Source organism: Silene latifolia, chromosome 7 (assembly GCF_048544455.1).
Source record: "Silene latifolia isolate original U9 population chromosome 7, ASM4854445v1, whole genome shotgun sequence".
NCBI lineage: Eukaryota > Viridiplantae > Streptophyta > Magnoliopsida > Caryophyllales > Caryophyllaceae > Silene > Silene latifolia.
In genome coordinates, this window is record NC_133532.1 from 64,421,120 (window position 1) to 64,493,208 (window position 72,089).

Genomic DNA, 72,089 nt, shown 5'->3' on the forward strand with positions numbered 1-72,089 from the left:
CTTACATTTTAAAAAAAAGAAAAAAAAACTTTTAACATGTTTGACCAATCAATAGATCAATTTGAATGTTTGGTAAACAACATATTGAAACAACATATTTACATATTAGGGTTCAATTTGTTATACTACCCTGGCATATTGGTTAATACATATTCAAAAATTAGGAAGATTTACTGCGCTTTACAAAGAAAACTAACAATTTGTTAATCTTAATCTGCTAATTATCAAACACTTGGGCCATGTTTGGTAATCAACAGATTATAATTAGCAGAAGCAGATTGGTCAAGCAGATTGCAAATGACATATTTGATTGACATGTTTGATTAGTATATTACAATTAGCAGATTTAGTAGAAGTGTTTGGTAATTAGCGGATTTAGGTTAATAAATTGTTGTATACATGTGTAAATTATAGACAGATTCATTTTTTACAATCTACTAAAGTGAATATGCTGGTGGGAGCAGCATATGGGCCCTGTTTGGTAATTAGCAGATTGATATTAGCAGAAGCAGATTGGTCAAGCAGATTATAAATGACAGATTGAATTAACAGGTTTGACTAGTATATTTCAATTAGCAGATTTAGTAGAAGTGTTTGGTAATTAGTAGATTTTGGTTAATAGATTGTTGTATTTATGCATAAATTGTTGACGGATTCATATTTCACAATCTACTAATGTGAATATGCTAGGTAGAGCAGCATATTGGAAAACTGTAGATTGAACTTCAATCTACTCTGTTAATATGCCATTTACCAAACACTCAAAATAGTAGATTGGTAAATCAACCATGCTAAAAGCCTTGAATATGCTGAAAATTTTCCAATCCGCCGTTTACCAAACAACCCCAATAACTAGAAAAGCACATAAGAAATACAAGTGCGGAGTATAATTTTCCATGGTGGTACCGGTACGGGTGCAAAAAGCCCGTACCTGCCCCCGCACCACCTCGCCCCAATAACATCCTTCATCAATCCCGCCGAGACTCCCAACTCTTCTAGTTCAATTTCGTGCTCAAATCGGGTTCCGTGTTCGAATCCCGTTAGCATCATTTTACTTTTTTTTTTTTTTTTTTTTAACTCTCTACTTTCTTCATTTTCCAATTCGCAAGACCTACGAACTCCCTTCCTTAACCCTAAATTTTGGTAACTCTTTCATCTTTGTTCTTCTTCCCCAATTCCCTATTTTGTAAACCCTAGATTCTTAACTTTCAATGTTATTTGATTATCTCTATGTAGTAATACTATAATTGATTATTTAATTCTTTGTTAAACCCTAATCCCCAATTACTTAAACCCTAATTAAATAATTTTGTTACTGTATTAATTTAACTTTGATTGATTTTAGTTTGCTTTGTTTTGCCGATTCTAGTTGGCAATTTGAGTTATTTGTTGAGTACCATAAACCCTAATCCCCAATTTTTGAAACTCTAATTTAGAAATTTTGGTGTTGAATTAATTTTGCATAGTAGGTTGCTAGTAATATAGCAATATAAGAGGTTTTTGGAGGATTTGTTCGCTGTAAATCTCTTAAGAAAATCATAAAGGTAGAATAACATATTTATTGACCTTGTATAGTAAGTGCGTAAATGGCAGCATTTTTCGCTCAACTTAGGCCTTACTTTGATAGTTTGATTAACTTGTTACTTACAACAAGTGACGGAACCAAGATTTGATGTTTGAAGTTCTGGGTGGGGGAAAAAAAGATCAGAAATTTTAGTGGGGAATTAGTAATCCATGAGGGTAAGCTTGAAAAAATCGAAACTTTTTCACTGTTCAGGGACGACCATCCCTGCTAGACTCCCTTCCCCATTCTGCTAATTCTTACAACTAGTAGGTAAGACTCCTTGATCATTTTTACTAATTTTGTGGGCATACTTGTGCCCCATAGTACCCTAGTAGGTGTGCAGGCATATATCTAAGCACGGCTGTGTTTCTAGTGTTAATTGTTAAATGGTTTTAGAGGGGCATGTAACTGTGGTCTGATGGTTTCCCCGTATCTATGCCTGACAATGTTTTTAGCATTAATTAGTAGGAAGTGGTGGCCCTGCTGGGTAGTATGTTTAGGCTTCGGTTATTTCGTACAAACCTGCTGTGCTGTGATCTACTGGGTCTTTGATTCCAGTTTCACTCACAACTTGATGTTAATCCGTTTTGTATGACAGCTACCTGAGTTATACTGCAACTTGTGCACATGGCGAGATGGGATGAGATACTTTCACTTCCTGTGCAGAGCCCTCCAACCTTGGAGTTTAGCGCTTCTGATTTAGTTTGGTCTAAGGTAGAAGGTTGGAGGGGTAATATAGACAGAGTTGCTCTGATTCCGTTTACTAGAGTTAATGATTTTATCAAGGGTGAATCTTCCAATAAAGACTGTCCAACTGCATTTCACGTTGAGGCAAGGAGAGGGCATCGCAATGATGCAACATACAAGGTGAAGGTTGATAGTATCCTCGAGTACATACTGTGAGTTCTAATGTCCTTTAGTTTCACCGATGTGATTAACTTCTTAACCAAAATGGCGATTGTGCTGGGCAATTAAAAAAATTATTGATCTAAATTTGTGTCAAACTTTAGGTACTGTTGTTCTTTTGGCCCAGATGATCACAGAAAAAGTGGAATCGTGCGACCAAGTAGAACTTTTGTGTCAAAGAAGAAATCTGCTGGACGCCCTAATACAAAAAGGGGATGCACCTGTCGCTTCATTGTTAAACGCCTTTGTGCTGCACCTTCTGTTGCCCTTATCATATACAATCATGACAAGCATGTCGACAAGAAAGGGTTAATCTGTCATGGCCCACAAGACAAAAAGGCAGCTGGAACTCCTGCTATGTTCTCTCCTTTCATGTCCGAAGAACTTCGTTTGCGGGTACACTCTCTTTTATATGTTGGTGTATCTGTGGAGACGATTATGCAAAGACACAATGAATCAGTTGAGAAGCAAGGGGGTCCTTGTAATCGTGATGACCTTCTTACTCATAGGTATGTAAGAAGACAAGAAAGAAGTATACGTCGATCTCAGTACGAGCTAGATTCTGATGATGATGTCAGCCTGGGCATGTGGGTGGATAGCCATCCAACATGCGTTTTCTTTTACGAGGAATTTTCGGATTCTGAACCGTTTACCATAGGAATTCAGACTGACTGGCAGTTGCAGCAAATGATTCAATTTGGTAATCACAGTCTTCTAGCTTCTGACTCGAGGTTCGGGACAAACAAATTTAAGGTTTGTTTTTCTCTAAATCTTGTGACATACATTGTGTTCCAAATTAGAAATTGATTTTTCTTTCCTTTGTTAATCTGTGTAGTATCCGGTACACAGCCTTCTTGTTTTCAACTCAGAGAATAAGCCTATTCCAGTAGCTTGGGTTATATCTCCGAGATTTTCAAGTGGGGATACATATAAATGGATGAGAGCTCTTTGCAACAGGGTTTTAACGAAGAATCCTGCTTGGAGGTTGGCGGGATTTATTGTAGATGATCCTTTGACTGACATTATGGCGATTAGGTATGGTATTGACTTCTTTTACCAGGAAAACTTATGTGATGTAACATTTTACTTGCCTGAAAGAATAATACCATATTCCTCAGATAGCTAGTTTCGAATTTTTGACTCTTGTGATTGCAATGGCTGCTAAGTTACCACTTTAGCTATCTTACATTGTCAAAGTAGAGTATATTTGAGACTTGAGTGGTGTATTTCCATTAACATCAAACTATTCAACGAGTGTAAACTCATTGGACTTCTGCTGGGTCTTCTTCTTTGATTTCTTACACTCTTGTTTTTGAAGTACTGGCTAATTTTCGATGACAAAGGCTACTGTTTTAATAATCAGTCTATAAATTGCACTGTATCCTGCTAATATATGTATGTGCCCTTTGATCAGGGATGTATTCGAGTGCTCTGTGATGATGTCTTTTTGGCGTATTCGTCACTCGTGGCACAAGAACTTAATAACAAGATGTTCTCAAAATGAAATGCGACTTCAAATGTCAAGGAGGCTTGGACACATTGTGTCAGAGATCTGCTCTGGGAGAGGAAATTTGACTTCAATTGACAACTTTATGAAAGATTTTGTGGATAACTCAACATTTGTGGAGTATTTTAAAGCTGTGTGGTACCCCAGAATAGGTTAGGTACCATCATTAATACTGTATTAACAACTTGCACCCCACGCCTCGAATTACTCTTATGAGAATGAGAACATTTTCATTTTATTGTGGCATTTTTCTGAAATTGTTTATCAGTAAGTTGGTTCATGTAATTATGCTAAATTTTGAGATAATTTTCTACCTTCGCCATAGTATATTTCTTTTCGTCAAAATGAACATCATGATTATATAACCTAATGAACTACTACTGATTCGCTATTCCCCCAAATTTATCTGTTTGTACCTATCATTTATATGGTTTTACCCTTGCAGGATCCTGGATTTCGGCTTTACAAAGATTTCAACTTGCCAGCCAGGAAACAAGTGCATCAATTGAGTTTTATCATCAGCTTATGAATCTCAGAGTATTAAATGAGAAAGATCCTGGTGTTTATCAACGTGTAGATTGGTTAGTCGATAAGCTGGCCACAAAAGTGCACTCGCACTTTTGGCTTGACGAGTATCCAGGAAAACATGATTTTTCCCGGTACCGGAAAGATGAGTGGGTTAATGGATTAACATCTTGGCGCAATTCATTGGAAATTCCCGACTCTGATGTTAAATTTGAAGATGAATGTGCGGAAGTCTTAGACCAACAAGCTCCAGACAAAGTCCATGTTGTATTGAACCCTGGTTCTGAGTTGTCGATTTGTAACTGCTCTTGGTCTGAAAGAGGCTACTTGTGTGAGCATATTTGCAAAGTTACTAGGTTATGTCGTAAAAGAGAGTCCAAAAAGCCTTCTCTCAGCCTTAACCAATACAAGCAGGTGTTGATCAAATTACTTGGTTGTGTGAATCACGATTCTTTGATCCGTGATCACGCAGTTTCTTTGATGGCTTACCTGCAAACTCAGATGAATGCTCTAGGAGGGCTTAACAACAATGAGAGGATGATCGATGAGTTTGGTGATGTAAATCAGGTAGAGATTGAGCAACAGAGACAAAATGGGAACTCGAGTGTTTTCCATGATGAGATGGATATCGACCCATCAACTATGTGTTTGTCTCCATCGGGTTTATTTGAAATGCATGGTGTTCTACCAGCTGATATTCTGAGGAATTCCCATGGTATGGATGAGAATAGCCATACCAACGTTGGTTTATCAAGTCAAGTTTGTATTGATGATGCTGCAGAAGAATCTGATATTGTAAATGTACCTATTGAGTCCCATGATCCATGTTCAATGATAAATCAACATGGTGATGATTGCAGTGCCGAAATTGCTGGAACAGTTGATTTTAAAGAAATAGTCAAGAAAAGAAAGATAAGACATGAAGAGGAAGATTTGGAGAACGATGGGAAGCGAGGCCAGTGACTATGATGAAGGTTTGTCAGTGATGATTGACCAACATTGCAGAGTATGTCCCCATGTGATTGGGATTTGGTCAATATCACCACGTATATATGTGGTCAGTAGGCGGGCGGGGCTTTGATTGAGTTATGCTCTGAAGAAAGCGTTGGCGGATTGAAGAAAAAACAAATATGGGGATGCCGAAAAGAAGAGTTTTAAGGTGGACTGTTGCGAAACGATGAGGACTTAAATCTGGTGGATTGTTGAATGGACTAACTCAATTTAAGGTGTGATTTTATTCGATTGCAACTTGAATGGTTAAAAAGCCCTGACAGTCGACTTTAAAGGATGCAAGGGCCACTGAAGACGGAGAAAATTGATGAAAATTTATAAATCCCAAGATATTTGCAGCTACTTTTGCAAGATTTTGGTATTGTTCTTTCTGGTTCCGCCATTGAGTGTGGCATAAAATGTTTGTGCAGAAATGATGTTAATTAAATCTTTCGCATACATTTTCTAGTTTCACAATGTAGCCACTTTCTCCGGTAGGATGATGTTTGACAGAATACTACATTTGACAATATATCGCGTACGAAATCAGTTACTACTGTCACATCTCACAGATTCCGACAACAGTTTCACATACTCCCTCCATTCAACTCCACTTTGCAACTATGCTTTTTGCGCGGATATTAAGAAACGGATTAAAAAAACTATTAAAAGTACATAGGGAAAGGGAATGGTGGGGTTAAAGATATTAAAAAAATATAAAGGTGAGTTTTATGGTGGATTTGTGTGGGGTATGAATGGCATTTTGTGTAAATATAGATTTTCAATAAGGATAGAAAGGTCTTTTACATGTCCAAATAAGGAAATCCGTAAAGTGGAGTTGAATGGACGGAAATAGAATACTTGTAAAGTGGAGTTGAATGGAGGGAGTACTAGAATGCAAAGAGATAAAATACCCCGGTCAAAATTGGCAGTGATACTATTTTTTTTACCATTGTTGAAATTTACAGAGGATTTTGTTGATTTTATTGCAAACCCTGAGAATAATCATACCCACACCTATAGTACAAGTCCATCAAAACATCTGTAAATATCCAAGTTACGGTCAGTAAACACTCTTTAAGAATCCGCGTCCTACGAAAAAGATTTGAAGAAACCAATTGTGTCGTTGAGCGCCTCGATAAAATGATCAACATCTTCTTTAGTGTTGTAGAAGTAAAGGCTGGCCCGAGCACTGGCATTCATCCCAAGATGCCGATGTAGAGGCTGGGCACAATGGTGACCTGACCTGATGGCCACCCCGTGCTATGGAAACATGAGTGAAGCAACAATTAGAAAACAATCAGGAAGAGGAAACCACTAACCACATAGTTAACGTTCCCATGTTCCCCAAAAGGCTCACGACTATGGCGAGATAAGGAGTCTTACCTTTGTGTTGAATATGCAAATTATTTGCGATGACACATCACAAAGATTGTGTCAGGAATTGACACAATATAAAACGTGCACACAATTGACAAACCGTTTTGGTTTATATCATCATATTTCAACTCTAGATATATGTCTCTATTGTGAATTAGAAAAAGGTAAACCACAAAGCAAACATAGGAAGAGAACTGGCATTGAAAATTCAGAATACGCTGAAAAGAAAACACTCGATACCTGTTGATCAAGAAAAGTGGCAATGTCAGTTGGATGAATGACATGTTGTCGACATTGAAAGCGCAAATTGCAGTTCGTTGTACAGTCTGGGATGGCACAGGGCCATAAATCCGAACATCCGGGACAGAAGATAGCTTTCCATATAGATAGTCAGCTAACTCCACCTACAGAGATATTCGAAGTTTAGGTGAAGTTCAACCTCAATGCACCACAGAATGGAACGAAAAAATAAATTTGATGATCAACGATTCCGAGGTCACAAACATGGCCTTTAATCCCAAAGAATTATTATATACACTCATTGATTACCTGTCCATCAAATAGAATTTACACTTCGAACTGTTAGGATAATCTGAAAGTTGTGTCATTTTGAGGCCACAAAAATGGCCGAAATCTAATTGAAATGTTTAATTTTTGTCATTTTCCTCGATAACTCACATTTCCAAGAACTAAATGAATAGGAAAAACTCAAAAGTTTTCCCGCCTAAAATATTTTCCCTATTTTGATATAATCACTTATTTTATTTCCTATTTCAATATAATTCCCTATTTAAGATTTGCTTCTAGGTTTTTTGATGATAAAAATTTCGTTTTCGGTAAGATAAATTGTAGCTAAAAGATATGCTATTAAAAAAGTTTATAACAATATCATTAAATCTGTGTAAAAACTTTTTTTCATTAAAATACCCATTTCATGTTATGAGTAACTTAAATTTTTTTTTTTCCTCTCAAATCAAAATACAATGATGAAAAACGTTAAAAAAATAATAAATTGTCAATTTACACTCTATAAATATAGTATACCAAAAGGTAAAATTCTATAAACACCATGCAATGTTGCACGGGGCCTATACTAGTTATTAATTAAGCAACAATGAACATCAAATTAAATACATGGAGGTAATTTGCTCTCACTAAAACTGAAGGGGTTCAATAACTCGTAATGTCAAAAAAATGGGGTTTATTAACTACTTCGGCCAAAAAGCTGCTTATGTAAGTCTTTAAAATGGAGTACTCTAGTTTAGTAACGATAATTTCAACACAGATATGATAGACGTTTAATGCAACAAACACACGAACCTCATAATCATGAATCTTTTGCATGCCAATTCTCGATAGATAATCTATACCGCACCTAATCCGATGGCTTCTCCGATAGCTGGTGTCCCTGCCTCAAACCTAGTGCATACAAATACATCATATTAGCACACAGTAGAATGAGATGATTGGAGTCCAAACATCCGTAATCGGAGGCAGCAAAATATACTCTATTACTATCTCATACATATTGGAAATTCTCAATACACGTACACTAACAAACCCATAATATATAATGCAGCAATAGCAAAACAACACTCCTATTCATTTCATTTCTACACGTCTCATAAAAATGCTCCTCACACATATTGAACAAATGTATGGAAATGAAGTGAATGGAGGGAGTACAAAACAAAATTTCGGAATTTTTTAGACTATTAAGCAAATTGCCACTTCTTGCTTGGGGCACTAGTGGAGTAGGGTGAATCCAGGAAATTAAGCGAAATAAAAGTTGCAGGAGGTAACACCTACCTGGATGGTGGATCCGCGTAGGTGGAATGGTCCAAGTATACATCAGCAATCATCTCTCCGCCACCTGAACAGAAGTTTAGATGGTTTTTAAGCTAGAGCCAGCAAGATGCTACTTAGTATGGAGTATTTGCTTATGAACAAACAGAATCACAACCTTGATGATAGCAATATCAGGGTGGAATAATCCTAACAAGTCAAAGAGAAGAAAACTCCCACCTAAAAAGGGAGGCATGGCTTCCAAAAGCTCGGCTTTGCCATATAAGAATCCAACACCTGTAGGACCACACATCTGAAGCTTTGTTCAGTCATTATTTTTGAAGATTCATTCTATGTTGGTAAAAGAAAATATCAAAAGAACCATATCTTGTGAGATGACGCAACAAGAAAGTCAGCGCCAAGACTCTGAACATCAACAACCATATGGGGGACACTTTGACAAGCATCTACCAAGACTTTGGCGCCGACACCATGAGCTGACCTAACTATGTCAAGAATTGGGAGAGTTGAAGCTGCAAGAGATGAACATAAAACCAATCAATAACAACCCCCGAAAGAATGTAGTGTAATATAGATTTCGAACTCCAATTATCCCACTCCTTCAACATGAACTTATGTCATAAGTGATTTGGTGAAAACTTGAAGTGTCCCGAGCATGCATGCACAATGAGGCAAGCATGAGTGTGAGACATTGTGCTCTAACGCCTTGTTCGGATCAAAAATAGGACGGGAAACGGACGGGAGGGTTGGGAAGGGGAGGGGGAATGGAGGAAGGGAGTTTTACCTCCAATTCGCTTCTTTGTTGGAGTAATATTGATTAGGCTTGGAGGGAAAATGGATCCCTCCAAATCCCTCCCCCTCGATTTCCGTCTTACCCCAATTTGTTATCCAAATAAGGTATTTTGTCTTTCTCCCACCCTTTCCCCCAAAAACCCTCATCCAAACAAGCCCTCAGAGTGTGTTTGGATAGCAAAAGTGAAGGTAAACGGAGGGGAGGGTAAGCGAGGGATGGGGAATGGAGGAAGGGAGTGTTCCCGCCAAAATCTCCTTTGTTGAAGGGATTTTGATTGGAGGGGAAATGAATCCATCCTAATCTCCCCCCCCCCCCTTATTTCCCTCCCACACTATTTGTAACCCAAACAAAGGATTGCGTATCCCCCCCTCCCTCTCCTCTCCCTTCCCACCAAAACCCCTCGTCCAAACAAGCCTACTTCCAAACAAGGGATTTCAAATCCCCTACTCTCCCTCCCTTTTCTTTCCCTTCAAATCCCCCAATCCAAACAAGGGTGTGTTTGGATACCAAAATGGGAGGGAAAGGAAGGGGAGGGGGAATGGGATGTGAATGTTTGGATACAATTTCCCTCCAAATATTTCCTATTGTGGAGGGATTTTAGTTTGCCTTGCAGGAGGGAAAATGGATCCCTCCAAATCCTTCCCCCTCCATTTCCCTTCACCCTTATTTGCTATCCAAACAAGGGATCTTAAATCCCCTACTCTCCCTCCCTTTCCTTTCCTTCCAAATCCCTCAATCCAAAGATTCCAAACACGCCCTAAGTCTCTAAGACACCTCAAGGTACTAATTGACAAGCTTCTAGAAGATTGTTTAACGTAAGTATCCATCATCCATACAGAATCAATCACCATTTCAATTTTCAATGGACTAAAAGTCTGACGGTCTTTGTGTCTTCTGCTTCTAAACAATAATGCATAGGCAGTACATAATATGGTTGTTTTATTTATAGTAAAAACTCCATAAAAAAATTTCAACCCGCTTCAAGTTATAATTTTTAATTTATTACATGCTCAAAACCATAAGTTCATCACAAGTAGAATACAAATTTGGAAGTATAAAGTTTATCTAAATATTTCATTGAAAGACACCAGCTTAGTAATTATTGTCTAGACAGTTTCGCGCTCTTTAGGTAAATTCTTGGAATAACTTACATAAAAGGCAGTAATCATAAAAGTTCATCACCATATAAGCAAACTTTTGAGGTTCAAAGCATAAAGTTCAATCTGAAGATTTTATTGAAAATCCACCAGCTTGGTGTTAATAGTCGGTGTACTTTTATTTTGTACAAAAAGACAGCTTCACCTTCTTTAGGTAAGTTTTTTGGAATAACTTAAATAAAAAGGCAGAGTATACAGCGTATATTCTAGTAAAGTTGAAATATGTCGGTTACCGATCAACATAAATAACACACCCCTTTACTCACCAAGCACATTTGAGACATGATGAACAACCACAAGTTTTGTCTTGTTCGACAATGACTCCAGTAAATTCATGGAATCAGGAACTTCATCTTCAGTCAAACTCACAAACTTTAAAGTGGCACCAGTCTTCTGAGAGACAAGTTGCCAAGGAACAATTGCGCTATGATGCTCAGCAACAGTAAGAATGATCTGTGAACAAATAATTTGATGAGTGCCAGATACATAGCATTAATCGACTTGATTTTGTCACGAGCTTGAGACACAAGATAAGCTTCTAAGATTTCATATATGAGATACACTGAAAGTACTAAAAAAGGTGTTGCTGCCGTAAATTCAACTTTGACTGTTATAAAGAACATATCAGAACTGATTGGATGAACAAGGTATGAAGAGCAATAAGGAACAAAAAGCCACTTCCAAGGGTACAGGATGGATCAATTAAGGTAGAACGCTGAACATACAAGGCCCTCAAATTGCAGATAAGAAACAAAAACACTACATGGAATAGGCACTCAAAACAGTTTGCACAAAAAAGAGTCATTTATGTAGCCAATAACACACAAGATTTTACGATGTTTTTCACGTTTTGCAATATGCTGTTTGCACAGACATGAGTCATTTATGTAGCCATAGCACACCAGATTCTACAGTATCTTCTTACTTTGTACAAACAATAAGCTGAAAATCATTTAGCTACACAACAACGATAGTAGCTAGAAGAAAGACATTTCAATGTGTCGGGCATCATAACTATTACATCGGTTGACCTCTTAGTCTCTTACAATATCCGTTAAAGCCTCTCTTAGTCTCTTTCGTTCCAACCTTTGATCAGTTTGACTGTACTCACTGGTAAATTAGTACATTTTGGATGTATCGAAGAAGCAGATGGACCATCGCGAGAAGAGAAAATGCTCTCTTTAGCAGAACTTGTTATCCCAAACTTATTTACACATCAATCAGTATCCTTCAGTTCATCTAAGCATACACTATTCCTTTGTCCACTTAACAATTCTACAATAGCATGAAAGACTATTACCAGAACACTTAAACAATGTACTCTTAGTACATATGTCTAAAATCAAAGGGCCATATTAACAGTTAACAGTTGCAAAGGAGTGAAAGATGACAACATACCTCATCGCCAGGTTTTAAATTAGATAGGCCCTAAGAGTGAGCCACTAAATTTATTGCTTCTGTAGCATTTCTAGTGAAAATAATTTCGCTGGCCTATTTCGCATTGATAAAAGCTGCAACCTTCTTTCTCGCTAGCTCAAACCGATCAGTAGCTTTAGCACTGAATTCAGAAATTCAAATATTACCATCAGCGCAATAATCATAATGAAAATGAATAAAACCCCTATTTAAAGTTGCAGCTGGCTACTTTGTTCATACTCCAGGCTTGTAAGGAAATACTTTCTCTGTCCATCAATAATTTGCTGGTTTATATTTTGGATTGTCCATCAATAAATTTCTACTTGAAATGATTCCATTTTTGTAAGTTATTTGCGGTCATTATAGTTTCCGGTCACACGTCTTTCACCAGCTTTCATTATATTCAAAATATTTTTATGCTCCTTCATTTTTGTGCAAAAACAAACTAGGAACTATACAGAAAGACGGAAAGAGTAACATTTTTAGTATAAAATGATGATGATAATAAAGTAATATGTGTGTTTTAATTTTAAATACCTCAAAAAGTGTATTCCTCGATGAACATTCGAATTATATTCTTCGTAGTAATTAGAGTAAATTATAAATTACTCCCTTTTAAGTTGCACTTTTCTAAACTTACTCCCTTATAAGTTTTTTTTTTAAAATTACTCCCTTAAGTTAACCTCAGACCAAAAGTTACTATCAAACTTGTTTTCAGGTGAAAAATTAAGTAAAGGGACGAAATTGCCCTTTGGAAAATTACCCACTTCATTCTCTTCCTCTTGCTCTCTTCATTATCTTTCCATCTCCTAGATCCACCTTACTACCACCACACCACCGCACAACCTCCACCACTGTCATCACCCCCAAACTACCTCCAGACTCTCCGGCGTATATCCCAACCAGCCCCACCGTAAGTCGACAGAAATTCAAAATGCTAGATGTACCAAAAACGACGCACAAATTCAATAAGCTAATATATCCGGCGACGTTGTCGGCAAAATTAAAGGCTAAAACTGATTTCGTCAATATTTTTCGTGGTTGAATCGCCGAGGACGTCGCTCTCCGGTGGTCGTTATCGGCAAAAAAACGCAAAGGGGCAAGAAAGAATAGATAAAGGCGGATGGTGAGGTTCTCATGAGGGAGGAGAAGGGCGGCTGGTGGGGTGTTGGAGAGCAAGGTTAGGGTGGCGGCTGGTGGGGTGTCGGAGAGCAAGGATGGGGTGGCGGCTGGTCTCAGGTGATTTAACATAGAGTTAGGGGCATTTTCGTCATGAATTTAGAAAAATGGAGGGAAAATTCAAAAAGAGACGGAAATACACCCCAGAGTTCGAAAATGGTAGCAACTTTTGGTCTGAGGTCAACTTAATGGAGTAATTTTAAAAAAAAAACTTATAAGGGAGTAAGTTTAGAAAAGTGCAACTTAAAAGGGAGTAATTTATAATTTACTCTAGTAATTAAGCAACGCCTTCAACACAGTTGACGGTTTCTGAGATGTAGCAGCATTATCTAGGTAGACAAGCTTTCGTCCATTTACTTCCTGCAGTATAGCGCAATAACTTCACATAACAATCCAAACATCGAAACTTCTTACAACCAAATGCCAAAAGCTACAGCCCTAACTTGCAAGATGGACTTCTTCTATACTATCTCATGCTATATACAACCAATAAATCAGGTCAAAACCATAATTTCACATTATTATTTCAGCTCTAATCAATGGCAGCGCCAGGATTCAATGTCTGGGGTCTAAAATGTGGTTCAGAGCTGAACAACTACGAACAAAAAAATTGAAATTCAACTTAAAAGTTCCAATCTTTTCATTGCTTAGCGGGACGACAGCCCGCCTATTCTAGTCCCCTTGCTCCGTCACTAGCTCTAATCAAACTCTAGTGCCACAAACATAAAATTCCGATAAACAGGATAACAACATAACAGAAATGACCCAACAAAAACAGCAACAACAACAACTTTACCCTAGTGCCTCAATGGCTCTCGCAAATAAAACGACAAGGGAGTCGGATGTACGCAGCCTTATCCATGTATTCTTTAAGGGCAATGACCCAATCACTAAACTTACAAGCATGGCTACTAAACACATACATATTACATAATCAGTGAACGATAAAAAAACGGCTAATATATAAACAATTCAGATATAATTCAACAATCTACCAAAACCCAAATAACAAAAAATCATAAAAAGGAAGAAAGACTGAAATTTGACCTGTGCAATGAACTCTAAAGATGGATATGAATTCCAGGAATAATCGAGGAAAACTGAGACAATAATAGGATTCTTATGAAGAGAAAAGAATCGAATGTTTCGTCTTATTGATTTTGGTAATTGAAAGATTACAGAGGAATGTTTAGAGAGAGAAGTAAGAGAGATTACAGCAAAAATGAATGAATGATTCTAACAACTACCACAACTTATTTAAGGGCAGTTCTAACAACTTTTCCCGCCAAAACTCTCTAACAATCTCTGTTAGAATTTACATTTCACCGGTGACCAATCTGTTGTGACTCCTATTTCTTATTACTTCTAATTTCCTCTCATTGCAATCCTTCCCCCTTATCAAAAGCTTGTCCTCAAGCTTCAAGGTTGAAATCTGGAAAACGTTTAGCTATCTCATCATAAGGTTCCCATGTTGCATCCTCAGGGCCACTGTTAGACCATTGGACTAAGAAATGAACTGTAGCACCATTGCCCTCCTTAGCCAGTTTCCTGCCCAAAATAGCCACTGGTTCCGCCATGAGCTGCTGCAAATTATCAAGCTCAGGGATGTTCACACTCTCTGGTGGAGGTCCTTCATGTTTTTTCAGTTGAGATATATGGAACACAGGATGTATTTTGGAAGTTTCGGGAGTTGCGGTTTGTAGGCTCTCGCCCCTACTTTTTGTACGACCGAAAAGGCCCAAAGTACCTAGGAGAGAGCTTAGCACAAGATCTGTACACAAATGACATTTGCCTATAAGGTTGAAGCTTCACATAAACCAGGTCCCCAACAACAAACTGTCTGTCAATCCTTCCTTTGTCCGACTGAACCTTCATTCTGTCTTGTGCCCTCTTTAAATGAAATTGCAGCATCTTAATGCATTCCTCCCTAGCTGCCAGGCTCCTATCCACAGCTGCCACCCTACTATCCCCCATGACATATGGTATATGAAGAGCTGGTGACTGACCATAGACAATCTGGTAGGGAGTACTTTGGGCAGAGGAGTGGAAGTTAGTGTTATACCACCATTCAGCCAAGGGTATCCACTGTGCCCATTCTTTAGGCTTCTCCCCTGTCATACATCTCAAATAAGTCTCAAGACACTTGTTAACCACCTCAGATTGGCCATCAGTTTGAGGGTGGTAACTAGTGGACATGTGTAGATCCACCCGTTGTAACTTGAAGAGCTCCTTCCAGAACCTATTGAGAAAGATTTTATCCCTATCACTTACAATGGTCTTAGGTAACCCATGCAGCCTAAACACTTGGTCAAAGAAGACCTGAGCTACCTTCTCAGCAGTAAAAGGGTGACTCAGCAACATAAAATGTGCATACTTGCTAAGTCTATCTACCACTACAAAAATAGTGTCTTTGCCTTGTGACTTGGGTAACCCTTCTATGAAGTCCATAGAGATGTCCACCCATATTGCTCCAGGCAGGTAAGGGTGTAATAACCAACAGCATTTGCGCAAACAATGGTTTACACCTTTGACAAGTGTTGCATTGTTTCACATAATTTCTGATCCCTTTATCCATTTTCTTCCAATAAAACAATTCTGAAATCCTCTTGATTGTAGCTTGCACTCCTGAGTGTCCCCCTACTGGTGACTCATGGAAAAGTGAGATGATTTTTTGTCTTAAAGGTTCATCCTTTCCCACAAGTAGTCTGCCTTTCCTTCTCAGTTCTCCTTGGGTCCATGTATAATGAGCTTTAGCTTGACCCTCTTCTATTTGCTGCTTCAAAAGTTGCAGTTCACTGTCTTGGTCCCAGCTAGTCTTCACCAAGGCTAACAAGTCAGTATGTATATTGGAGATAACTATAGCCATCAATTCAGACCTGGTTACTCTGGATAATGCATCAGCTGCGCCATTCTCAGTTCATGTTCTATAAACCACCTCATAATCTAGACCCATCAATTTTGGTAGACATTTGCTTTGGAAGGAGGTAGTAATCTTTTGACCCAACCAATATTTAAGGCTGAAATGATCAATTTTTATTTTGAAATGTCTCCCAACCAAGTAAGGCTTCCATTTTTCTACTACAAAAATGACAGCTAGCAATTCTTTTTCATAGGTTGATAGGGCCTGGTTCCTTTGTGAGAATGCCTTACTAATGAAAGCTATAGGATGACCTTCCTGACTGAGAACAGCCCCCATTCCCCTATTGGATGCATCAGTTTCCACCACAAAGTCAACATCAAAATTTGGTAAGGCTAGCACAGGAGCCTTAGTCATTGCTTCTTTCAACTTCAGGAAAGCTTCAGTGGCCTCATCACCCCATGTAAACCCATTTTTCTTCAATAGTTTAGTTAATGGCTTACTGATTACTCCATACCACCTCACAAACTTCCTATAGTAGCCTGTCAACCCCAGGAATCCCCTCAATTCCTTAACATTTTTAGGTTGAGGCCAATTAACCATTGCTCGAATTTTCTCAGGATCAGTTCCCACACCCTGGCCAGAAATAATATGGCCTAAATATTCAATTTCAGGAGCACCAAAAGTACACTTAGACATCTTTGCATAGAGCAAATTTGTCCTTAGCAATTGAAAAGTCTTCCTCAAATGTTCACAATGCTCCTCAAAGGTCTTCGTATATGAGAATGTCATCAAAGAAAACCAAAATAAACTTCCTCAAATGTGCCTTAAACACTGAGTTCATGAGATTTTGGAATGTAGATGGGGCATTGGTTAAGCCAAAAGGCATGACCATGAACTCATAATGCCCCTCATGTGTCCTAAAAGCTGTTTTTGAAATGTCCCTGGATGCATTCTAATCGCCAATACCGGACCTCAGGTCAATTTTAGAAAAGATTGAGGCCTCATGAAGCTCATCTAAGAGTTCCTCAATCATAGGTATAGGAAACTTATCCTTCACAGTATTTTTGTTTAGTTCTCTATAGTCTACACAAAATCTCCATGATCCATCTTTTTTCTTAAGCATGACTTGGCCTAACCACCCCTGATTCCAACATTTCCTGGACAATTTTTTCAATGGCATCCTTCTGGATAACAGGATACCTATAGGGTCTTACATTAACTGGTGGGGTTCCTTCCTGTAAGTGGATCCTATGGTCATGTGATCTAGAAGGAGGGAGCTCAGTAGGCTCCTTAAAGATGTCACTGTACTCTTCAATTAACTCGTGTACAACAGGAGTAGTAGGTATACCTTCCATTGATTGACATTCCATTAGAGGAAAGGCCTTAATTGCAAAGAATTGGGCAGCTTCTGTAGGCTGCTTCAGCAGGGTCGATTGCATTTGCTGTAATACTCCGTATTTATGGTCTTGGGGGTACTCTATCGAGTAGCCCTTACTCTGTCGAGTAAGGGGTATGTTGCAGAATAAAGTAGTTTCTGACCTGTTGGGCACTCGATCGAGTAGCCTGGGGCACTCGATCGAGTAGGGGGGTACTCGATCGAGTACCTTGGGTACTCGATCGAGTGTCCGGTTTTACGGGGGAGTTTTCTCGGGTTTTGTTAATTACGCGATTAAGGTATTTAAACCAATTCGTCTTTGTTCTAAATCACTTTTTACAAAACCTAAAATCTGTTTAAGAGAGAAAGCAACTTGTCTTCTTCCTAATCGCGTTCTTGACAATTCCCGGAGTTCAGACGGTCGGTTTGCATCATAGTTTGTGTCGTTGGATTCCTTGCGTCGAGGGTAAGCTTCTAGCATAATTTTTATAATGTTTTGTTAAGATTAGTGAAACCCTAATTTAGGAATTGGGGGTTTTTATGAATGGTGATTGAATAGTAGTATCTATGTGTTATATGTTAGGAGGAGAATTCATAGAAGAGGCGTTTTGAGACAGCTGTAGATACCGTCTGCGAGTTGTGCTTTCCAGGTAGGATTTCCTACTCAGTATTAGTCCCATAATGGGATATTGGTGATGTGCTGTAATTAGTGTTTAATGTGATAACTGTGATTGTGACTGTATGGTGATTGTGATTGGTTTCTATGGCTCTCGAGATGCGTTCTCGGCTGAGTGGGGTCACTTGCGGGAGTGATCTCACGCCCTAGTTTCGCCCTTCGTGGAACCCGCCACGAAAGGGGATGTGCACATTAATGGACAGGGTTATCGCTCGTACGATGAGCGGGGCTTAGGTGGGAACGGCTGCGGTCCCCCACTGGCAGGGCTGGTCCAGTGGACAGTCAGTGATTGAGACGGTTGGTTGGATGTGTGTGTGTGTGGCAGTTCAGCTGTCTGTTTGTCTTATTGTTGTTATCTATTTTGATTGTGTGATTAGTACTGACCCCGGTGTTGTTTTGAAAACCTGCGGTGATCCATTCGGGGATGGTGAGCAGATATTGAGCAGGTATAGAGATGATACGGGGATAGCTGGGATGGCCACGACATGACGATAGAGTCTTCCGCTGTAGTTTAGCTTTTATTTCTATTTCAGTTGAGAACAGTTAGTTTGGAATAATGTATTGTACTTTCAGTTTGGGTTTCAAGGATTGTACTTATTCATTAAATTACCTATAATAAATGTTGCTTCTGTTTTGTCTATTTGAGTATCATACCTCGGGCAACCGAGATGGTGATGTCTTCATACCTGAGTGGTCCTGGTAAGGCACTCGGAGTATGGGGGTGTTACAAATGGTATCAGAGCGACGATCCTGAAACCTGTAACCAATGAACTTAATGAACATAGGGAGTCAATTAAAATGAACCCGGGGTAAAAGTTGTAGGAGCTAGTGCAAAGGCTTGGGAGACGTCCTAAAGTCGCGGGGGTCGCCCTACAACTTTGAACCGGTCACATGGGAACGTGTTTGTTGAGTCGTCTGTGTGATTGTTTAATTTGTGCAACAAAGTGATGAAGTGTGTTGATTGATTGGTGTTGAAGTAGGAGTTGAGCATGTGAAAGAGAATGATTATATGTTGAACATGTTAATGAGTGATAACAAGTTGAATGATTTACGATGTGGCTTTTAATAGCGTAATGAAATGATTTCGTAGTTAGTAGAAGGGTGCGTAACATGTTTATGATGATATAATATGATTTCTAAAGTTAGCATTTAGTATGTGACGTAATATGCGGGTATCTCTTGCGTATTGGGGGTACTTGATCGAGTGAGACTGACTCGATCGGGTAGGTTTTTGGGCGATTTTGAGTCCAGAATCGAGTTTTGGGGCACTCGATCGAGTAACTAGGGGTACTCGATCGAGTAAAATCACTCGATCGAGTAGCCTAGATACTCGATCGAGTGGGTTAGAGATCAGAAGGTCTGTTTGGTTCTGGAGTTTGGGTACTCGATCGAGTACATGGGGGCACTCGATCGAGTAGCCCGTTACTCGATCGAGTGGGTCTGGATACTCGATCGAGTGGGTGCTGGGCAACGCGTATTCGTGTTTTGAGGTTTAGTACGCGTGTTTATGTTTATCCCTTTCTTCTATAGCTTCAAGATGCCGCCCAAGAGAAATGCCTTGTACGCGAGAGCTGAGCTTATGACTACGGATGACATCGTTAAGATGTTGGAACACCATAACGCTCTTACAGAGACCCTGAAGAGAGTGAATGAGGACAAGGATAAGAGTAAGGAGAAGGAGGTTGACCATGCTAAAGTCAGCCTCTATATCGCGAGGTTTAACCCGAAGGAGTACAAGGGGGTTGAGGAGCCTAACCACCTTGATAGTTGGCTGAGGGAGATGGAGAACATCTTTGGATTTAGTTCGCTGTCCGGATGAGATGAGAGTGGATCAGGCGCATTCTATCCGAGAGAGGCGGTGGCAAGTGGTGGGATTAAAGTAAAAGTGAGTGCCAAGGAGATATATACCAACCAGGGGTTACCTGCTATACCTTGGGAGGAGTTTCGTAGGGCTGTGAGGAAGGAGTTCGTGCCAGAACATGTAAGGAGCAAGTTGAGAGAGGAGTTCGACAAGTTTAAGATGACTGCTGAGATGTCTGTGGCTGAGTACTACAGGCAGTTCAATGAGAAATCTAGATATGCTGAGGATATGGGTTTGAGTGAGGAGAATCTGGCTTTGAGGTTTGAGAGAGGGCTAACCACGACAATTATGGATAAGTTACCCGTGGGAGTCCTTACGGATGTGAAGGAAGCGTACGAGAGGGCTGGGAGAGCTGAGAGACTAGTGGAGATGGCTAAGGAGAGGTCACGTGGAGAGAAGAGGAAGTCTGAGAATGAGGGTGGTGGCCAATCTAATTTCAAGAGAGGCAACCACAATCAATCTAAGGGGTTTTCTTCTGGGTCCGGGTTTAGTGCTGGAACTTCCTTTGGGAGAGGTCGTGGGAGTGTGAGCAACAGCTGGGGAGTGACCTGCTTTGGTTGTGGTGGCGTAGGCCACAAGAGACATGAGTGCACGAGCGCACCGGGATCTTTTCGAGAGACCGCACGAGCTTTGCGAGCAAACAGACCAGTGGATCATGGCCAAACCGGGAGGTCGTCGAGCTATCGAGTGGAGGCAACCGCAACGGCGGTAATTTTATCAGAAGACACCGATGAACAACAACAACAATCTAGGGTCGGGTGCTAAGCCGACTGCATCAGCTAGTACTGTCCAGGGAGGTGGGCAGAAGACCAGTGGCAAGTTGTTCATGATGGACAAGAAAGCAGCTGAGGAGGATGAGCACGTTATCACCGGTACCTTTCTTGTTAATGGTATTCCTACGTTTGTTTTGTTTGATTCGGGGGCTTCTCAGTCGTTTGTGTCTTCGAGTCATGTAAAACAGTTGGGTTTGAGAGTATATGAGTCTGTTAGGGAACAAGTTTTCATACCTTCGGGAGAGTCGGTATCGTGTGGGAGGTTGTTTAGAGATGTGTCCTTGATAGTTGGGCAAGTTGATTTCCCTGTAGACTTGCTAGAGTTCCCTTTTAATGGTTTTGAGATGATAGTTGGGATGGATTGGTTAGGAAAGTACAAAGCTAAGATAGACTGTCATCAAAAGAAAGTATCCCTAAGAGGTCCTAAGGGTGTTAGTGTGTCTTATCGTGGGTTTCTAGTCAAACCCAAAGTTAAGTTGATTGCAGCTGTCACCTTGAAGTCGTATCTGAGGAAGGGATGTCCGCTGATTTTGTGCCATGTGAGAGATGACCGGATAGAGAGCCCGGCAGTTGAGGAGATACCAGTGGTGGGAGAGTATGCAGATGTCTTTCCAGAGGAGATTCCGGGGTTGCCACCGAAGAGGGAGATAGATTTCACCGTTGAGTTGAAGCCAGGGACGGGGCCAATCTCTAAGGCACCGTACCGTATGGGTCCTAAGGAGATGGAGGAGCTTAGGAAGCAGTTGGATGATTTGATAGAGAAAGGATACATTAGACCAAGTGTATCGCCTTGGGGAGCACCAGTTCTTTTCGTGAAGAAGAAGGATGGAACTTTGAGGTTGTGCATAGATTACCGGGAGCTAAACCGTGTGACGATAAAGAACAAGTATCCTTTGCCAAGGATAGATGACCTGTTTGATCAGTTGAGTGGTGCAACGGTCTTTTCTAAGATCGATTTGAGGTCGGGGTACCATCAGGTGAAGATTAGAGATGTGGACATACCGAAGACAGCTTTCACGTCGAGGTATGGCCATTATGAGTACGTGGTGATGCCGTTTGGGTTGTCCAATGCGCCGGCAGTGTTTATGGATCTGATGAATAGGATCTTCAGACAGTTCTTGGATCAGTTCGTAGTAGTGTTTATCGATGACATCCTAGTCTACTCAAAGACTAAGGAGGAGCATGAGGAGCATCTGAGGATCGTGTTGCAGACGTTGAGAGATCATGAGTTGTATGCCAAGCTGTCCAAGTGTGAGTTCTGGTTGGAGAAAGTTGCGTTTCTGGGGCATGTGATATCTAAAGATGGGGTAGCTGTGGATCCGGCGAAGATTGAGGCAGTGACAAAGTGGGAAGCACCAAAGAATGTTGCTGAAGTGAGAAGTTTCTTGGGTTTAGCTGGATACTACAGGCGGTTCGTGAAAGATTTCTCCAAGATAGCTAGACCGATGACGGCGTTGATGAGGAAAGAGAAAAGGTTTCGTTGGGATGAGAGTTGTGAGACGGCGTTCCAAACCTTAAAGGAGCGTTTGACCACGCCTCTGTCCTAGCATTACCCGAAGGAGCGAGAATTTCGAGGTTTATACAGATGCCTCGAAGAATGGGTTGGGATGTGTGTTGATGCAGAATGGTAAAGTGATCGCCTATGCTTCTAGGCAGTTGAAGCCTTATGAGGAGAACTACCCTACTCATGACCTGGAGTTGGGTGCAGTGGTGTTTGCTCTCAAGATTTGGAGGCACTACCTTTATGGAGCAATCTTTAAGGTATTTTCTGATCACAAGAGTCTCAAGTACATCTTCACGCAGAAGGAGTTGAACATGAGACAGAGGAGGTGGATGGAGCTGATTGGTGATTACGACATGGAAATCATTTACCATGAAGGAAAGGCCAACGTGGTTGCGGATGCTTTGAGTAGAAGGAGTGTACATTCCTTGTGTACAGCTCTATCTTTGATGAGGCTGAGGGATGAGGTAGCGAGCTTTGGGATTCATATGATGCAGAGAGGGGAGGCTATGGGAGATATGACAGTACACATGGAGTTTTATGATGATATTCGAGGTAAACAGGCTTTGGATCCTAAGATAGTGGAGTGGAGAGCTGGAGTAGAGAAAGGGACAGTGTCCCGGTTTTCCATTCATACAGATGGTAGCTTGAGGTTTGATGGTAGGTGGTGTGTTCCTAATGATGAGGAGTTGAAGAAGACAATCATGACAGAAGCGCATTGCACACCATATTCAGTTCATCCGGGTGGAGATAAGCTATACAAAGACTTGAAGAAAACGTTTTGGTGGCCTGGGATGAAGAAAGAGACAGCTGAGTTTGTGTCTCGTTGTTTGACATGCCAGAGAGTTAAAGGGGAACAGAGAAGACCACAAGGTAAGATTCAGTCTTTGGAGGTGCCTGAGTGGAAGTGGGAATCCATTTCCATGGATTTCATTGTGGGTTTACCTAAGAGTCAACAAGGTAACAATATGATTTGGGTGATAGTGGATCGGTTGACCAAGTCAGCTCACTTTGTTCCAATGAAAGATACATGGACTAAGGCACAACTGGCTATGGCCTATCGAAAGAACGTGCTTAAGTTACATGGAGTTCCTAAGGATATAGTGTCTGACAGAGATGCGAGGTTTATATCAAGGTTTTGGAAGGAGTTGCAGGAATCGTTGGGAACAGCTTTGAAGATGAGTACAGCATTTCATCCTGCGACAGATGGGCAGACTGAGAGAACAATCAAGACTCTCGAGGATATGTTGCGAGCGTGTGTGATGGATTTCGGTGGTAGCTGGGAGCAGAGGTTGGACTTGATAGAGTTCTCTTACAACAACAGCTATCACACTAGTATTGGTATGGCACCGTTTGAGGCTTTGTATGGAAGGAGATGTAGAAGTCCGATCTGTTGGGACGATAGTGCTGAGGCAGTGGTTTTAGGACCAGAGATGGTACATGAGATGGTGGAACAGATTAAGATGATCAGGGAACAGATGAGAGCAGCTCAGGATCGACAGAAGAGTTATGCAGATCTACATCGTCGGGACATAGAGTTTCAGGTTGGGGACAAGGTTCTTCTGAAAGTGTCTCCTATGCGCGGAGTCATGAGATTTGGGAAGAAAGGCAAGCTAAGCCAGAAGTTTATAGGGCCTTATGAGATCTTAGAGCGAGTTGGGGAAGTGGCTTATCGTTTGGCTTTACCGGCTGCTTTGGAGAGAGTGCATAATGTGTTTCATGTATCGCAGCTGCGGAAGTATGTGAGTGACCCGTCACATGTGTTGGAGGCAGAGAGCTTAGAGCTGGATGAGTCTTTATCGTACCTCGAGGTGCCTAAGCAGATCCTAGACCGAAAAGTTAGAAAGACCAGGAGTGGTGAGACAGTTTTGCTTAAGATCCTTTGGTCTAACCATGAGACTGAGGAAGCTACATGGGAGGCGGAGGATATCATGAAAGAGCGTTACCCTTTCCTTTTTGATCAGGTATGTATGGTTACGGGGACGTAACCTTGTTTCTTTTAGGGGGGTAGGAGATGATCGCGAGAGTTTTTACGAGTTTTTACACCCCTTGTATATGTTGCGTCGGTATGTTTGTCGGGATAAGTTGGGTTAGTAGCATGTTTTGTTGTGTTTATTTTGACCTTCGAGTCGGGAAGCTTATGGGAGTACCTTTGTTTGGTAGTGGTTTGAACTTCGGGGACGAAGTTCCTTTTAAGGAGGGAAGACTGTAATACTCCGTATTTATGGTCTTGGGGGTACTCTATCGAGTAGCCCTTACTCTGTCGAGTAAGGGGTATGTTGCAGAATAAAGTAGTTTCTGACCTGTTGGGCACTCGATCGAGTAGCTGGGGCACTCGATCGAGTAGGGGGGGTACTCGATCGAGTACCTTGGGTACTCGATCGAGTGTCCGGTTTTACGGGGGAGTTTTCTCGGGTTTTGTTAATTACGCGATTAAGGTATTTAAACCAATTCGTCTTTGTTCTAAATCACTTTTTACAAAACCTAAAATCTGTTTAAGAGAGAAAGCAACTTGTCTTCTTCCTAATCGCGTTCTTGACAATTCCCGGAGTTCAGACGGTCGGTTTGCATCATAGTTTGTGTCGTTGGATTCCTTGCGTCGAGGGTAAGCTTCTAGCATAATTTTTATAATGTTTTGTTAAGATTAGTGAAACCCTAATTTAGGAATTGGGGGTTTTTATGAATGGTGATTGAATAGTAGTATCTATGTGTTATATGTTAGGAGGAGAATTCATAGAAGAGGCGTTTTGAGACAGCTGTAGATACCGTCTGCGAGTTGTGCTTTCCAGGTAGGATTTCCTACTCAGTATTAGTCCCATAATGGGATATTGGTGATGTGCTGTAATTAGTGTTTAATGTGATAACCGTGATTGTGGATGTATGGTGATTGTGATTGGTTTCTATGGCTCTCGAGATGCGTTCTACCGAGTGGGGTCACTTGCGGGAGTGATCTCACGCCCTAGTTTCGCCCTTCGTGGAACCCGCCACGAAAGGGGATGTGCACATTAATGGACGGGGTTATCGCTCGTACGATGAGCGGGGCTTAGGTGGGAACGGCTGCGGTCCCCCATCGCGTGGCTCGGGTCCAGTGGGATCAGTGATTGAGACGGTTGGTTGGATGTGTGTGTGTGTGGCAGTTTAGCTATCTGTTTGTCTTATTGTTGTTATCTATTTTGATTGTTTGATTAGTATCGACCCGGTGTTGTTTTGAAAACTGCGGTGATCCATTCGGGGGGATGGTGAGCAGATATTGAGCGGTATAGAGATGATACGGGGATATTTTGGGATGGCCACGACATGACGATAGAGTCTTCCGCTGTAGTTTAGCTTTTATTTCTATTTCAGTTGAGAACAGTTAGTTTGGAATAATGTATTGTACTTTCAGTTTGGGTTTCAAGGATTGTACTTATTCATTAAATTACCTATAATAAATGTTGCTTCTGTTTTGTCTATTTGAGTATCATACCTCGGGCAACCGAGATGGTGATGTCTTCATACCTGAGTGGTCCTGGTAAGGCACTCGGAGTATGGGGGTGTTACATTTGCTTCCCAGACATCCAATGTAGAGAGCCTGCTTGACAACCCCTTAGCACATGTTTCTGCCCATGAACAGTGAACTCCATTCTGAGTTGTTTGAAATCCCACAAAACCGGACCAGGACTCTAGCCATTGAATTCCAAGGACCATTTCACACCCTCCCAGTGGAACCAATTTCACATCAGTGGTAAATTCATGCCCCTGCAAGTGCCATTTGAATCCCTTGCACATGGACTTGGTGACAATTGTATCCCCATTTGCCACTGTCACCATGAAAGGACAAGTAGACTTGATCCGATGACCAAATTTACGAGCAAAGTGGAAGTGTCCAAAAATTATGGGTACTTCCGAGAATCTATTAAGATATGGATAGGATTTCCCCTGACCTTCCCTTTTACTCTCATAGTCTGGTAACTAGAAGTACCAGTTATGGCATTGAGAGAGATTAAGGGAGGAAGCTCCTCATGGGCTCCATAATGCATACTAATTTGGTCATCATGGTCTTCTTCAATCTCACCCATGTCATAGTCCTCATTATCCACCAAGGTGAATACTCGAATACTGTGTAGCTGAGCCTTACATTTATGATTAGGTGTCCATGCCTCGTTGCAAGTGAAACATAGATTCTTTGTCCTTCTCTCCTGAATTTCTTTTGGACTAAGTTCTGCAGAGTTTATTTTCTGTTGGGCACTCTTTCTAAAAGGCTGAGATTGGGAAGCATTAGTGAGATTTTTAGAAGAAACTGAGGGTGTTTGAGAGGTCTGAAAAGAAGATTTAGGTGGAATGACAGGAGTGTAGGGTTTGTGAAAGGGTTTGTCAAGAATTGGTCTGTTCTTCTTGTGAATAGAATGCAAGGTGCTCTCCTGCAACCTGGCCAAGGAATAGGTTTCGGCCAAAGATTGTGGCTTAAACATTCTTACAGTATTCTGAATATCAGCATCTAAACCCTTCAAGAAGCAGCTAATTGCTTGCTTTTCAGTCAAATCAGTTCTGTTTAAAATAGTGTCAAATTGATCCCGATAAGACTCTACTTAACCTCTTTGCCTTAAGTTCATGATTTCAGCAGTGGGATCATCATAAGGGGATGTGCCAAACCTAAGTAACATTTGACCTTATAATCGACCAAGTAGGCCAATCACCAATGGGTATGGTTTTCATTAAAGGCGATGCCACAACAAGGCTTTACCTCTAAATGAATGGATACCAATTTAACTCTAATGGTTTCAGAGGTTGCATCAACTTCAAAGAATTGTTCGACTTTATACAACCACCCCTGAATATCATCCCCCCAAAACTTAGGAAATTCGATCTTAGAAAAACGCCCAAAATTAGAATTAGGGTTAGGGTTGACGTGAATACCTCCATTCTGAAATCCTCTGCCATTAACACCATTGTTAATCTGAGAATTTGCAGCCAATTGATTCAATTGCCTCAACATCTCCTCCATGCGAGCATTTGATTGCTCTAACCCCTGCCTCTGTACCTTCAATGCAGATTGCCAATCAACCCGATCTTGGTGTTGTTTCTGGGTAATCACCCCTAAAGTTGCCTGAATACTGATCATATTTTCTCGAACTTGCTTCAATTTGCCCTCCAATGATTGGAAGGAATCTTCAAGTTGATTTTCAGAACTACGCGTAACCTTGTTGTTCACCATTGTTGCACTTGTTGAAGCTTTTTGCCCAGAAAGGAGCTCTGATACCACTTGCAATGAACTCTAAAGATGGATATGAATTCCAGGAATAATCGAGGAAAACTGAGACAATAATAGGATTCTTATGAAGAGAAAAGAATCGAATGTTTCGTCTTATTGATTTTGGTAATTGAAAGATTACAGAGGAATGTTTAGAGAGAGAAGTAAGAGAGATTACAACAAAAATGAATGAATGATTCTAACAACTACCACAACTTATTTAAGGGCAGTTCTAACAACTTTTCCCGCCAAAACTCTCTAACAGAATTCTCTTAGAATTCTGTTTCCAGCTGGCAGCCAACTGTTAACAACTCCTATTTCTTATTACTTCTAATTTCCTTTCATTGCAACCTGGTGAAGAATGGGAAAATCAGGTCTAGTGAGATGCCCAAGTGAAATTGAATCATTAATAGCCGGCGAAGAAGAAGATGATATAGAGAAACCATGAACAATTTTGGTAGGGGTTTTAAAAAGGGGATGTGGGTTGAAGAAGAAAATGGAGTTTAGTGAAGCTGCTGGCTTTATACTAAGATTTCCCACCATTTTCTTAAACTTTGTGTGTGTTAATCAATGGTGTTAATGGTGGTGAATTTATGGAGTTCAATGGTGATTTTTGAGGACTTGTGGAGGAGATATAGAAGAGGAGGTGAGGTGGTGCAGGACGCGGGTGCCTCTTGAACAAGCTCGTTGTATGTACGCTAAACCGGTCAAACAGGTCGGATGGGGGTCTCAAGTCGGGTTATACGGGTCGTGTCAGAATAAGGGTCGGTCATACGGGTTATGAATCGGGTTAAGATCATAATACGAGTCTAAAATAAATTCTAACGCCTTTTTTAACGATTTTTTTAATAAAAAAATATTTTTTTAAAAAACAAACATGTTTAAAATTAATATTTTAATCATATACGGAGTATTACATTAATATACTTATTAACATAATTATTATAATAAATTTTTTCTAATAATTATTTTATTATTAAATATTATAAAAATTATATAAAATTTTGACTTTTTATTTGTCTGTGTGTTTTTAAGTAAAGAAATAAATTTTCTAACTATTTTTTCAAATATAATATATAAATATTAATATTTTAATAAAATTCTTGATTTATCTTTTGGATCTTGACCTTAAATAACGGGTCATTACGGTTTGGGTCAAACGAAGCGCCGAGTCAAAATTTTCATGTCTTAACCCTAAAAAACGGGTTGGGTCGGATTTTCGGATCGGGGCAATATTTGACAAGTCTATTGTATCCTGTTTATCGTTCGTTTTGTGATACTACTAGAGTACTAGCCTTGATCAAACGCACCAGTTGGCTGTTTGGGCCTTGGGGTGATCATTTTCGGATAAGGGTCGAGTTGAATACGGTGTTACTAACACTATCTCGGTTGTTAATTTTTTTTTTTCTGCGGTAAGAGAAAAATTGTTAGTTACATAACTAAAAGAAACTAAAAGAAAACAGTGAGAAGATAAATATAGTTTATTGATAGCCTAAATGGTATTTTTCACTTCATGATCGATGTCTTTAATGCCTATTATCTGAAATACTAAATTCAGACAGTCTGTAGTGGCATCAATGTGTTTATAACCCATTGAAAGAGTCATAGAGATGACACATTTGAGAGCAGTTGCTTCACCTTGAAGTGGCATCTTAGCCCAAAACTTCGAGGAATCATAGTGGAAGATGAAACCATTATTATTATTAAATGTCCATCTTGCTGAAGCCTGAAGCCTTGGTTTCCAAGAGGCATCACACTTTATCCTAACATGGTCAGCACAAAGTGTGGTTCCAATCACTAAACTTGGGTAATGATTCCTAACTTTATCCGCCCCTCACAAATTTTCAATAACAGAATAATCCAGAGCGTTGAAAAAGTTAACTATCTTCCATCGTGATGTTCAATCCTGCATCCAGGTTTACTTGTCTGAAGAAAGCATAGTATTCCATATTATTCAGCACCATTGAAAATTTTATTATTTCTTGAATACCAAATTTTCCATAGCTTACTAACAAAGATGGAATTGATATAATAAGATTATCCCTTTTAGAGAAGAAGTTTAGCTAGTTGGTAATCCAATTTTGAATGGGTAAGTGGTGCCCTACATGGCGCCTGATAGTTTGATACTAAGGGACCCAAACCATATCTTAGAGGCAAAAGTGTAGTCCCGGAAAATGTGATCTAAAGACTCAACATGGTTGCTGAAGGATCACAAGCAAGGCAAAAAATTTGGACTTGCCTAAATTTATACGGATTTTTACTAAACTGAAGTTATAAAATTTATACGATCTTAAGCCAAACTTTTATGATTTGAATTTTTTTAAACTGAACTTTATATAATCTGAACTAGATTTAAACGAAACGTGTATAGACTTGGCAAAATTGACGCGACTGAATAACCCGACCCGAGACCCGAACTCAAGACCGAGTTTGATCCAAAACCCAAATTGACCCAACCTACTATAACTCGACCCACTATAACACGACCCAAATGTATATTGTTGCAAAAAGATTATTATCCATGAATAACTTGATAATTGTAATACCCGCCCTGTTAGGGACCCGTTGACTGACCTTTTGACCATGAGTAGTTAAGATACTTGACCAAGCTAACTCGTTACTCGGCCTAGTTGGGGCTACTCGGCCGAGTAGTTAAGATACTCGACCGAGTATGCCTATATTCGACCAAGTACTCCGTAATTATGCGCGTTAATATAAAACGCGGAGTCTTAAACAAATCATTTTCGACGGTTTCCTTTCTCATTCTAATCCTAACCTCTCTCTCTCTCTCTCTCTCTCTCTCTCTCTCTCTCTCTCTCTCTCTCTCTCTCTCTCTCAATACTCTCATATCACCCTACACCTCTTTAATGGCTTTGAACACTAATCCGGGAAGGGAGACGGTCTATGCATGAAGTCATCGAGTCGGGTTGTCGCCGTCGTCGGCATCGGTCTGCGTCACAAGGTGAGTTTGTGTTTGGTTGTCATCTTTGAGTAGATCTTGAATACGTTTAGTGATAGGATATGGTTGCTACTTGTAGGATTCGATGTGGAGTCTTGCTTGACTTGTATGATGGACACATTTTCATGGAATAGCGAAAAGGTAGGGTTTCCCTACTCAGTTGTCTGACTAATATAATATAAGATGATGATTTGGTTGATTTAATTGGCATGATTTATATGATTATTGTGATTATACTATTGGATGATTGGCTTGGTTGTTTGATTGTTTGTGGTTCTCGAGGTGCGTCCTCGACTAAGTGGAGTCATCGTCGGGAATGGCTTCACGCCCTTGATTCGCCCTTGTGGTTCCCGTCACAAGGGGATGTGCACATTAATGGACATGGATTATTGCTCGTTGCGACAAGTAGGGCTTAGATGGTCAAGGCTGCGGTCCCTCACTGGCGGTGTGGGTTTCCCGTTGCGATGGGAACCTGTCAGTCAGTGTGTAGCCGGTTACTGTTTACTTTGGAGTTTGGAGGAATGTGTATTGATGGCTTGAATGATTGTCTTGGTTGTTTTCTTACTTATGGTTATTCAGTGAACTGACCTCGTGTTATGTTTTCAAAACTGTGGTGATCCATTCGGGGATGGTGATCAGTTAGTTTAGCGGTGTTGTTTATGGATATGGAGGAGTCTGAGTCATCACGTTGTCTAGCTAGTTGCCGCTGTCACAAATCCTTAGTGGTTCGTTCGATTGAATCAGGGTTATACCTTGCCAGTCGTAAAACCTGTTTGAAACCTTTAATAAATGTTTTGTTATCGTTTATTTATTATATTTACCTCAGACAACCGAGATGGTAACACCTTTACTTATTGGGGAAGGTCTGGTTAAGGCTCCTTGGTAAGTGGGGGTGTTACGATAATAGTGACCCGAACCCACCTGTCTCGACCCGAAACCAGCAAACCCATAATTGACTTGACTTGAACTGACCATGCCCGAAACCGGCTAACCCGAAATTGAAATGACTTAAACTGACCCGACCCGGTTGACCCGTTTGCCATGTCTAAGGCTTTGTTCTTTCTGGCTTAAATTCCAGCTCAACTCTATTCAATTAAGTTAAGCTTCATTCAGTTCAGCCCAGTTCCATTCAATTCAGTTTAGTTAAGCTTATGCCTTGTTCTTTTGGACTTAATTTCAGTTCTAATAAGCTCAGTTAAGCTCCATTAAGTTCAGTTCAGTTCATATCAGTTCAGTTCAGTTCAGTTCAGTTCAGATTGGTTTATTTCAACATTAATATTGTTCTTATTTTATATTCTTATTGATATCAGTTTTATTATATTAATTTATTTACTATTGTTATTATTATTGTTATTGTTATTATTATTATTATATTTATTATATTACTATTATCTTTATTATTAATTAATTCGTATTGTTTATATTATTATATTTATATTTTATACATTTATTTATTATTATATTATTAAGATTAGTGAGAATATTAGTAGTATTGATATTTATTATTATTATTGTTATTATTCATTATTATTCATTATTAATTTTATTCATAACATATTTATTATTAATATTATTATATTAATAAGTTATTATATTATATTTATTATTTTATTAATATATTAATTATTATTAATATTATTAATAACATATTTAATATTATTATTATATTAATAAGTTATTATATTAGACCTATTATTATTATTATTATTATTATTATTATTATTATTATAACTATTGTTATATTATTATTATTATATTAATTATTTTTTAATTATTATTATTATTATTAATATATTATATTATTATTAATAATGTTATCATTTATATTACTAATATATTATTATTACTATATTTATTATTATATTACTATTTATTTTTTATTTATCTTATTTGATTATCATTATTAGATTATATTAATATATTATTATTGTTATCAATCAATAATATTATAATAATATTTATTATTATTGGTATTACTGTTATTAAATATTTATTATTATTGGTATTATTGGTATTATTATTAGTATAATATTTTTATTATTATTTCAGTTCAGTTCAGATAAGTTCAGTTTAGTTCAATTCAGCTACATTAAATTCAGTTCAGTTTCATTGAGTTCAGTTCAGTTTAGACTATTTCAGTCCAAAAGAACAAAGCTTTAGTCCATTCAATTTGATTCAATTCAGTTCAGTTTAGCACTTTCCAATCGAAAAGAAACGGGCCTAACTCTAAGTCCTATTGAATAACAGCCCGGTCCAAACTACTTGGCTTCCTGCAAAAGAAAAGTTCAGTGATTAAGAATCTCTCCCTCTCTATATCTCTCTATCTCAGCAAAGCTGCGAAATTCTTCCGGGGAAAACAGAAAATTAATGTGAGTTTTTACATCTTAATTACTTGTATTTTTATTCAGTAATTGACATTCGTATTTTAATTACTTATTTTTGCTGTGTTTATTTATTGCTGATTTGCTGGTAATGCTGAATTTAGTAAACCATAGATCTTTGTAAATTGCTTACTTCACTTCAATTTCTATGCATTCATGAACTTTTTTTTGAGAATAATTGTGGGCATTTCTTATATGATCTATTGGAGTAGGGTATTGCATGTATGGTGTAGAAATTTAGCAAATTATTACCCTGATTTTATAGAATTATTAATTACTAGCATTCGGAATTTTTCGCGCCCTAATGCAATTGAATATGATATGATTCTGTTATGAAGTTTGGATTTTTCAAATAATGGATGTTTTCCGTGAGGGTGTGTCTGGTTAGGGATATTCGGAGGGGAAGAGAGGAAGGCGATTTCCTTTGTTTGGTTAGCAAAATTGAGTTGGTGGGATTTGGAGGCGAGGGAATCGGATCCCTCCATTTTGGCTTTGGTTCATTTTGGCTATTCTAGTTGATCCTGTCCCTCGGTCATTGGCTGTCCTCTCACAATTTGTAACATTATATTTGAGGCTGCTTTTGGAAGTGCTATTCCAGATATCTTCTTACTACTGGTCTCCTTTTTTTTTTTTTTTGCGGTTACTGCTCTATGTATTTTGTTGGTTTTTTAGTTAGGGTTTTAAAAATAGTGTTGGCAAGATGCAGCCTTCTTGCCCATGATGATCTTGTGTCCCTTATGCTAGAAGCTCTTGATGCCTCCTCGACCACTATGTTCTTGTGATGACCTGATTGTGTACACTGGTTACCTATTGTCCATTTGTCCATTGGAATCCGGATTTAGGTTCAAGGGATCCTTGTTTTTCCCCTTGAATTGTCAAACGATAGATAGTATCCTTTGACCTTAGGTAAGACCCATTGTTCGGATGGCCCATGAATTTATGTAATGTCATTTTTGTCGATCTGTGGTTTTATGGCATCCTGATCAAGTTTTTTTTGCTAAATTCCCTCAGCCCCTCTTTTGAGGAAACCCACGTTCCTGGTAGTACCCTCAATTAGGCATCTTATCTAAGTTTCTTTAGTCTTTTAAGCTGGCAAAAGTACCCATATAAGGCCGTGCTACATATATCTTCTTATTTGTAAAGCGTGTTATTTGACATTTTGACCCAAGTATCCCTTTAAAAGATTTTGTAGGCGCTACCATAACTTATGGTAGGAGTAGGTGTATCTAGAGGATGGTTTACAAATTACAATATCTTACCGTCAAACCTTTTACAAAGACTCTTGAGGTTTTATATCAGTTTTATTTGGTTGGTATTTTGATTTTTAATAATTTACGAGTCTTGCATAAGATGATTGTATGCAAAACCAAGGCATTACTCGTATTATGAAATTAGGTAATACAACATTAGATGGCATGCATACAAGTTACAACGTTTCGTATATGTTTCTGTATTAAATAATAATTCATAGGTTTTTCTTTCTCGATTCCATTGATCTCAGTTTTGGATCATGGGAACTTATTTGTTTTTCTTATTTTCTTTTCTTTTATGCATAAAGCTTGATCAGATTAACAAGTGAGATATCACTTTTGGCTGTTCAGGTAAGCTTTAATCAAAGGAAGTCATCATGTCTAACTACCCTGCAACCACCGAGTCGATTGCTCAGGCTTTAGAAGCTAAAACCGCAGCGGAATCTATCTCTATCCTTTATAAAGTCCTTGAAGATCCTTCCTCATCTTCCGAGGCCTTGCGTATAAAGGAGCAGGCTATTACAAATCTCACCGACCTTCTTAGGAAGGAAAATCGGGCTCAGGATCTATGCAACCTTCTAACCCAATTGATGGGTTTTTTCTCAACAATCCCAAAGGCTAAAACTGCAAAAATCGTTCGTGGAATAATGGATGCCGTGGCTAAGATACCCAATACTACTGAACTTCAGATAACCCTCTGCAAAGAGATGGTGCAGTGGACTCGGGATGAGAAGCGTACTTTTCTTCGCCAAAGGGTTGAGGCCCGGCTTGCTTCTCTATTGATGGAGACACAGGAATACTCTGAAGCCTTGGCGCTCCTGGCAGGCCTTGTAAAGGAAGTAAGGAGGTTAGACGACAAGCTCCTTCTCGTTGATATTGAGTTGTTGGAGAGTAAGCTTCATTTCTCCTTAAGAAACCTTCCCAAAGCCAAGGCCGCCCTAACGGCAGCTAGAACAGCCGCCAATGCTATTTATGTTCCCCCAGCTCAACAAGGGACCATAGACTTGCAAAGTGGAATACTGCATGCCGAGGAAAAAGACTACAAAACCGCATATTCTTACTTTTATGAAGCATTTGAAGCCTTCAATGCCCTTGAAGACCCAAGGGCAGTGTACAGCTTGAAATACATGCTTCTGTCTAAAGTCATGGTGAACCAAGCTGATGACGTGGCAGGAATAATATCTTCCAAAGCAGGCTTGCAGTACTTGGGCCCAGAGCTCGATGCCATGAAAGCTGTAGCCGATGCTTACTCGAAGCGTTCATTGAAAATGTTTGAGGCTGCTCTGGTGAACTTCAAAGCCCAACTAGAAGAAGATCCAATCGTTCACCGACATCTCTCTTCCCTTTACGACACTTTGCTGGAACAAAACCTTTGAAGGTTAGCGAGTCTTACGTGCCTGGACGGTCTTACAAGTGAGACCATCTCAGACCCTTGTGTATTCTTCATTTAGTTAAAGGATTACTGGGTTGGTCTCAAATGTATGGCGTAAAGACGGTCTTTAAATAAGTTAACATGAGACCATTATACAGATAAAATAATTTTTGTAAGGCTTATAAATAATTTTTATTTCCAGGTTGATTGAACCTTTCTCAAGAGTCGAGATTGACCACATTGCTGAACTAATCGAACTCCCGGTTGACCATGTGGAGAGGAAGCTATCTCAGATGATCTTAGATAAGAAGTTTGCTGGTACCCTCGACCAGGGTGCAGGATGCCTTGTTATTTTTGACGATCCCAAGACCGATGCCATATATGAGGCGACTCTTGATACTATTGCAAATGTCGGGAAGGTTGTGGATAGCCTCTATGTTCGATCTGCCAAAATTGCTTAGTGTTAGAGACTGACAGTCTGGACTCGAGTGAGGTGTTTGTGATTCAACAATGTCATATTTTGTTTCTAGAGCTGTGGCTGCGGCTGCTGCTTTTTTTTCCTGCTTTTAGGGAGTACTGTATTTGCATGAACCTTTGTAGACTCTATTTAACATGACTATAGATAGGGTGTCCTGACATTATAGATTGTTTAGTTAGTACTTAGTACTAGTATAATCCGTTCCCTCGAATGACTAGCAGTAAAATTACTCAACTGAACAACTATTTCATGATTAATATCTGAATACGACTACATGAAAGTAACAAGTGTACAAATGCGTAGGCTTAACAGTGAACACAGAGCAAATACGAAGTACTCAGTAATTGAATTTCTGGAAACAGCAATTGAATTTATAAAATGTCGTCTGTGCACACTACGACACTAATAAGGGTCGGACATGAAGACACTGATCTTAATTTATAGTCTTGCGATGATTTGAAGACAATCTGTCCATACGTTTCTAAACAAATCAATGATCTCAAAATTGATTTCAACTGCTCATCGAAATCAGATGGTGCCATAAAGTGCAATGTTACATTACCTATTTCAGATTTATCACCATTTCAACCAAAAAAAACTTTAAAAGCAATTCAGACAGCAAAAATTATCGTTAAAAACGAGCAAGGAAATTGTCGGTGTTCCCTCAAGTGAGAAATTACTAGCTACAACTAAACGGCGCTGTAAATATTCCAACACATTCCAACTTATTTGTGCTAGAGCACGGAGGACATGTATTTGAGGTAATGACTTGTGATTAACCACTGTCATTACCTCCTTTTATGCCAGATACAAATTCCTAATATTACAGAGGCATATATAGCGCTGTGATAGCGCTATTTTAGCCAAGTTTCCTCGTCTTCACACCGTCTTCTTGAGAAAGATGCTCAGACTGATCACACCGATCCCGGAACTTTACTTGCTATGCCAACTTATCCCTGCATTTGGTAACAAGAAAAAGTGAGTATTAACCATTTGGTCATTATACCTGCAAAAACCACCCACACACAATATAAGCGTTGTGTTTGTTGAAAAACATGGAAACCGATGCACGTCCTATGTAAGTTGGCAAAGTCATTAAGTGGTGGTACTCATGAGTCATGATTTAAGCTTCACCGTCAAGTTTAGAACCGTAAAAATTGGAAATGGTATCTTGAGAAATTTTTTCAAAGGTTGACATTTTGTTTTATACCCTTAATCTTGAAGATGTTCACACTTCCTATACTAAGTTGTCTAAAAATAAGGTTCACACTTTGTTTTATGCTTCTTTACCTAAGCGCTTTTGAACAATTTTATTCAATATAAGTTCACAGCCAAGAAACAGACCCTAAAGTACTACACCATCACAAGCATAAACTCTTTTGGAGTTGTCATCCCTTAATCTGATGAAATACAACTCACAACTCAACGATCAAACCCTTGTTCAACATGAAAATTGCTGAACTTTATGGCTGACCAACAGTTCTCCAAGGAACTAAGGCACGTCTTATAAAGCTTCTAGTATTCCCATACTCTCACATGAGGAAGATCCTCGTAAACTTGGGACACCTAAAAGTTAAAAACTTTTTTAATTTCTTTTTTTAATTTTTGTTGTAACGATTCCATATGACAATTCATGCTACGCACCAAATCACTTTAGGACTGGCTTTTTTTTGTTACGTATCTTCAATGCTAAAAAAGATTTTCAAATAAATAATTTGATAATAATTTCATTATCTTGCACAAATTCATCGTGTTCCTACTTCCTCTAGATATGAGGGATTATACCAACAACAAAGAACCTAAGGCTTATTGGCACGGTTTGAACACTACTTGATTCTACCTAAGATATATGCTCACAATTATAAATTTGACGTCCAAGATTGAATGCCGGTTAGCGGCTGACATCAAGACATCATAAGCTTTCTCTATTTCAATGCAAAAGGGTCCACATTCGATCAATACGAGACAAAGTCACAACACAGATATGCCTATGGTGTTCAACCAAGGACACGATACAAAACGCCGCGTGAAGATCACCTAACCGCATTTTAGAACATTTTGAGTCAATATCGACTACATTTAGCAAGATTTGACTACGGTGTTCAAACAAGGACACAACACAAAAAAGCTGCGTGAAGGTCACCCGACCACATTATAAAGCATTTTGAGGCGATATCAACTGCATTTAGCGAGATTTGAGTATTTGACTATGATAATCTATACTGCAACCGATGCAAATGTTAAATATAATGTCGGGCAACATGTTCCTATGATCGTCTTTATCAAAAATTAACAATAAACAGATACTAAGGCATAACAGGTAAAATCAAATACCTTCATGAAAACCCATGGTAAAAAAAGAGAACAGAAAGAAAATAGGGAAGGCTGGGTTAAATTCCAATGACATACCTCGTCAGTCATGAGAGACTAGGAGTCCATGAGGCATAAAATAACATTGTGTTTGTCCATCATGTTACAAGCCTAAAAAACTTCTCGCTTCAAATTGCCACAAACATTACACTCCATGATATCGCGGGGATTACCATCCAAAGGTGGCAAGGGAGCCAAAGTGCCAGCACAATTCTCCTTGTCACACACAAATCTCACAAAAAAGTAAGCATGAGGAAAGTCATCGTTTCCTTCATCCTCAACCTCATCATTCTCCCCGTCGGACTCCATTTCTCCTTCATCCTCCTCCATTGTCTCGTCCTCACCTTCATCATCCTGGTGAGACCAGTTAGCCTCAACCTTGCAACGATCACAAATGCATGAAAAACCATAATCATCTAACAGTCTTTTTTGCCTTTCAGGGTAGCTTAGGTTGACGGGAAAGTAACTCAAACATATCTCTCGACCCTGGGGCACATCATGTATCATCCGGATAATCATGTCGGTGTTTCCATTGGCTGCACTATCGATATAATCAAATCGACATGCATTTGGCAAGCAGTCATGATTAAAAAATGAAGCATGTGGATAGATAGCATAAGCTCTCACGGTTCTTCCTCCATTTTCCGAGAAAGGTTCCATTAGTCCAAAGGCATTGCAGCGGTCCTTGGAAAGTAGAGACGCCGTCATTTCCACTGTTGGAGAAGACATCCCTTCGGGAAATGGTAGTGATGAGATGATGGAGTTTAGTAACATAGCGGAGTTCCGATCAACATCCTGAGTCCCACTTCCTTCAAGTGATAGAAGAGTCTGAAAAGTGGACGGAGAATACATTGCAAGATTGTAGGCAGCAACCAGGTATCGGGCCTGGACTTGGCGTTCATCAGGCTGTTGGTCCACAAGTGCATAGCAGTTTCTCAGATATCTTAGAGCTTGACATGCCCACGGTGAGTGAGTCAAGCTGATAGCCAGAGATTGACATTTTGCAGAACAAAAGCTAGCGTCGTCAGAATGAGAGCATGATGAGCACGTCAAAGCTGATGCAGTGGAGCCAGATGGGCCCAAAGTCTTACAGCATTGCACACAGTATCTTAAATAAGAGGAGTCACCCTCTTGGTCTCGGCGTTTAAGAGGATAAGCCGAGTAGGTTAGGATGGGGGAATCACGCAAAATGACTTGGCCGCCTTTTAGGGGTTGAGAGGCGACCAGACCTCTTCCTTTCCCCTCAATATTTACCAGGCTAAGAGCATTTGGTAACGCCACCTGGTTTTCTACTTCTGCCATGGGCACCACTGAAATTTAAGAGTGTTGAAAGAGGCAAACTTAACAATTTCAGTACGTTATTGAAACTCAAAACTCTGAAATTCACTCGAGATAAATGGCTCAACTCTTTTGTTTTGAAAGAAATCAAACAGGGAAAATGGCTCGCTAAACTGTATGCACTTTGAATGGTGAAGTGGGCAAGTGGCAATCAGCCCATGCTTCATGACGCAATTTTCATAATGGGTCAATGATAAACAGACTCGTTGTACTTAACAGGAGGGTATTGTGTACATACTACTCGAAAAAACTGAATTGAAGAAATCATATTATTGTTCAATGGTCATTTAGACAGGAATAGACAGTCAATGGGTATGTTATCGAAATTAAATGGCACGCCTAAGGCTTATGCAAGCTTTATTTACCCCAAATCAGTGGCAGACCGAGAAAAAGATTGTCTTATTATACAAAAATTATTCATATTGTACATCAAAAGTGAACAAAATGCAAAGAAAGACTTTGTTTCTTTGTTTCACAATGTTCCTAGACAGCAGGACCCATGTATTTCTACATGGATCAGCCACTGCCCTAAACAGCCATGGCAGAGCTAGTATCTGAAGTTAGAGAGGCTAAAATCTCGATCTAAAATTTCAGGAGGGGAAACCTATCGACCCGGTTCGAGGGCCGCCCGGGAGGGGCGGCGGCCTAGGGCCCAAGCTAGAAAGGGGCCCATTGTTCAGAGTTTTAAAATAATAATAGTGGTAGGAAAAGAAAAAAAATCTAATTTAGTAAAAACGAAGCAATGCTTTTCTAATTTCTCACCCTGACTCTCTACCCTCTTTTTTTTCTAAGACCCGAATCCCCAACTCTTTTCTTCTTTAATTGGAAATTTAGAATTTAAAAACTCATATTCTAATTCCTAAGCAACGGTTTCTTAATTTCAATGGTCCAAGATATAAGATATATGATCACTGATTAACTGATTGAGTCGATCATAACCATAAAGCTTTGATTGAGATGGTCTTCAAATGTGGTAGGGTGAGGCTCTTGATAAAAGTTAACGCCTTTGGTCAACCACCGCCAAAATTATTGGCCACCAGCCTCTTGGCCAAATTACCACCAAAATTGCATTATCTCACTACTAAAATTCGACCACCACTCCTTTGGTCACTATTAAAATTCGGCCACAACCCCTCATGGTAGATATTATTTTTAAGCGAAAGCAGCAAACCACTCGCCCAAAACCCGGCATGGTTTAGCCCAAAATCCACAAAGCCTCTTCCGCTACACGAAAGAATTGCATTATACCCACTCCAAATTATGACACTATCCTTCTCCCACTACCAATTTCGGCCACCATATTCTTATTCTTCTACTGGATTTACCCCAAAAGAATAAGAGGACAATTATCTAGAGTAATTAATGCATTTTTTTGTAATTGGAAAGGTATACGCAAAAATAAAATTCAAACACCACTGATTTCACTTGCATTAACTAGCACATGTACATTATCCCTGAAAATCAAATAAGCAAAGCTCAAAGTTTAAGGCATTCATTCATTAACTAGCACACTCTTCGACAAATCATCATCAGTAAAATCAGACGAAACATATGAAATTAAGAACAAATTAATATCAATTTCAAATAGCAAATTAATACAGTACTAATTTAAGGGCAAATTCGTTTGAATAGAAAACTGAATAGCAAATTCGTATGAGATTCAATTCAAATAAGCATATGAAATTAAAAACAATAAAAAGATTAAAATCATACTTACTAAATAATTGATGGATTCGAAATAGGAATAAAAAAAGAGGGATTTATCCTTCTTGCTGGTCGTCGTCTTCGCCGGTCACTATCGTCGTCGGCTGCCGTATAATCTCAGTTTATGGTTAGAGGTGCGTTTAGGGTTAGAGCCTAGAGGTGGGTTTTGGGTTCAATGAAAGAATTGGGATTTTGGTAAAGAAACACAGTAAAAATAAGAGTCCATATTGGAGTCCATACTTAGTACATATTTTTTTGTTCACAGCAATTCTCCTATAAGATCGTTCTATAACATAGGACGGGCCCAACATAGGACGGGCCCAAATAGGAGAGAAGTCCAATTCAAAACTAATTAATTAAAAAACCAGAATAATTTTGGTAAGATAAGAACGCAACAAATTAGCATAATTGTAACCGGCAAGGAAAATGGGGAGAGTGAAGAGACAACTGCACCTCGAAACATGCTAAGAGGCTATCAGTTATTGCTAAATGAAGTTATCATCCTCCTCCTTTGCACGGTTATGCATGTTTTCATTTTTTTTTACACTCAAAACATTGAATTAATTGACATTTACTTAATCATAGTCTATGCCTCTCCTTATTTAATTTTTTTTTTTTTTTTTTTTTTTTTTTTTTTTGACAATCGTAAATACAGATTTTACAGACTCATGGCCTGATAAGCCAGACCATGTGCTACAACATTAAGCGATCTCGGGATAAAGTTAAAACTTAGACAATGAAAATCCGCATAAAGCCCCCGAATGCTAGCTAGAGCTTGATTGATCAGATGGTTCTCCTTCTCAATCCCTGCAATTTGGTTAATAAGCTGTAGGCAATCCGTTGCTATATCAAGGTGAAGGTATCCACACTGCTGTGCCCATGAAAGAGCATTACGAATACCCAAAGCTTCCGCTTGTAGAGCTGACTCCGCCCTTATCTTTTGTTGGTTACGTATAATCTCCGTACCTGCGGAATTATACGCCACCCATCCTATAGCCGCCCTATAGTCTTGTCTCCAACTCGCGTCCACCTTGACCCTGATTACCTCACATGTGCCCTGCATTCCTATGACTCTGACTGGCTTACCCTCCCGAATCTCAGCAAGTAAGGACAAGGATTGCTCATTCTGCCCATTACAGTTAGTAGTTCCTTTGTCCTTTTTGGCAAGATGAGCACTCAGAATCCGTATATTCTCATAAACGGGTTTGAAGAAACCATGAATAAGGTATTGTTGTGTAACGGCCACTTCCTTAAAAATCACCTGATTTCTTAGAGTCCATAAACCCCATAAAATTGCCGCAAAGGCAATCACACTCCTTTCTCCCCCCGTTCTATTATAGAAGTATTGGATCCAGTTCATAATCCACTCCTTTATATCACCAGTTTCAGCATTCATAACTCTAATACCAAGCTCAGACCCTGCCCAAATACGTCTGGATAATTCACAATCTCTGAATAGATGTCCTGTAGATTCCATCTCGTTATGACCTTCTCCGCACAAGCAGCACGCGTGATTAACATCCATATTTCTCTTTTCAAACTCAGTTCCAACAGGAAGAGTGTCGGTCAGGATCTTCCATAATAGAATTTTCCAGTTGCTGGGAATCGGTAGATGCCACAATTTTTTCCTACAGAATTCCCTACCCCTATTGCCAATCCGACTCTTATCCTTCCGTGATCCTCTTTTTTCCATGTAGACTCCAAATATTAGCCCATATCCACTCTTAACACTGTAGATCCCATCCTTTGCAAGTGGCCAAAAAACCTCATCCCTCCCTTCATTCCCCCCCACCTGAGTGGCGAGAACTCGGGCCGCAGAGGCATCGTCAAACAAATAGCGCACTAAGTGCTCATTCCATTCGTTGCCTTCCTGCATTAGATGTCGGATTTGCAGGTTTGCTAAATGAACATTCTCAATTCCCAGTAATAGGTCCCTTGGTTCGGGGATTTGCCCCCCAACCCATTTAGATTGCCAAATATTTAAGCATGATCCTGTACCCGGCTTCCACCCGATATTATCAATAATGGTTTCCAATCCGTGAAGTATACTTCTTGCTCCCCATGACATACCAGAGCCCCTGAGGGGTAGCATTCCACTTATATAATCACTTCTTCCAAAAATCTTCCTTCTAAAAATCTTACAAAACATTGATGAATCACCAGACACCAACCTCCATCCATGCTTTGCCAGTAGTGCTTGATTAAGGCATTCAATATTACGAATGCCCAGCCCCCCTTTACTTTTTGGTAAGCTTAGGAAATTTTTACTACACCAAGGCACATTCTTACCTAGCCTGCATCCTGTCCACCAAAATTGTGTCAAAAGAGAGTTAATCTTTTTTGCCACACTTACCGGTACTTTGAACACCGATAGAAAATAATTGGAAAGATTGGATAGGACAGAAGAGATTAGGGTCAGTCGTCCCGCAGGCGATAGAAAAACTCCATTCCACGAGGATACCCTCCTTGTGACATGCTCAATAAGGGATTTAAAGATATCTTGTTTCGATTCTTGAAATTCCGCCGGTATACCCAAGTATTTACCAATACCTTTATTCCTGTGTATCTCCAATGCTCTCATGACCTTCTGCATCCTCCCCAAAGTAGTATTTGGGCTAAATACAATTCCAGACTTCTCGGGATTAAGTCTTTGCCCTGATGCATCACAGTACTCCATAATAATCCTCCCGAGATGTGCAGCTGAATCCCCCTTATCATGAAAAAAGAAGACCGAATCATCCGCAAAAAAGAGGTGGGTCAGCGGCTGGGTACCCCTACACAGTCTTAAACCATGAATCAATCCCAACTCCTGTGCATGATCAATGTTCCTCGAGAGTGCTTCCATACACAGAATAAAGAGATATGGCGACAGGGGGTCACCCTGTCGAAGTCCACACTTGGGTCTAAACTGAGGTAAAGGGGACCCATTAAGGAGAATCTCATAACTGACAGTAGTAACGCAGTTCATAATTAGACTGATCAAGCTTCGTGGGAAACCAACTTTAACAAGCACTGCCTCCAGAAAATCCCACCTTATCCGGTCATAAGCTTTACTCATATCTGCTTTGAATGCACACCGCCCAAACTTCCCTTTTTTATGCTTAGAAATATAGTGTATTGCTTCATGCGCCAACAGAATATTATCACTAATACTCCTTCCAGGAAGGAAAGCGTTTTGAGTCTCACTCACCAAACCCCCCATAACCTTAGCCACACGATTAGCAATGCACTTAGTAACCACGCGCATTAGTACATTGCATAGGCTTATAGGCCGGTAATCCGATACCCCTTCAGGATTATCCATCTTAGGAATTAGAGTAATAAAAGTTCGATTTGCCTCCCTTAACACTCGCCCCGAATTCAAGATGGATAAGACGGCTCTTGTAAAATCTCCTTTGACCATAGACCAGCATTTGTGGTAAAAAATTGCTGGGATACCGTCCGGACCCGGTGCTTATAGAGGTCCCATTTGGAATACCGCACTACGCACCTCCTTAGCCGTGAACCGCTTCGCAAGGCGGTCCGTATCATCTTGTTGAAGACCCACTGTAAGATTATGCAATACCTGATCAAAAACATGGTCATTCCTTGCCACCAAGTCATTCCTGTCCGCCATATACAGCTCCATAAAATTCTTTTGAAATTCACAGCTGAATTTGCTAACGTCGTAACTCCATTGACCGTCTTCCCCTTTAATCCCGTGAATGAAGTTTCTTCCTGCCCTCCCTTTTACCCAATTGAAGAAGTACTTGGTGCAGGTGTCACCATCCACCATCCATTTAACCTTTGCACGTTGTTTCCAAAAACTCGCCACAGCCCGGGCATAACTTGTAACCTCCTCATTTGCCCTATTATAAACCTCATCACTCCCTCCCGTACATGCTATGTTCATTCCTTCCTCTAGTTTTTGATCAAACTCCTCCCATTTTACATTCCATTCCGCTTTTTTGTCAAGAGTCCATTTTTTCACACTGGTTCTAGCACGCGACAATTTCCTAGTAATTTGATAAGCCGGTGACCCGGCATCAGATATAGCCCATGCACTACGAATTCTTTCCAGGCATTCCTCATGCTCAAGTGCCCACGCATCAACCTTGTACGGTCTCTTGCTTTCACTTCTAACAAGGTTAAGATCAATTTCAATTGGAGCGTGGTCCGATATTTGTATTGGGTAGTGCTTAATACCGGTATTTGGAAAATAGTAGAGCCATTCCTTCGAACCCAAAGCCTTATCAATCCTCTCATAAACCCTTTTATCCCCCTTGCGGTTGTTACACCAGGTAAAACGTGGCCCTTTGAACGGTATATCCACAAGTTCATTAAAAGATTTTTTTTAAGTTAAAACGTTTAGTTTTCAACTTAAACTAAACGGCTTTAAAAGATTTTGTTTTCAACTAAATAGAATTAGTTTTTATGTTGTAAGTGATAGCTTGTTCAACTTATTTCGTAAGGTACTAAAAATTAAAATATTGAATCTTTAACTTGAAAGTAAAAAAATTGGTCTTTGACTTAGTTAGTAAAGTTTTCAACATATAGGTATAAGTTTTCAAGTTCAAACCGAAATCTCATATTAAATTGTATTTTCACTATAAGCAAAGAGTTATATAGATAAAATATTGAGTCTTATACATAAAATTTAGAGTTTGAGATGTCTGTAAAGCTAAGTTAGCAAATTAAAAAAGCATATAGTTTTCATTACAAAAATCAAGTTCTTACCTACAATGACATGTTACCTAATGACGATATAGGATATTTGGATCGTCGCCATTATCAAGCCGGCTCAAGGATTTAGCGATTTTCAGTCATAATTGGTTCTTTAAGGATAATCTACTACTCTACTAGTATTTTTATAGCCAATGTGGGACTCGAACCCACACCATATGCATTGATGCACATACTCTTCCATTTAAGCTAATTGGCTGTTCCAAAACTCTGCAATCTTAACTAAATCTTAGGCATAAAGCACCTGCAACAATACATAATAATAGTAATAGTATTCAAGTTAAACCTACATGTTTTTAACTTTAAACTTAAACTGAAAACTCAAAACAATTTTTTTTTTAAATTCCAACCAGGAAAATACGTTAAATTATTTTACTAACCTATATAATCCAAATCTCTGAACCTAAAGCATCAAAAAATTGAATCAATCTCAAAGTTTAAAATTGATTATCCTAGACTTTTAAAAGTCAGTTTTCAGACTAAAAGGATATCAATTGTCAAAAATCATAGACATAATAAAATATACTGCGTATTAAATTGAGTGAAATCCCAAAAATCAACAAAACTTTAATAAATTTTACACACAAACTTAACCGTAATTATAATAAGTTAAAAGAGAGAATAAGCTAATAGATTACTCCGTATATATGATATATACCTTCACCTTGAGATCGATATTGATTACTGACTAATTCGTATAATTGGATACCAATGAGGTAAAATCAACAACAGTATTCAATTACGAAAGAGCAGCCGCGGTAAATGAAGAATTTAGATGAATCCAATCAAAGATGAAAAATATATACCTATGGTAGGTTGATTGTGGCAGAGAGAAAGGAATCAAGGAAGAGAGAAAGGATTTGGGAAGTCATATAATTGTGGCTGTCAAAAATAAGTCTAGACCCTTTGGACAGTTATACACTTATACATACAGATTGGGCTTTAAAGTGGGTGGTCTTATGGTATAAGATCGCCTCATACAACAATTATGGGCCGTTTGGTTCAAATGGTTGGAATGGATTGGAATGGAATGAGATACCATGAGGGGATGGATTTAGAACCCCATACCTAATATTTATTGTTTGGTTCACTCTAAAATTGTATGGAGGGGGAATGGAGTTAGAAACCTGAGTGGGAAGGTGGGTATGGGATTCCAAGGGGTTGGGGTGGAATTAGAATCCATCATGATTCTAACTCCATTCCAAAATACCCCAACCAAACACTAGAATCACTCAAATCCATTCCATTCCATTCCATTCAATACCCCCAACCAAACACCCCCTTAGTGTTTTGTTCCGGGTGTAATTCCAGAGCAAGTATTGTTACCACCCGTGGCTTGTAGAATGATGTCTTGAATTGAATCCCTCTTGCCTTTATCGTTCCACTCGGTCTCTCCTGCAACAATGAACGAACTGAGGGCTTGGCTTTATGCCAAGCGTACTCACTCCGACGCTCAAGTCAGTAAACTTAGAGGGGTAAGTTGTTGTTACTTGGCTAAGGATGTATTGTAGAGAGATAAGGAAAATATTACCAGATGAATAGTGATTCTTAGGTTAATTTATGGATCATTTCCTCAATGAAGGTTGAGGAGTATTTATAGACCTTCACCTTTTGTCACGTAGTGGCCAAGTGGCTAGCAGGTGGAAAGACCGTTCTACCCTCGGCCGCTGGACCAATGGCAGGCCGACCGAGGGTCTTGGATATGAGTACGCGGATATGTGACCCGGCTGGCTAGTTGCCAGGCCGAGACTCAGGTGACAGGCCGATGGGTTGCATCGGCTAGGCTGTCTAAGTCGTTGACTTTGCTGTGGATATCCTTGACCTTGCTCAATGTGTTGACTTGGTCAGCGGTGCAGAATATGCCCCATCAATTTGCCCCCAGCGTAGTCTATGCCGTGGTATGGGCTTCGATGTATGTTGAGCGTATATTCTGCGCAAGTAATTTATGAAAAATGTTCCGCATCGGCTTCTTCTACCTCGGCCTGGTTCTTTTTAGGCCGTACCATATATATCCCCTCTCCGCATGGATGTGTAAAGGACATCCGATGTGGAAGAGAAAGTGACGCTGGCCGAGACCAGGGTTGAGAGTGCCGGTTGTTTTTGATTGCCCCCGGCCGGTGCTATGTAGCTTGGTTGATCATGTGGCCGGCGGAGAGCAGATACCTAGGAATTTGTTGAGGAAGATGAATAGGCGAAGAGATGTGAATGGGCGTGTTGAAGACGCTTGGTCACTGTTGCATTGATTGACGTTCAACTGTTGCAACGATTGACATTCCATGGTTGCATGTCTGACACGTGCCTGTTTGCTGATTGGCTGGCGCTTCATGGGCTGTTCTCTGATTGGTCCTTCTTCATGGGCTTTTCCCTATAAATAGGGCAGTTATTCCGTGAAATTGGCCACCAATTTCATTCTCTCCAAAATTTTCTTCTCTCTAAACTTTCAAGGGCTTCTTTGTCTTCTAATTTTCAGAGTTGTTACTCCGGCGAGTGTTTTTCTTCAAGGTAAACAAACACATTTCCTCACTTCTTATTTTGTTAAATAATCATTGTTATCATGTCTTCTGCTGACGCTGGGACTAGCACTTCTGCGCCGGGGGGTTCCCCGTCGCGTCTTGATGGGGATGGGATACTAGATGCCATCCCGATAAGGTTTGGGGGTCCTAGGTCTCCTTCTCCCGTAGTTGATCCACCAATTTTGGAGGAGTGGGAGGATGAGGATGATGATGTTGGTGATGATGAGAGGACTCCTTCTGATGGTGAGAGGACTCCTTCTGATGGTGAGAGGCCGTCTATCCCGGATCATGGCGAGGCGCACTTTGTTGGTCTTGACCGTGTCCGGACTAATAAATTCGCCACTATTCGGTGGGACTCTTTTCGGAGGCCATTTCTCCTTCGGTGAGGGGTACAAGATCGTTATCCCTGAGGAGGGTCAGACGGTCTGTTGCCCTCCCCCGGGTCACATCGGCGTGTATATATATCAGGCACCTGGAGTATGGGCTCCGGTTTCCTTTGAATGAATACGTCATGGCTATCATCAAAGCTATGAACGTCGCTGTGGCCCAACTGCATCCGTTGGCCATGAGGACGATAGTCGGCTTTGTGTGGCTCTGTCTCTTTAGGGGGGAGATCCCGACAGTTAACTTATTCCGCCGCCTTCATCATCTACGGCCGTCAATCGCCGGTAAAGTGGGGTGGTACAGCGTGCAGACGGTGCCAGGCTTCGTCTCCGTGTCCAAGCTTACTTCTTGTAAGGACTGGCAACGGCGATGGGTGTACGTCCAAGTCTTGGGAGGACTACCCGTTGCCTCGGTCCTTCCGAGCCCTGTTTACTTGCGGTGTGAGAACCGGGAAGAATATGAGAAATGTATTTCCCGGGGTAAGGTTAAGATGGACGCTTCGATGGTTCCTCTTCTTTGCGGAGGAGAAACGGGCGATGCAAATTGTTTGATCGAGAAGGGATGGCTCCCCGACTCGGATTATCCTTCGGGATGAGCCGCTTTGCCGCGTCGGCCTCATACCGGCCCTCAATCGGGGTGAGTGGGGTCGGTGTGAGGCCCATCTTTTCTGTTATATTCCTGTTTTAGAGCTTTGTTTTACTTCCTTTATGTAACTCTTGTTTGATTTCTTGCAGACCGGTTTGGCCAGGATCTGTCTGAGAGGACCTTAGAGAGGTTAGGGCTTGATAAGGACGGGAAGGTTGTTCAACGGCATCCTACGGCTGACGCGCGTGATCGCAGACTGGCTCCCAACGAACTGATGGACAGTGCGGTGAAGGCATTGATCCGGAGGCGGCCCTGCACGGGTTCTCGGAGGCGTGCCGAAGAGAACAAAGAAGGCAGCGTCCAAATTGGCGGCGACGTCAGTGCCAACCCCCTCTTCGACTCCAGTGGTCCAGAAGGATCATTTGGAGGTCATCGATATCACTGAGGGGGTGGTGACCGTTGCTAAGGACCCTTCTCCTCCGAAGAAGAGAAAAGTGCCACCGTCTGCTTCCACTGTTGCCGGGGAGAAGACTGCCCCAACCGGCCCTCCGCTTAAGAGGGTCCAGACTGGTACGGATCTAACTTGCGGTTCAGACTTAGCTGGTTCGTTGGACATTCCCGATGACCGACTCTCTGATGTGTCGATGCATGTTGACGTGGATGCTCTGTGTAAATTTTTTGTAGATCCACCTTCGGCAGTCGCCGTTCTCACTGAACGGCAATTAGGGAAGCAGCCTGAGAAGGCTATTGAGAAGGCGGGTGATAGAAATGTCACCGTTGACTCCTCAGCTCAGAAGATTCCTCCCACCGAGCTTGTGGCAGAGGGTGTGAAAATATATAAGAGGCTGGCGAAGTGGACCCAACTAGCCGGCTCCCACATCATGGAGCAGGAGAAGGCCATGGCCCAAGCTGGGCCACTGATCGCAAAGCTTAAGCTTGATCTCTCTGCTGCAAGGGGGGAAGCCGGGAAGGCTAAGCTGGATCTCCTTGCTGCCAAGAAGCGTGTGGAGGAAGCTGAGAAGCTGCTAGGGGCCGAGAGGGCCAAAGTTGCGGATGCTGATGCCGCCACTGCCAAGATGATGGAGGAGCGGGACAGGTATAAGGGCGCTTATGACGTCGTGGTTGCCAAGAGGGAAGAGTGGAAGGATCTGTTCCATAACCAGGCGGAGGCGCTCAGGGACACGCAGGCCTCCCTTGCTCAAAAGGAGAAGGATATTGAAATGCTTCAAGATGATCTCCTCCCTAAAATGTGCGCCCAATTCCGGGACCAGGCCGAGGAGGCGACCAGGGAGGCAATCAAAAAGCTCATCCCCGACGGCTCCTTCCCGTGGGATAAATTTGACCGACTTCGGATGAGATGGCCGATCTTTGCGGGCGGCGTGGGCTGCGAGAAGGCGGAGGCGGCGAAGGCGGCTCAGATAGCTGAGGCCAAGGCGGCCTATGGTGCAAAGGTGAAGGAGGCTGAGAGGCTAAAGGCACTTGAAAACGTCGAGCCCTCATCTGAGCCGGCCACCGAAGATCTTTCTGCTGCGATGGAGGGCAACAGCATAGGGAGACGGGCGGTCGTCACCAGACTCACCCGGCATCTCGGATAGCTTCAGCTGTTCGGGGGCCAACTATTTAGCCTTTCCTCCCTGCCATTTTTTGGCGCTTCAAATGATATGTTTGTAATCTTTTGCTTTTCTTTCCCTTGTTTTGTTGTAAAACTCTTGGTAGGTTGTGTTTAGGATTATCCCTATGGGGACGGCCGTCGTCTGTACTCTCCTTGTGGTTGTTTTCAATAAAGTTTGTCTTATTGGCCTTTGGCTTGGCCGGGGCTTTGATCACAATCCTTCACCTGTCCTCTCGCGTTATTAATTGAGTGCCTTCATTTTTACCTTCGGTATGACCGAGGCAGTTTGAATGCATATCCCAACTGTGTTTAACGTCTTTAGCGTGTCGACCGACGTATCCCCGTCGCTCTCGGCTTTGGCCGAGGTAATCGGGGTTGCGGCTCGACAGCATTCGTAACTGTGTAGGCATATTGATTGCTAGATTTGCGTCTCAATTGCACTGAGTGTACGTTTTTTCTAGCGTATCGGTCGATATGTCCCCGTCGCTCTCGGCTTTGGCCGAGGTAATCGGGGTTATGGCTCGACAGCGCTCGTAACTGTGTAGGCATATTGATCGCTAGATTTGCGTCTCAATTGCACTGAGTATACGTTTCTTCTAGCGTATCGACCGACGTATCCCCGTCGCTCTCGGCTTTGGCCGAGGTAATCGGGGTTGCGGCGCGACAGCGTTCGTAACTGTGTAGGCATATTGATCGCTAGATTTGCGTCTCAATTGCACTGAGTATACGTTTCTTCTAGCGTATCGACCGACGTATCCCCGTCGCTCTCGGCTTTGGCCGAGGTAATCGGGGTTGCGGCTCGACAAAGCGTTAGAATCGCTGTAGGCATATTGATCGCTAGATTTGCGTCTCAATTGCACTGAGTATACGTTTCTTCTAGCGTATCGACCGACGTATCCCCGTCGCTCTCGGCTTTGGCCGAGGTAATCGGGGTTGCGGCTCGACAGCGTTAAATAAGTCAGAATGTAGGCATATTGATCGCTAGATTTGCATCTCAATTGCACCGGTATACGTTTCTTCTAGCGTATCGAGAAGACGTATCCCGTCGCTCTCGGCTTGGCCGAGGTAATCGGGGTTCTTGGCGCGACAGTTGTCAGAATCGTAGGCATATTGATCGCTAGATTTGCGTCTCAATTGCACTGAGTATACGTTTCTTCTAGCGTATCGACCGACGCGTATCCCGTCGCTCTCGGCTTTGGCCGAGGTAATCGGGTTGCGGCGCGGCGCTGTCAGAATCGTGTAGGCATATTGATCGCTAGATTTGCGTCTCAATTGCACCGAGTATACGTTTCTTCTAGCGTATCGACCGACGTATCCTCGCTCGCTCTCGGCTTTGGCCGAGGTAATCGGGTTGCGGCTCGACGGCGTCAGAATCTGTGTAGGCATATTGATCGCTAGATTTGCGTCTCAATTGCACTGAGTATACGTTTCTTCTAGCGTATCGACCGACGTATCCCCGTCGCTCTCGGCTTTGGACGAGGTAATCGGGGTTGCGGCTCGACAGCGTTCGTAACTGTGTAGGCATATTGATCGCTAGATTTGCGTCTCAATTGCACTGAGTATACGTTTCTTCTAGCATATCGACCGACGTATCCCCGTCGCTCTCGGCTTTGGCCGAGGTTATCGGGGTTGCGGCGCAACAGCGTTCGTAACTGTGTAGGCATATTGATCGCTAGATTTGCGTCTCAATTGCACTGAGTATACGTTTCTTCTAGCGTATCGACCGACGTATCCCCGTCGCTCTCGGCTTTGGCCGAGGTAATCGGGGTTGCGGCTCGACGGCGTTAGAATCGTGTAGGCATATTGATCGCTAGATTTGCGTCTCAATTGCACCGAGTATACGTTTCTTCTAGCGATCGACCGCGTATCCCGTCGCTCTCGGCTTTGGCCGAGGTAATCGGGGTTGCGGCGCGACAGCGTTCGTAACTGTGTAGGCATATTGATCGCTAGATTTGCGTCTCAATTGCACTGAGTATACGTTTCTTCTAGCGTATCGACCGACGTATCCCCGTCGCTCTCGGCTTTGCCCGAGGTAATCGGGGTTGCGGCTCGACAGCGTTCGTAACTGTGTAGGCATATTGATCGCTAGATTTGCGTCTCAATTGCACTGAGTATACGTTTCTTCTAGCGTATCGACCGACGTATCCCCGTCGCTCTCGGCTTTGGCCGAGGTAATCGGGGTTGCGGCTCGACAGCGTTCGTAACTGTGTAGGCATATTGATCGCTAGATTTGCGTCTCAATTGCACTGAGTATACGTTTCTTCTAGCGTATCGACCGACGGAGGGGATAAACACTGACGGAAAACTTGGATGTTTCTTCAATAGATATAAAAACGCGCCGGGGTGCCGACATTGGTTTTGGACACCTCCGCCGCTTACACAAAGTACTTTCTTAGGTTATCAGTGTTCCAGTGGCTTATCAAGGGCACGCCCCCCATGTCTGTCAGCCGGTATGTGCCCGGCCTCATCTCTTCAACCACTTTGTAGGGACCCTCCCAGTTGGCCGTCAGTTTACCATGAATATTTCCTTTGTTGGTGGCAGCCGACTTCCTTAGGACTAGGTCTCCTACTTTTAAGTCCCTTTTGTGGACTCTTTGGTTGTAGGCTCTTTTCATCCGGTTTTGATATACTGCCAAGTTGAGGCGTGCTGTATCTCGGCTTTCTTCGACCAGGTCTAGGGAAGCTCTCAGGCCTTCCTCGTTTTCAACTGGGTTAAAGGTAGCCGTTCTGAATGTTGGCACCGTCGCTTCAATTGGTAGGACTGCTTCGGAACCGTAGACTAAGTGGAAGGGGGTGTACCCCGTTGCTTCTTTCTCCGTGGTCCGAAGGGACCACAGGACACCGGGTAGTTCATCGGCCCACCTTCCCTTAAGGTCTTCAACTGTCTTCTTCAAACCGTTGAGGATTGTTTTGTTGGTCGCCTCCGCCCGTTGCTCGTGGGTGGCAGACGGAGGAGTATGCGAACTTGATGCCAAGCTCTTCTAACCAGTTCATTATCAGGTCACTCCAAAACTCTCGGCCGTGGTCAAATACCATAACCTGGGGTAATCCGAAACGAGTTACAACATTTTCCCAGATTACCTTTCGACGGCCTGTGGTCTTCGCAGTCGCTGCTACGACTTCAACCCATTTGGTGAAGTAATCAACGGCGACGATCAAGAACTTCCTTCCTCCGGAGGCCGTTGGGAACGGCCCTAGCATGTCCATCCCCACCGTGCGAAAGGAAGGGGACTAAGCACCGGTTGTAGGTCCCGGGAGGGAGCGTGTATCACCGGGGAATGCATCTGACAATTCGTGCACTTCTTGGTCTTTGTTCTGGAATCTTGAAGCATGGTGGGCCGAGTAGCCGGCTCGGAGAGCTTTGTGGGCTAGTGTTCTTGCCCCCATGTGGTGTCCACAGATGCCTTCGTGAATTTCTGTCGATGATCGCTCTGCGTCCGGACCGACACACTTCAAGAGTGGTCTTATTACGGACCTTCGTACGGTTCCCCTTCGAACACCAAGGCCGGCGGCGATCCTTTTTATCTTGGCCGAGAGATTGCGGTCCTCCGGCAACTCATTTGTAAGTTTGTATTTCATTATCGGAGTCATCCACGTTGTCTCGGTCTCTATGTTGCCCACCATGCCGACGGTCTCGGTGATGCTCTTTGCATTCTCGATATCTACCAAAGACACGGTTGGTGACATTCTTGATGGTTGAGTGGCAAGTTTCGAGAGAGCGTCGGCCCGGTTGTTCTCGGATCTGGGAACGCATTGGATTTGGAAAGATTTCAATTTTGCTATGTCGGCTTTTACCCTTTCTAGGTACCTTACCATTCCGTCGTCCTGAGCCTCAAACTCCCCCCTGATTTGGTTAGTAACCAACGGTGAGTCTGTCTTCAACACAATGTGTTTCGCTCCAGCACCCTAGCTAGCTCGACTCCGGTTATCACCGCCTCGTATTCGGATTCGTTGTTCGAGGCCGAGAAGGTGAATTTCAAGGCATACTCAAACTCGTCCCCGTTTGGGCTGATGATAAGGATGCCGGCTCCGAATGTTTATCGTGGAGGAGCCGTCGGTGTAAACCTCCCATACACGGGTTTGGCTCTTCTTGATATATGCATTCGGCCAGAAATGCAAGTGCTTGCCCCTTTATCGAAGGCCTTGGTTTGTATTGAATGCCGAAGCCAGAGAGTTCCACCGCCCATTTGATAAGCCTACCGGATTGTTCGAATTTTTCCAAAGCTTTCTCCAATGGTTGATCGGTTAGGACCGTCACGGGGTGTGCGTCGAAGTAGGGTTTTAACTTCCTCGCGGCAACGACGACGGCGAAAGCTGCTTTTTCAATTAGTGGGTAATTTCTCTCGCGGCAACAGCGTATGGTGACAAAGTAGATTGGGTGTTCTTTGTTTGTCCTCTTCCCGATGATCACAAAGATCGACCGTGGCCGAGGTAATCTGCTATATATAGGTATAGCGTCTCCCCAAAGACGGCACCGGACAGAGTTGGGAGAGTCGAAGATGAGCTTTCGGTTGCTTGAAAGCCGTGCTCTATTCCTCCCCCGGTGAAGTCTTTATTCCCCTTCAACACTTTGAAGAATGGAGTGCTTTTGTCGGCTGACCGAGAGATAAACGGCGAGAGCCGCCATTCTCCTGGTCAACATCATAACCTCTTTTCGGTTCCTTGGTTCCGGCAGTCTAGGATTGCTCGGACTTTGTCCGGATTGGCATCTATGCCTGGCACCGACAAGTACACCTAGGAATTTACCTGCCCGGACACCGAAGTTGCATTTCATTGGGTTGAGCTTCATCTTGTATTTCCTTAGTGAACAAAATGTCTCGTGTAAATCGGCCAAGTGCTCATTTGTCGACTTGCTTTTTACAATAGCATCGTCGACGTAAGCCTCAATGTTTCGTCCTTTTTTATTTTGGAACACTTTGTCCACCAGCCTTGTGTACGTTGCTCCGGCGTTCTTCAAACCAAACGGCATCATTTTGTACATGTATGTGCCGTTAGCGATGATAAATGCGCATTTAGGCATGTCTTCCTCGGCCATGAATACCTGGTGATACCCCGAGAAGGCGTCCAGCAGTTTTAGCATGGTGTAGCTGCCGTGGCGTCAATTAAACTATCTATTCGAGGCAAGGGATAACAATCTTTGGGGCATGCTTTATTAAGGTTGGTAAAGTCTACACACATTCTCCATGCCCCGATGACTTCTTCACCATTACAACATTGGCTAACCACTCGGGATAAGTACAAGGCATGATGAAGCCCGCCGCTAGTAATTTATCTACTTCGGCTTTGATGGCCTCATCCTTCTCGGCCGAGGAGTTCCTCATTCTCTGCTTGATCGGGCGAGCGGTGGAGAGTACGTTCGGCTTGTGAACAATCACCTCCCGCTCACGCCTGGCATCTCGGCCGCCGAGTAGGCGAAAACATCTTTATTCTTCCTCGGCGGAGTCCAGGAGGTCGGCTCGAATTTTGGTTCCAGGTTGACACCGACGATTACGGTGCGGCCTGGATCAATCTCTACCTCCTCGGTCTCTGCTCCTTCGACCATGCCGATGGTCCGGTCGTTCCGGATCGGGGGTGTATGTATCTGGAAGGATTTTAATTTTGAAGCGCCAGCTCTCACCCTCTCTAGGTACTTTATCGTCCCGTAGTCCCGAGCCTCGTACTCTCCTCGATCCGGTTTGGTCACTAAGAGTGAATCTGTTTTCACCATGACACGCCGCCCGGCGGCTTTAGCTAGCTCAACTCCGGTTATCACCGCCTCGTACTTGGATTCATTGTTTGGGGCCGATGAGGTAAGCTTCAAGGCGTGCTCAAACACGTCTCCGTTTGAGCCGATAATAACGATCGGCCTTCGAGCTATTCGTCGTGGAAGGGCCGTTAGTGTAAACCTCCCATACGCCAGGATCCTCCTCGTTCTTCGAGACGAGCTTATGCGCTTCCCCCCGGTCCGAGACATACATTAATGTCAGGGCCCGGATGGACATCACGGCGTCGGCCGCTCAAAGTGACCCGGCCTATGAGGACGTTGTGCGGCACGAGCCGTCAATAACCACGAACTTGGACGTAACATTCTTGGCCGCACTTCCCTCGCCGAACGTTCGGGCGACTTGATTGATCCCGGGGTACCGGTAGGCCCCAGAAAAAAGCGTACAACGGTTTGGTGTAGGGGCTCAAGTCTTCAACCTTCAGACCGAGGCCGAGGAAACATTCTCTGTACATAATGTTTGTGTAGGCGCCGTGTCAATCGGGCATCTCTTCACCAAGTGGTTGGCTACGTCCGGGTGGACCACGAGTGGGTCGTTGTGAGGAGCGATGACTCCTCGTAGTCTTTCTTCCCAATGGTCATATCGGGGATATAGGAAGCGGGGTTCTTTGTGTTGGGCACAAAGTTGATGGCCCGACATAGCTCATTCAGTGCCGTTTGTGCCCATGAGCGGACCCACCGTTCTCGTTGTCCCTGACGACGACATTGACTGCTCCTACCCGCTCAAAAACGGTTTTCTTATTTGACCCGTCGGCATCTGTTTTTCGGCCCCCGGCTATGTATTTGCCGAGACTCCCCGTTCGGATCAGATCTTCAATGGCATTTTTCAAATGCCGGCAGTCGTTTGTTAAGTGGTCGGTGTGGCCGTGGTACTCACGATGATCTTGGCTCGTGTCACCGTCACTCCTCGCCCTAGGGGGCCTTTCCCACTTTTGACCTTCGTTTTTGCTCAGGGCGAAGACCTCGGCGGCAGATACGACCAGAGGGGTGTGATTATTGTACTGCTTTCGGTAGTACGGTGCCAAGCTCCCCCCGGCGCCTGCCGAGCTCTGTTTCCTGGCGGGCTTGTCAGACCGTGACCTATTATTGTCGCGGCGTCTTTCATCAGACCGTGAACGATTATTGTCACGGCGTCCTTCATCCGGGTTGTCCTCCCGGCGGCTCTTCTTTTCTGAGGGTTTGGCCTCGCTAGGGCCTACCCAGGTTTTGTGATAGTCCTCCACTTTAATGGCTTGATCGCCCCAATTTCTGGCGGCGTCCAAGGTCAGGCCGCCGCTTTTGATGAGCTCGTTTTTTAGGTCTCCCCTTGGGAGGCCTTTCATCAGCGCGAAGGCTGCCAGCTCGTTGTTCAGCTCACGAATTTGCTGAACCTTGGCGTCGAACCTCTTCACATAACTTCGGAGAGACTCGCCTCCCTCCTGTCTGATAGTTAGGAGGTCCGACGTCTCCACGGCCCTCCTCTTGTTGCAGGAATACTGGGCTAGGAACACGTCCTTTAGGTCGGCGTAACAGTATATCGACCCGTCGGGTAGCCCCTTGTACCAACTTTGTGCCATCCCATGCAGTGTCGTTGGGAAGATTCGGCACCAAACCTCATCGGGTTGCTCCCATACTGACATGTGAGATTCGTAAGCCTCGACGTGGTCGGTCGGGTCACCTTCCCCTTTGTATGCTATAGGTGGTAACTTCAGCTTAGTTGGCACCTGGATTTCTAGGACGTAGGCGCTGAGGGGCTGTCTGACCACATGTCGAATGACACGCGGCGATCGGCTCCTCGCATTCCTAGTCCGGCTTCTCTCCTCGTAGCGAGAAGGACTTCTCCTCCGACTCTGGTGAGTCGGGCTTCTTCTCCAACTCTGGCGAGTTGGGCTTCTTTCGCTCCTCCGGGGTGTGCCTCGTTTGTGCCCACGTGACGGCTGTCTTCTCACGAGTGCGAGAAGGACTTAGGTCTACCACGACCACTTTGGGCTCCTCCGGTGTCTTGGCAGGTCGCTTCTCCTAATGCTCCGTTCAAGTTTCTTGGGGTCACATTTTGGGCCCTGGTCTCCTGGACGGTTTCCGCCGCTCTTGTCGGCGTGACAGTGTGAGCCGGCGTACTCCCAATTAGGTCCAGGAGCATCTTCAGTTTGGCTGCGTCAACCACATGTCCCATGATGGTGACCTGGTCGGCAGGTAGCGGAGTGTCTGGTATTATTGGCATCCCGTACTCCGGTTGAATCACTTGATCGGCGGAGGGTTGCACAACTCCAGATTTGTGGACGGTATCATCTTGGTAGAATTCGGTTTCGTCATTCACGAATACCTCTTGTTGTTTCGACATCTTCTTGGCTTTTGGGGTGGGTTTTTTGTGTGTATATTTTTTTGTTTGGGAATGAATGTGACTAGCTTCTAGTGTCTTCCCCACAGACGGCGCCAATTGTTCCGGGTGTAATTCCAGAGCAAGTATTGTTACCACCCGTGGCTTGTAGAATGATGTCTTGAATTGAATCCCTCTTGCCTTTATCGTTCCACTCGGTCTCTCCTGCAACAATGAACGAACTGAGGGCTTGGCTTTATGCCAAGCGTACTCACTCCGACGCTCAAGTCAGAAAACTTAGAGGGGTAAGTTGTTGTTACTTGGCTAAGGATGTATTGTAGAGAGATAAGGAAGATATTACCAGATGAATAGTGATTCTTAGGTTAATTTATGGATCCTTTCCTCATTGAAGGTTGAGGAGTATTTATAGACCTTCACCTTTTGTCACGTAGTGGCCAAGTGGCCAAGTGGCTAGCAGGTGGAAAGACCGTTCTACCCTCGGCCGCTGGACCAATGGCAGGCCGACCGAGGGTCTTGGATATGAGTACGCGGATATGTGACCCGGCTGGCTAGTTGCCAGGCCGAGACTCAGGTGACAGGCCGATGGGTTGCATCGGCTAGGCTGTCTAAGTCGTTGACTTTGCTGTGGATATCCTTGACCTTGCTCAATGTGTTGACTTGGTCAGCGGTGCAGAATATGCCCCATCATGTTTTTTTTTTAATCCTCTCGGATGAGAAAGGTAAACGAAATTCAAAGAATTTTTATTTACCACAGATAACCGTAATAAGAAAGGGTACAAAGAAGGGGACTCTCGTCTGAAAAGTCGGATACTTTAAAACCCCAAAAACAAATTCATGACGATAAAATAAAAGCTGAGAAATAACCTTACCAAATTGTAAAGAACACAAAAGGAGAACAAAGAAACCTAAAAACCAGATTTGTTTACACATCCAAAAGGATTAAAAACTTCAATACACATTCATCAAAAAGCTAAACTTTTTATTCTTAAAAAAACATGAACAATGAGTTCAATTTACAAAGGTAAATCGATAAAAATTGCTATTAAATCCTTAATTTAAACCTTCTTTAACTAAGATATGTGACTGAAAAATGCCCTCGTAGGCTAAATTGGAGAGCAAATTAAAGTCTAATCTTTAAGAAGGCGAAAATGAAAAAAAAGGCTGAAATATTCTGTAAAAATCAACAATGACTTCAATTTACAAAGGTAAATCGATAAATATTGCTATTAAATCCTTGATTTAAACCTTTCTTAACTAAGATATGTGACTCAAAAATGCCCTCCTAGAGTGGAGAGCAAATTAAAGTCTAATCTTTAAGAAGGAGAAAATCAAGAAAAAGGGCTGAATTTTTTTGAAAAAAGACTTGATAAGAGATTAGGATCTACCTCATCTTGAAAGAGGAACATGGCTATGAAGAATGAAGATTAAAGAATAGGGATGAAGAAGATCTTGGGAATGAGGCTTCTACACCAATTTCTTTCAAGTCTGAGATTTTTTTACTTTTAAGAAGGTTTTCTCTCTCTAAATTGTTAGAGAGAAAGGGAGCCTAATACATTGATCATTTGGCTGTGATTGTTTTTTCCAAACATCTAACGGTCCTAAATTTATTCATAAATATTCATAAAAGTAAAGGTAAAATGAAAGTTAGAAGGAAAATTATTATTAAATGGGGCTTGAAAGAAGGAAATTGAAAGGATCCTAATCTAGAAAACAAAACCATGTGTGTTACTTAGAGGTGATCAAACCCGCTAGCCCCACCCGGCCCAACCCAATTTTTCCCCGGGCTTGGGCCTCGATTTTAGGCCCGAAAAGCCAACAGCTCGAAGCCCATGGCCCGATTCAATATATAATAAGGCCGAGTTTGTGCCGTCGTTATGCCTGGATTTTGGCCCGGCCCGGCCCGAACATTGCAAAATTTACGAATATGTAAAATTTAAGAATGTTAATAAGCATTTAGTAAAATAATTAACCAATCAATTGTTGTATTGTAAATAAGCCGTAGTCACTTGTTTACATGTATTAGTTTGATAAGACTTAGTATTTTCCTTTACTATTATTTAAATGATAAAAAATGAGTTAATGTTTTGTATCACACTAGTGACGATAAATTCTTTACCATTATCGGCGTGCTAAGCCAGTATTTTTGAGCCTAAAGAACAACAAATATCAAATCAATTACAACACTACAACAACATACAATAAGCACCGCACTAAAATATATTATTACACTACTAAAAATTCTGCATTTAGTTTGTATGGGTCACCTATATCAGTAGGTTCATAAAAGATACGTTAGGTTACTACTTAATTGACAATACTTGAAAAAATAACATAATTCTATACGAAAATATTGATAACAAATACACAAAGTATCTAACTTCATAATGGGAATTTCTAAACTTATTTCAAGAGAAAAAAATAAAATTTAACCCGAATTGGCTCGAAAGCCGCTTTAACCCTGGACGGGCCAGGTTTGGGTCGATGAAATAGGCCTGTACTTGTAGCCCGGCCCAGTGGCGGCCCGTAAACTTGGGCTTAATTTTGCCTGAGCTCTGATTGCTTACGGCTTATGCCCATTAATTTTTGCTTAAGGAGCCCATTTTTTTTTTAAATATTAATTCTTTTATAAAACGTTTTTACAGAGTGTGAGGTTAAGACGGTGAAGGGCTAAGAGGAGAGTAATTGTGTGTATTTTTAGGTTTTTTATTAGGCGGGACAAATTAAATAGGTTTTGTAGATTGTAGTTGGTAAAGGGCTAGTATATTTGGGTCGCGCGAATTTCGCTCGAACTCTGATTGGTTACGGCTTACGCCCATTAATTTTCGCTTAAGGAGCCCATTTTTAAAAAAATATTAATTCTTTAAAAAACGTTTTTACACATGCATTAATAAAAAAACCATGTATAACTTTACATTATTAACCTCATAAAACTTCCATTACTTAACATGGTTGAGTGATAAGGGCATCAATGTAGTTTGTGGATGGTTTTACAATGACTTATTGTAAGACATTTTATGAGAAACTGATATGTTCATTTTATATATAATTATATCCCTCATTTTAGCTCGGTTTCTATTGTTTATCGTACTTTAATTAGTATATTGTGAGCTAATCTTGTGTTCTAGGTATATTGTTTGTATTTGTTACCTTTTAAAGGAATCTAAGCATTTAGAGGCTTTTTCCTATCACATTAGCATATACCAAGTTCACTAAGCTAAGTGGAAACAAGATGGACCAAGCATGCACTACTACAGATACAGCCTATAACAACGGGTAAAAACCGTTGTAAAAACAAAAAGCGGACGTTGTTAAAGCGGCCGTTGTAGAAGGTATTTACAACGGTTTGGTTATTTAAAGAAACCGTTGTCTAAAGTATTCACCACGGTTAAAAGCCGTTGTTGTTGGGTGTTCACCGTTGTGGAAAGTTTTTCAAAAATTTGGAGGGAATAATATAACAACGGTTGTCGTATGTATAACCGTTGTTGTAACTTTCCCTCCAAAATTGTGAAGTCTTTTGACAACGGGTTTATGCTACATACCCGTTGTTGAAATTGTTAGTAACAACGGTTCTTAGTTTAATACCCGTTGTTGTAATTTTACCTCCAAAATTGTGAAGACTTTTAACAACGGTTCTTCGATTAAAACCTGTTGTTGAATATTATGCGCGGGTATTTGTGAAAGTCATTCACAACGATGTTATTTTTATTAACCGTTGTGAAAGAATTCACAACGGTTTTTTTTTGTAACCGTTTTTATTACGAACTCCTAATGTTTTGAAAAATTAAATTTGTTTCATGCCATTCAAAAACCTGCATATATCAGACAGAAGATATACCAAAGACAAAGATAAATCACAGTGGGTTCATCGAACTCAATATATTCAATTCAACCACAAAAAAACATCATATATATATATATATATATATATATATATATATATATATATATATATATATATATATAATTACAAGGAGTTGAATTTACATGAACTAATCATCATTCCCTAACTTCAACAAAAAATTTACTAATAAGTTGATCTAAACTATGAGTATCATGCATTTCTATATTCTAAGACGTAGTTGCCCCACATGTCTCTTACCTCGTCTATATCTATACTTGAATACTGCTCAATCTGTTGTGACGGGTTGATTGCATCGCAGGAAAAAACAAAGAGAAGACATTATGGTATATATAGCGACAAGCAAGACAACATTAGCAACATCATGGTATATATAGCAGCAAGCAAGACAACATTAGCTCTAATTTAAAAAAAAGTAATAAACACATGTTTAAATTATTACTAACCTTTTTCGGAATAATTAGATATCTTCGCCTAATAATCTCCAACATGAACCGACAAGCGTAGTATCCACATTGTATGCTATCGGTTTGGCGAGGGCCTATTATTACATAAAAAAAACAGACGAGAGAAGGCTCACATCAGAATCTTGAACTTTAGGTATTGTATTAGTATTAAACACAGATTTTGCACTTAATGTTATTGTATTTGAGCACGTACCCCTGTTATCGTAATAAAATCGGGGCCAACATCGAGAATCTTTCGTGGGTTGATCCGCTCGTTTGCTCTTTTCTTCTCAAAGGCCCTTTTTTAAAAAATAAAAAAGGAGGCATAAACTAATTTTTTTAGGGGCAAAAATATGAAAGAGCTTTTTTCTATAAATAAAAATTGAAAATGTTATTATAAATAAATCAATATTATAAACTTACATATTAATCAAGCGCTTAAAAGTCTCGCTTGGTTGATGATGTAAAGAGTCCAACAGAAAACTTTATTCCTTGTCGGCATGATGGCCGCTAGCACCCAATGAGTCCTACATCAAGAGACATCATCATTATTAACAAGTACATATATTAGTTATGAAAATGCAATTGTAGGGGGAAACGTAATATTAATTTGTTTATTACCCTTTTTCATTATAAGCGCCAAAAATCAGCTTCTTGGTTGTTGCCAATTCTTTGAGCAATATAATCTACCCGGTCTTGGAACGAGAAATCCGCAATAAATAAAGATAAAATAAAGGGGCACAGAATCGTATTGATCGGATGGAATATTCTTCTGGGGATCACTCTCATTTTCAATATCCTACATTATTACGGTATTAATTCCGGTATTTAAAACACTATCTAGTAGTCGGAATATTAGAATATGAAATTATTTATTAAGAAACTTACTTCATCCAAACAAATACGTGTTGGATATCAATCAGGTCTAGGCCAGCCCAAATGGCTAGCATATCCCATGATAGAAGTGCTTGACGCTCAACCCCTAGAATATCCTCCTCGAGCGGAATAACTATCAATTGCTCGGTTGCTATGCGATGGGCAGCCTCCTCATGCAGTTTCCTCATCGTCACCGTTCTTACATATCCCATGTACTCCTTCCCTTTATATTGTGTGTCGTTTAAACTCCTAACTTTCAATGATGAGGTAGTAGCAACGAGTAAGACCGGGGACTTAGGCTTATCGGTCTTTTTTGTCCCTACACAAAATTACCATGCTTTTTATAAATACAGAAAAATATAAATAAAGGGAGCGAGGTTTTTAAAAAATGGAGAAGTTAATTAAATACCTCATCAAGTTGTTGTCTCGACGAGGTCGTTGGCATGTCTGTGGACTTAGGCTTATCCGCCAAAGCCGGCTTTTTTGTTCCCTACAAAAAAAAATAACATATAAATTTAACATATAAAAACTTTCAACAATTAAAAATTTAACATATATATAAAGGTATTTCTTCTAACCCCAACGCTTTAAAAGCACGAGGCGGAGACGTCCGAGCCAAGTAGATGTGAGTTTCGAGGCCATTGGATGAAACTTCCAAGCGCATCTCCCGAATGGTAATGTCGTCACATTTGGGACGACGATTTGCAAGTTTTCATGGCCTGGTAAGACTATAGTTATCTCTACTTTGGTATGATTCGGCAAAAGTTTTTCGCCATGAAATACGATTTCATTTACTCTGATTTGGTGTGCATTTCTACGAGACCCCGGCCAACACGCACATGTGGCTTTTCGGTTTTAGGGTCAACAAAAATAACTGGCCTCTTGTTTACGGCCTGAAGAATATACACATACATTATTATATCTTTGCAAAAACGCTTCAGCGTTCAAAAGATTTTGCAAAAACGCTTTCTGTCTCCGCCGATTTTTGCACAAACTTCAGCATTCATATAAATTTAACTAATTAAACACTTCATGCATACCTTACTTGAAAACAGGGAACCGACTTGAAGGGGATGTATCTTTGTTTTCCATCAGTAGTCTTCTCAAGTTGCATCTCCTTTTCGGACCCATTATTTACCTAATAAAATTAACCAATAATGGCACCATGTCAGAAGTTATAGAATTAGAGTGGCGGGGAACACACCCCCGATCTTACCCAAAAAAAAAAAAAGAAAAGAAAAATAAGGAAGTATTAGGTACCCGATCGGCTTTAGTTGTTACAACCGGAAGCATTATTAGGTACACGATCTTTCTGAATCTCGTTGACCGATACTTCCTTCTCATGTATTGCCAAGGTAGTAGCGGCCTCTTGACCAATCTGTTGTACCTTATTATTACCCCCTTTAGAAATGACATCCTCCATCATCTTCACTTCATCTTTGGAAAGCTTACCTCCAGCATTCAGCTTTAGTAGTACGGATGCCATTAATCAAGCCGTTTGCTTGCCAAGAATGTAATGTGTCGGCAATTTTTATCCCAACAATAACATGTGAATTGAACTTAAATGAAAATAATAGAATAAATGTTACCATGTCGGCCTTCTCAGACTTAGTCTTCCTTTTCTTCTTTATCTGGGCAGTTTTCCCATAATATTTCGTTACTCAACCTGTAACAGGGACGCCCCTCAAACGACCTGGATGTTCGGGTCGGCCGATCGCTCTAGCAAGAACGTCATTACGACCACTGGGAGTGAATTTCCCTTCTTCTACCTCTTTCAATACGTTGTCCTATAATATATTAAATAAATTTCAAATTATATTTGTGACTAAAATAATAAAGTTAGTAATGAACTCGTCTTAATAAAATAATGCTTACTATGTTGGCCAACACTTCCTCATCATATTTGTCACGCGACCGGGATCCTTTAGGCGTGTGCCCTTCTTTATAAGTTACATGCCGATCCACCTCTTTCACTCCCTTTGCCACCTACACATTAACATGGTAACATTAACATGGTAACATTTATGCAAGTCCAAGTGTGATTAAAAAAATAAAGTCTCACAGGGGAATAATGCATGCTACTTACGAGGTTCTCTTCTATCTTTCTGTAACCGCCTCGAGAACCATACCATTTCCCCTTCTTGCATGAAATGTTAGCACGATTTATTCTGCTAACGGCCTTCAAATAATTATATAAAAGCGCAAGTAGATGAGATAATAAAAAGATTATATAAAGGACTCATTAATTAAAAAAATGATAGGTAAATCGTTAAAAGGCGAGGATATTTAACTGAAACTTCTCGGTAGTTCTCATCTTTTGAAAAGATCCCATTGTTTCCGCTTGATGGTGGGACACTTGTTTTCCGGTGGGCTCTTACGCATCTCCCTCGTTGCCTTGTCCACATACAACCAATCCCTAGCAACGTCACACCTCCACTGCCTGTGGACATCCGCTGCCTTATGCATTAAATACGGATCATGGCTTTCATTGGGTATAATAAAGCCTTCCTTTACACGAGCCAAGTATAACTCCGCCAATTTTGGATTCAAATTTCTAAAATCATCTAAATGGATAGGCACAAACTGTCTTGTGCAAGTACCAATCCAACTGGAGAAAAGACCCGCATTTGGACAAGAGGGGAAACCCATCTCACTCCATGTTATTTTGAACAGTGTTTGTTTAGCGGCTATAGCTACAAGGACTCTCTGGCACTTCGTAGCACCCCTCTCACCAGGCTTATTATCACCAGACTTATTATTCTTTTGACTTCTTTTACGTTTTTCACCCATGATAATCCTAAAACTCAAATATGAATGATATATGAAATGAACAACTTAACAACGTACATGCAGAGTATTATCTAAAACCCTAAACCCTAATAGGAATGAAAATTTAAAACAACAGATTGAGCTTCTAAAATCCTAAACCCTAATAAGAGGAGTGAAGTAGATGATGCGGGATGATAAAGATAACAAAGAAGACGAAAAACAAACAGATGCATGAAAAAGAAAAAGATGATCGTCTTAAAACCCTAATGACGAAACACATAAAGTGAACATACCTGATGATGATGATGATAAAGAGAACGAGCAGGATGATAAGGGAAGGCAACGGAATCTGGGCGTCGGAAATTGGGCGACGGCCGGCAACGAGAATGTAGAAAGCGAGGAAGAGAGACAAATTAACTCAGGATACCAACGGTTGAACTAATGTTATGTGTGTTTGTGTATGGCATGCTGTATGGGTTTCTAAATTAGTTTTTTATTAAGACAAACTATTGACAACGGGTGCTCAGAGAAGAACCGTTGTTATATGTTAATAACAACGGGTCAATAAAAGTCAACCGTTGTCAAAAGTTTATTACAACAGTTAAAATATACCCGTTGTAATATATTTTCACCAAATTTGCGCCAAAATGAAATATGTCAAAAAAATCATTGACAACGGGTAGAGGTACTACACCCGTTGTTGAAAGTATTAACAACGGGTAATTTAAATATAACCGTTGTTATTAATGAACCTTTTTTTTTTTTTTTTTTTTTAAATTCTTGTAATTCCATTCGGTCCAAACTGTAACAATACATCGTAACAGCGGTTGAAGCACCATATCTTTGCAACATTATTCAAACAATTTCAACACCAAGATCCACATCTAATAATAAGATCAAGAAAATAAGACAACACCAAAGCATGCATGCATCATGCGCATATCTAAGCTACAAGATTTACCATGCCATGCAAATTTGGGAATTTTTATTTAACAATATAATGACCATTATTGATTTACCAATAAATTAAACCATCAAATTATTGGTCTGAAAATGACTCAAAATGTTGGTCGTCCATATCACGTGTCTGATGAACTATCTCGGGATCGGGACGTTTCTTGAATGTCGTAGTTTCTTCGTTAACCCAAATACCTTCACCATGCTCATCACGCATATAGATGCTTTCAGTGTCCTCATGATCAGTGTCAACATCGTCGAAATAAGATACAGTGGTAGACTGATCCATTCCCTAAAAAACGACATCCTGATCATCATCACCATTATCGGATGGACTACTCCTTCTACTCCTTATAGACAGTACAACAGACCACTTCTTATCCATAGGATCGGTGACATAGAACACTTGTTTAGCTTGGGATGCCATTATGAAAGGATCATCCTTATTATTGCCAACCTTACCCAGATTGACCAACGTAAATCCCATCTTATCCTTTCGGACACAATGGATGTTGTTATCAACCCAGTTACATCGAAACAAAGGCATTGTGAAATCAATGTAATCTAGTACCAATATTTCTTGAATAACACCATAATAAAGGCATTTTCCCCAAATAGGCTTTTTATCTTTTGAAGTAGCAAAGTGCATTGTCTCAAATTCAGAACTCACACCACTATTTTGCATTGTGCTCAACTCATCTTGCTCGCGGGTGTAAAAAGTATATCCATTAATGGCAAAACTGTTGTAAAAGGTGACCCTGGCATTTGGACCTAAACCAAGACATAGTAACCTAGGAGAGATATCATCACCACTTTGATCAGTACACTGTAAGACAATATTCCTAAACCACTCTGGAAACATCTTCGTATGCTCGTTCGCAATCCACTTCTCGGTCTTGTTTTGGTGATCGTATTTGAGCTCATCTTTGTGTTATTGAATATAAGGTTGCACCTCATCTTCGTTGTTTAGCACATACATGTGTGCTAAATGCAACATTTCACGTGTCACAATTTTTTCAACCCAGCCCCTAATACCTTTTCCGGTCATCCAGTCACTATGACGATTCTTAGGAACGCCAATCAACTCCTCAGGGGAGAGATGAGCGTAACAATATGAAAGAGCTTCGTCTAAAATAGCGCGTTCAGCAATACAACCTTCCGGACGATACCGATTAGATGTATAGTCCATGTAGAGTTTCATCAATCTTTCGAAAGGATACTGGTATCTCAAGTACACGGGCCCAAGGTACAAAATCTCCCTAACCAAGTGAATGGTCAGATGAATCATGATAGTGAAGAAAGAGGGTGGAAAATACATTTCCAACTGACAAAGAGAGGTTACAACGAGGTCCTGCAACGAATCCGCGTCATTGGGATCGATGACTTTCTCGCATATGGACTGGAAGAAGAGACATAATCTAGTTATAGCATATCTTACCTTTTCAGGTAAAATGGAACGAATAGCCACGGGTAGTAATTGTTGCATCAAAGTGTGACAATCATGTGACTTTAACCCGGTGAGTTTTAGGTCTTGCATCAACACTAGGCTTTTGATGTTCGACGAATAACCATGTGGCACTTTAATTCCATTCAAGCATGCACAGAACTCTTTTCTCTCATTCCGTGAAAGGGTAAAAGCTGCTGGCGGTAAAAATGTACGATTACCTCTCTTCTGTGGTGCCACCTCTAGCCTAATACCCATCATTTTCATATCTTCCCTAGCTGCGGCGTTATCCTTTGTTTTACCAGGAACATTCAGAAGGGTATTGATAATATTATCACAGACATTTTTCTCAATGTGCATGAAATCGAGGCAATGCGACCTCGAGTCAGGCCAATATGGAAGTTTATCAAAAAATATGGATCTTTTCTTATACCCACGAGTAGACAATTTAGAGCCACTCTTCTTCCCATAATCTATCTCAATATGCTTTACTTTCTGATAAACTTCATGCCCACTCAAAATTCTAGGAGGTTGACGAAGTTCTTGTCTTCCATTGAATGCTTTCTGCATCTTGCGATAACAATGCTCATGATACAAGAACCTCCTATTTCCCATATACACATACTTACGAGAAGACTTCAAGTATTTAGACTCGATATCCTCCCCACACAATGGACAAGCCTCTTTCCCATGAATCGTGTGCCCGAGAAAGGTCGCCATAAGTCGGATAGTCGGTTATTGTACACAATAACATCGCTCTCAAATTGAAAGTTTCGTTCTTATATGCATCAAATACTTCTATCCCACTATCCCACAACAATCGCAAATCATCTAGAAGAGGTTCCAAATATACATCTATATCATTTCCAGGTTGTTTAGGGTCGGAAATTAACAACGACAACATCAAATACTTTCTTTTCATGCACACATATGGAGGTAAGTTATAAATAGCCAACACTCCTGGCCAAGTACTATGTTGGCTACTCATGTTTCCGTGTGGGTTCATTCCATCGGTGGACAGCGCTAGACGTAAGTTTCTAGGTTCATTGCCGAACTCGGGATACTTAGCGTCGAACGATTTCCATTGCTTACCATCTGTCGGGTGTCTTAGCTTTCCATCATTTATTCTTCTTGTTTCATGCCAAGTTAACATTTTTGCATCATCGGGATTCGCATAAATCCTTATGACTCTTGGTATCAATGGAAAATACCACAACACCTTAGCGGGGATCCCTTCCTTATCCTTATAACGCCACTCCAAACATTTAGGGCAATTGGTTAAGTTTTGATATAATTTCCGATACAATATGCAATCATTTGGACATGCATGTATTTTCTCATATTTCATACCCACTCCTCTTATTAGTTTTTTCGCCTCATATGTCTTAACGGGTAGAACATTACCATCTGGAAGCAACTCCTTTATCAAGGCTAAAAAACTAGTGAAACACGTGTCACTCACCCCATTTGCCCCCTTGATATTATACAACTTCACCACAGCCGACATTTTTGTGAACTTACAACCAGGATACAGAGGTGCTTCAAACTCACACAACTTCTCATACATGTTGTTAAGGTCATCCCAATTACTAGTGTCATCACCTACATCTTCAAAAGCAATGGACTCATCATCATTCTCTTCATTATCTATAGACCCAACATTCAACTTCTCTACTTTCAACTCTTCCAACTCAAAAAACTCGGCAAACTCAGGATCATCAGTTAGCCTTTCGTGTACCTCAACATCATCTTCTTCAGAGTTATTCTCTTCCTCTAATGATTCCCCATGAAAAATCCAAAGTGTATAGGATCGACTAAATCTCCACTTTTCTAGGTGTATTTTAACGTCCGGAAAAGCCATATAGCTAATATTACCACATCTTTCACAAGGACATGCAATACTAGAAGAACCTTTCAAATTGTTCGAAACGAATTCATAAAATTCAGCTAAACCATCCTTGTAGGTGCGGTCACTCATATTTGCATCAATCATCCAAGTTCGAGTCATTATTCTACATTCGTAATAATAGGCAACTAATTCAGAAAAATACAATAATAGGCAAACAAAGAAACGAAATTCAGGAAAGCAATTAAGCTAAATTATCAACAAATTAGATAATAACCCAAAAAATCCTATATCTATAAGCGTTGCTAAGAAACATATATATACCTGATTGATAAACACGATGAGGGAGAGAAGACGTACGTGACAACAGTGACGGAGATGAAGACAGAGAGACGATCAAGGAGGAATGGAGGATGATATAGTAGCAGTATTAGTTTGTGTTTGTGTTTGTAGCGTATAGCAGAATAAAGCAATATGTCGTTCTTAAGATTTTCATAATATTAATAACAACGGTTATTGAGTCTACAACCGTTGTTAAAAGGTATTAAAAACGGGTTCTAATATAACCGTTGTGATTACTTTTCACTAAATTGGCGCCAAACCATTAACAACGGTTACAATTTAACCGTTGTTATTAGTTTTTTCAT

At 41.0% G+C, this 72,089-nt stretch overlaps 3 protein-coding genes and 2 pseudogenes across 3 annotated transcripts; 2 read left to right on the plus strand and 3 right to left on the minus strand.

Annotated features, from left to right (window-relative positions):
• The first annotated feature begins 1,067 nt into the window (after positions 1 to 1,067).
• Positions 1,068 to 6,054, plus strand: LOC141592263 (uncharacterized). The gene is made up of 6 exons (XM_074412866.1): positions 1,068 to 1,143; positions 2,163 to 2,463; positions 2,575 to 3,223; positions 3,306 to 3,505; positions 3,885 to 4,129; positions 4,423 to 6,054. The coding sequence occupies exons 2-6, from the start codon at positions 2,192 to 2,194 to the stop codon at positions 5,463 to 5,465; spliced, it is 2,409 nt and encodes an 802-aa protein (XP_074268967.1). The 5' UTR covers positions 1,068 to 1,143; positions 2,163 to 2,191; the 3' UTR covers positions 5,466 to 6,054.
• A 332-nt stretch (positions 6,055 to 6,386) lies between these two features.
• Positions 6,387 to 8,970, minus strand: LOC141590175 (cysteine desulfurase 1, chloroplastic-like; annotated as a pseudogene).
• Positions 8,971 to 32,723: 23,753 nt separating this feature from the next.
• Positions 32,724 to 36,196, plus strand: LOC141592264 (26S proteasome non-ATPase regulatory subunit 11 homolog; annotated as a pseudogene).
• A 306-nt stretch (positions 36,197 to 36,502) lies between these two features.
• On the minus strand, positions 36,503 to 41,559 carry LOC141592265 (histone-lysine N-methyltransferase ASHR2-like). The gene is made up of 3 exons (XM_074412867.1): positions 41,365 to 41,559; positions 38,349 to 40,304; positions 36,503 to 36,895 (listed from the first exon to the last, which is right to left on the minus strand). Exon 2 carries the CDS (start codon positions 39,609 to 39,611, stop codon positions 38,421 to 38,423), a length of 1,191 nt encoding a protein of 396 aa, XP_074268968.1. The 5' UTR covers positions 39,612 to 40,304; positions 41,365 to 41,559; the 3' UTR covers positions 36,503 to 36,895; positions 38,349 to 38,420.
• A 3,246-nt stretch (positions 41,560 to 44,805) lies between these two features.
• Positions 44,806 to 47,259, minus strand: LOC141590176 (uncharacterized). The gene is made up of 3 exons (XM_074410782.1): positions 47,201 to 47,259; positions 46,454 to 46,476; positions 44,806 to 45,644 (listed from the first exon to the last, which is right to left on the minus strand). Exons 1-3 carry the CDS (start codon positions 47,257 to 47,259, stop codon positions 44,806 to 44,808), a joined length of 921 nt encoding a protein of 306 aa, XP_074266883.1.
• Positions 47,260 to 72,089: the final 24,830 nt, after the last annotated feature.

Coding starts and splice junctions, on each gene's coding strand:
- LOC141592263 (XM_074412866.1), top strand. CDS start 2,192: ATGGCGAGATGGGATGAGATACTTTCACTTCCTGTGCAGAGCCCTCCA. Junction 3,224..3,305: donor TCGGGACAAACAAATTTAAG/GTTTGTTTTTCT, acceptor TAATCTGTGTAG/TATCCGGTACACAGCCTTCT. Junction 4,130..4,422: donor TGTGTGGTACCCCAGAATAG/GTTAGGTACCAT, acceptor TTACCCTTGCAG/GATCCTGGATTTCGGCTTTA.
- LOC141590176 (XM_074410782.1), bottom strand. CDS start 47,259: ATGATGGATTCTAATTCCACCCCAACCCCTTGGAATCCCATACCCACC. Junction 46,477..47,200: donor ATACCCACCTTCCCACTCAG/GTTTCTAACTCC, acceptor TTGATGCTTTAG/GTTCAGAGATTTGGATTATA. Junction 45,645..46,453: donor CAGAGATTTGGATTATATAG/GTTAGTAAAATA, acceptor TACCGTTCAAAG/GGCCACGTTTTACCTGGTGT.
- LOC141592265 (XM_074412867.1), bottom strand. CDS start 39,611: ATGGCAGAAGTAGAAAACCAGGTGGCGTTACCAAATGCTCTTAGCCTG.